The 53149-nt window shown below is 36.8% G+C and overlaps 5 protein-coding genes and 2 pseudogenes across 8 annotated transcripts; 5 read left to right on the top strand and 2 right to left on the bottom strand.

Moving 5' to 3' along the window:
• Positions 1–13331: 13331 nt before the first annotated feature.
• Positions 13332–20590, top strand: LOC110753127 (uncharacterized; annotated as a pseudogene).
• A 2212-nt stretch (positions 20591–22802) lies between these two features.
• Positions 22803–31143, top strand: LOC110753096 (Zincin-like metalloproteases family protein). The gene is made up of 20 exons (XM_021953904.2): positions 22803–23078; positions 23208–23329; positions 23564–23727; positions 23911–24001; positions 24223–24402; positions 24715–24795; positions 24960–25040; positions 25505–25597; positions 26266–26346; positions 26451–26613; positions 26707–26827; positions 26920–26992; positions 27361–27468; positions 28432–28529; positions 28616–28661; positions 28920–29016; positions 29841–29914; positions 29989–30093; positions 30279–30359; positions 30633–31143. Exons 1-20 carry the CDS (start codon positions 22925–22927, stop codon positions 30741–30743), a joined length of 2124 nt encoding a protein of 707 aa, XP_021809596.2. The 5' UTR covers positions 22803–22924; the 3' UTR covers positions 30744–31143.
• A 1976-nt stretch (positions 31144–33119) lies between these two features.
• Positions 33120–38124, top strand: LOC110753130 (serine/threonine protein phosphatase 2A 57 kDa regulatory subunit B' theta isoform). 3 transcript variants are annotated; one of them, XM_021953941.2, is made up of 3 exons: positions 33120–33276; positions 33522–35224; positions 37233–38124. In XM_021953941.2, exons 2-3 carry the CDS (start codon positions 34016–34018, stop codon positions 37584–37586), a joined length of 1563 nt encoding a protein of 520 aa, XP_021809633.1. In that variant the 5' UTR covers positions 33120–33276; positions 33522–34015; the 3' UTR covers positions 37587–38124. The 3 variants fall into 3 exon arrangements, with proteins under 3 accessions (XP_021809633.1, XP_021809634.1, XP_088103241.1); XM_021953942.2 differs by having other exon boundaries at positions 33123–33276; positions 33517–35224; XM_088247115.1 differs by lacking the exon at positions 33120–33276 and having other exon boundaries at positions 33283–35224.
• A 305-nt stretch (positions 38125–38429) lies between these two features.
• On the top strand, positions 38430–42468 carry LOC110753132 (serine/threonine protein phosphatase 2A 59 kDa regulatory subunit B' eta isoform-like; annotated as a pseudogene). Its single transcript, XR_015832947.1, has 3 exons — positions 38430–38822; positions 38989–40703; positions 41618–42468. The product of XR_015832947.1 is annotated as a serine/threonine protein phosphatase 2A 59 kDa regulatory subunit B' eta isoform-like (transcript).
• A 137-nt stretch (positions 42469–42605) lies between these two features.
• On the bottom strand, positions 42606–44599 carry LOC110753133 (limonoid 7-O-acetyltransferse-like). Its single transcript, XM_021953944.2, has one exon. It carries the CDS (start codon positions 44138–44140, stop codon positions 42839–42841), a length of 1302 nt encoding a protein of 433 aa, XP_021809636.2. The 5' UTR covers positions 44141–44599; the 3' UTR covers positions 42606–42838.
• Positions 44600–45052: 453 nt separating this feature from the next.
• LOC110753112 (akuammiline synthase 1-like) lies at positions 45053–47249 on the top strand. The gene has a single exon (XM_021953922.2). It carries the CDS (start codon positions 45595–45597, stop codon positions 46921–46923), a length of 1329 nt encoding a protein of 442 aa, XP_021809614.1. The 5' UTR covers positions 45053–45594; the 3' UTR covers positions 46924–47249.
• Positions 47250–47315: 66 nt separating this feature from the next.
• LOC110753113 (uncharacterized) lies at positions 47316–48643 on the bottom strand. The gene is made up of 3 exons (XM_021953923.2): positions 48490–48643; positions 48055–48143; positions 47316–47631 (listed from the first exon to the last, which is right to left on the bottom strand). The coding sequence occupies exons 1-3, from the start codon at positions 48517–48519 to the stop codon at positions 47475–47477; spliced, it is 276 nt and encodes a 91-aa protein (XP_021809615.1). The 5' UTR covers positions 48520–48643; the 3' UTR covers positions 47316–47474.
• Between the last annotated feature and the right edge of the window lie 4506 nt (positions 48644–53149).

The raw sequence follows: 53149 nt of genomic DNA, 5'->3' as shown, positions 1-53149 counted from the left end.
CTCAACTGGAGAATTATGAAACAAATGGCAAGTGCATAGAGGGTTTCAAACATATCATGCTAGAACGATGCCATTTAGTGAATAACAAATTTTTTTTTTTTTTTTAGCATTTTCAATCAAGTCATGTAAACATTCATCACAATCTCATCGTATATGTCTGGAAAGTGACTTGAAAACAAAAAGACTCAAAACAGAAAAGAAAACAAAATAAAAGAAAGCAAGAGTTTAAGTGAAACGAAAAAGACTTGCTATCCCTTCCCAAACTTAAAAATAAACATTGTCCTCAATGTTAAAGAACTTAGGCATCAACAATGTTATAACAAGAAATAAAGGGAATAAAGCAAGTAAAAACAAGAACAAACAAGAAATACAACTACAACACGGCTGCAAAACAAAACGAAACAAAACAAAACAAAACCAAACAAAACCAAACAAAACAAAACAAAACAAGCAGAACAGTAAGCCCTAACAACAGTCCTACGCACGCAGAAATCCAACCCAAAGAAACGCACAAACCAAAATGAAAGCCCAACCCAAAGGAAAGCCCAAAAGCGAAGGAAGTATATAAAACAAAGAAACTGAGTCAGAAACACATAGAGCGAGGACTCAGAAAAATAAAATAAAAAAAAAGTGGGCCCTGATGTCTCGGCTCCTGTGAGTCACGGGATACAAAGTGAGAGACGTGCCGACAAGCAGAGGTCTCTCTCACGGTCCCAAGCCAGAATTATTGCCTTCATAGGAAGGGGTGACGACTTTCGTTTCTTGAAAGCGCTGAAAGGCGGAAATGCAATTAAAGGGGTTGGGGGACAGGTGAGGCGATAGAGGGGGATAGGCCGCAAGGGCCGCGCCAAACCAGAAGCGCAGTGGCTAGGGTTACGTAGAAACTAACTCTATAAAAGAAGAAGAGAAAGAGTTGGGGCAAAACACACAAAACTCAGAAACACACAAAAGAGAAAAGCAAGAACAAAAGAAAAGAAAGTTCAAATGGCCTCTTCCTACCCATTATCGCTGGATCTCAACCTAGCTCAACCAACTCAGACTCAGGGCCAAGCAGTGGCACCAGTGTGGATGCCCTACTTTGCCTCAGCACGGGGGCACGTGACAGTGAATGACTCGATACTGCTGGACAACGATGTTGCCCTTGGAGTTGCTAGAAATCTAGTGACTCCCAAGGATATACGGGTGCTGGGATCAAGGGATGACAACCGGGTCGTGAGCGATGCTCTGGCACTAAGCGTGCAAAGCACAGCAACAGTCGCAAGTGTGGGTCATCGCCTAATTGCGAAGTCCCATGAGGTGGAGGTGCTAAGAGGTCAGTTGGCGGCAGAGCGAAGTATGGTTGAAGAGTGCCAGAGTATTATTAAAAGTTTAAAAACAGAAAGGGCAAGGATACTAGAGGTGAATCGACACCAGCTGGAGGCGTTGCGGGAAGAGAACAAAAATCTCTCAAAGATGGTAAGTGTTTACGCCCATGACATGAGAAAGCAGCTGGAGGACATAGACCGACCGGGAAAACGCAAGAAAACAGACCGCGATAGTGGTTACGCTCAAGCTAAGAATGCAATCTTTGGGAGCTCGAGTGATGAGCCCCAAGAGGCTGTGCGTGAAGCCCCGGAAGTGGATAGCCAAAGGGCTAAACTCAAGGGTCCTATGGTCGAGACACCGAGCACTGGAAAAAAATGATTCTAGTGTATTATTGGTGTGCCTGTTTGTCTTTGCCTTTCGGTGAAATTTTTTTTTTTTTTTTTTTTTTCAATTTCTCGTTTTCGGAAATAAAAGAAAAGAAAGTTGCAAAAGACAAAGAAGAAAAACAAAACGCACTTCCCAAACTTGAATAAAGGGAATGCGACAAACTAAAAAGAAACAAAGCACACTTCCCCAACGGAAATAAAACAAAGACGACAAACTAAAAAGAAATCAAAACACAATGCACCAGAAAACAGGGAGGGAAAGAAAGTAAAGTGAAAGCAGAAATGCTTCCCTGTTTAACTTGACTCATCCGCAAATTGCTCCGGAAATACAAAGTGGTGTCGGCTCCCCTATGAGAATAAGTCTATTTAAACCACTTCTCGGTTGAAAGAAGGAGCATCCTGCATTTCAACCTGCAAACTCAAGAAAAACCATCAAAAAGCCCAGACAGAAAAATCAATGGCATCCCCAGATATGCTTGTTGATGACCTTAACCTTGAGTTGTCGCTTGCACCACCAAATGCCCAGATACGGGCTCCTCCAAACCCTATCTTCCCAAACTCCTCATACCATCATGGCTCGGCCTCAAACTTCTCTGAGGTGGTGCCGCGAAGGGCAGTAATGCCGGAGGGCATGACTGTCAGCAGACTTACAGTTGCAGATCATCTGCATGTGGCGCAGAGGTCTGACCAGATGGCAGTGGACGAGTCCCACAATCTAACCGTGCTCAACGCGGTCTCGGCCACAAATTTGGGCATGCGCCTACTGGCGAGAACACGAGAGTGCGGGGCACTGAGTGAGGAGGTGGCGGCCCTGAAAGCTCTGGTGGCGGACCTGCAGAAGCGGCTCTACAGTGCCAGCCAGCATGTAGAGATGCTGCAAAAGAGGAATGAAGATCATGTAGAGCTGTTGCAGGTTCTACAAGCAAGAACAGACAGAGGCAATTAGCAGAAGCCTCAGGTGGTGCAAAATGCAACAATGAACATGTGATTGAGAAATTTAGGTTTTTTTTTTTTTTTTTTTTTTTTTTTTTTTTTTTTTTCAAGTTTGTGTTTGGAATCACATGTATGGAATGAAATAAGCATTTGAGCCAAAGTTCAGTGTGTGCAATCATGAAGCAATCTACTTCCCAAACTTAACAACAAAATAGAAACACAAACAAGTAAAGGAAAGTAAAAGTAAGAAAAACAAAGAGAAACAACAAGAAAATCGAAATTACCTTGGTTGGAGATTGAAATCCTAACTCAAAAGGAAAATAAATAAATAAAGTAAAATAAAAGTAAGTTTGAGTCTAGAGAAACTCCACTTTGAAGCGATTAGGACGACAACAAACTTCTTCTATTCACCTTGGGTTGCCTCCCAAGAAGCGCTAAGTTTAAAGTCTTTTGCCGGACTTCCAACATACTTGGGTCACTTGGGGGGTTTTGGCTCAATCGCCTCCTTGTGCCGAACATGAAGTTTCTTCAAATCCCTTTGCCATCTAATCAACCCATTTCGTATTCTTTTCTTTTTATGCACATGAGTAGGTTTCAAAAGCAATTTTAAGCGCTCTTCAATACGTGGATTAGATGGAGGAGGCACATATTTAGGGTCGGGTGGCCTTCTCATTTGAGTAGAAGGAGTGACATTGAACATATGATTGGTGCTTGGAACATGGATGTTCAGCTTGTCTTCCTTTAGTACTTCAAAAACAGAATATGGCATTAGATTAATTGAAGCACCGAAATCAATTAAAGGTTCCTCAAACAATTTATCACCAACTATACAAGGAATTGTGAAACTTCCTGGATCTTGCAAATTGGGAGGAAGCTTCCTTTGCAAAACAGCAGAAACCTCTTCCGTTAATGCAACAGTTTCGCATTCCTTGAGCTTGTTTGCATCCAAGGAAGGAATATTGACTTGCACTTGCTTGAAAGTTTCCAATATGTCCTTGGCATGTTGATTTTTCCTAGAACTCATCAACCTGTGAGGAAAAGGAGCATGTAAGATATCTTCATCAGTAGGTTCACGACTTACCTTCTCCTTTCTTGCCCTTCTTGCAAGTTCATGCTTTGGGATCCACTCAGGTGAAGATGCTGCTTGTTTATCTTCCCCCTTGTTGATTTCATCCTTTTCCTTAGGCCCAATCACTTGCTCTACCTGCATTTCACCAACATTGTGAATCAAATTTTTAGAACCATCAATTTCACCAATTACCTTACCAGTTCTCAAGGTAACTGCTTGAACATGCTCACGCCCATTTTGTATCACTGTTTGGCTAGACATTATCCTAGCTTCCCTTTGACTCAAAGATGTGACAATTTGCCCCACTTGATTTTCTAGATTGGCAATGGCCTTAACCATTTTCTGCATGTGGGTATCATTCCTCTGCATATGAGTGTCATTCCTCTGCATGATGAAACTATCTGTGTGTCTAACCATTGAAGCAACAATTTCTTCCAAAGTTGGTCCTTGAGGTGGTTGGTGAGATTGACTAAGTGGTGGTGGATTATAATATTGGGGTTGACCATAAGGTGAACAAGTATTATGTTGGCCTTGATATGGTTGATATGACCCTTGTTGAAAATTTGGATTGTCGGTCCACCAGAAGTTTGAATTATTTCTCCACTCCGAATTGTATGTTTGTCGGAAATATTCATTCATAGGCAATTCATTATGAAATGAGCCAAAAACATTTGCTTCTTCCATCACAAATTTATTGGAGTATTCTTACATAGTAAGTTCCACAATTTCAGTTGCGGCTGCCATTGGAGATGGTGGAGGTGACTCCTCGGATGTTCCTGTAGGAAAAAGAAACAAAAACAAATCAAGATAAAATGAAACAACAATCAATAAACAAAAATAAAACTAAGTACTCTAAACATACTCAAACAAAACAAATAAGCAACCGTGCCAGTTCCCCGGCAACGGCGCCAAAAATTGTTGCATTCCTAAAAGGACACAAATTAATGTGCAAACAACCAATTAAAAATATCCGCAAGTGCACGAATCTAATGAAGTATAGATTATGTAAGTACGGGGTCGATCCCACGAAGAACTTGTCGGTTTCCTATAAGTTCTAATTTGAGTACGTAAAGAACACTAATTTTACACAACACACAAACACAATACAAATTGGAAACTAAAAATGAAGTAAGGAAGATAAAAGAAATGAAACAACACAAGAAAACAAAGAAAAACACAAACAGCACTTTCTATCACCCGTTTATCACCATTTGGACAGATTCGTTTCTCTGTTTTTCAGTTTCGACCTCTGTCCAGTTTTTGACCTATAACTTTCCAACCGTTTATCCAAAATTCACGTTCTTTATACGGTTGGAATCAGCACAAAAAATGCAAGAACACAACGCGGACCAAAAGTCCAAAACAATTACGGAAACAAACAAAATTCAGTGACAAAGACACAAAACGTGTCAAACACGCAACTCACACACACATTGGGGGGGTTTTTTGATTTGGTTCAAGTGACCTATTTCTATTGCATGAAAGTAAATGGACTTTGAATTTAAATGTGAATGGCAGAGATGAATTATCAAAATGTGAAATTAAAATGTAACAAACACTAGGGTTTCGGAATCCACCCTAAACAATTCTACCCATGTTCATGGATACTCAAGTGATGAACTCTAAATGTATTGATGAAGATGTTCGCAATCAAGACCATGGGTCGTGGCTCAAGACGCATTGATTCTCTCTAATATACGTAAAGTGCATGGTTCGTGCTACAATACTTGTGCCCTCCTCATAACCGAACCTAGGTATGGTTCGTACTTCGATTCGATTGCAAGGAAAACCCATTAAGTTCAAAGAGAATATGAACATCACAAGAACCCTAATAGCATGGTGTTTACATTAGGTATTCAAGAAACCAATTCACATGGATGGTTCTTACTCCATCCATCTATTGCTTAGGAAAACATGAAGATACACATAATCCCAACAACCTCAAGAAGCATGCTTTCAAAGGTAATCAATCAAGGAAAACACACATCAAGGATAGATTAATTTGGTGAATTGGAATTCATCAATTGTTGTCAAGAAACCAATTCACATGATGCTCACTTAAACAAGTTCAATCATTTGTTGCTAATTAGAAATTGTGTTCTTGGTTATCTTACACAACTTCTCAACTTTAGCTACATGCATACAACCTAAGGTGATTAAGCAAAGGAAGCAAACACATATCATAAAATTCAATTAGTGAATGGGGTTCATCAACAACATCTAGAAATTCATACACTCAAGCATCAAAACAATAAGGTAATCATGTTTAGGGCTTCAACCTAAGCCCTAGCTATGGAGTTTAGTTGCTCATACTTATTCCAAATACAAACTCGAAATATAACTAGAAGGAGTTTACAGATTTGGAAATGATGAAAGCTTGAAGTCTTCAATGGTGGAAGTCTTCTCCTTTCTTCCTTGGCTGCACCTCCTTCTCCTTCCTTGCTCTTAGCTCCCCAAAAGCTGCTCTCAAGTTGTGTAGAATGTGGAATAGCCTGATTTCCCACGATCAAAAAGCTCCCAATATCAGATTGCAATTTTGACTTCTCCTCCCTCTCTCCTCCTTTCCAGCTTTTACCTTTTAATATAAAACTACCACCTTTGATAAAGCCTTAGCCCATTGTCCCCTTGCCATGATGGAGCTTTGACTTCACAAAGATGCCAAAAGCTCAGAAAATATCTATTTTACAAATGTAATTCCTTGTTACCAAGAGTTATGGTAACAAGAAGTTAAGATGACACAAGGGAGGTAAAAGCTGGCCAAATCCGGATTTCCAGAACTGTGGTAACATGATGGATTGGTTGGATAGGCAATACTTGTCCAATGGAGCTCAAATTTGGATATGTTGTAGTTAACATCCATTGGAACAAGTCTCATGAAGATCATGACCTCATCCGAGCACCAGAGCATGTTGATCCCAGGCCAAGAAGTTGACCTACGAAAATGAACAAAAACAGAATTTATAACTAATAATGCACTTTTAGCTCATTTTCATCCCAACCAAGGCAAAATCTAAGAAAACACAAAAATGAAGTAAAAAGCTATAAAATGTCAAGAACTAACTCAAAATAGTGGGTGAATAACATGAAAAATCATGTGTAAAAATGAACCGAACACCCAGCCATAACCATCTCTCCTTGGAATCCATCATCTTCTCTATAAAGCCTCACCAAGCATAACTCCAAGCTTTTCCTTCATTCCAAGCTATAAACACCATAGCTTTCAAATCTCAAGCTTTTCCTCCCATCCTCCTCTTGAAACTCTTAAATCCTTATAGCCATAGCCATAGCCATAGCCATAGCCACAAACAACAAATTATCAACACCCCAAACTTAAGCATATCCAACACCAAGCCAAGCACATGCATTCTCATTTGCTAAACTTGTGGGTCTTTAGCTCCCACACTCCAAGCTCTCATGCTAAGCTCATATAATTTCATATCAACATCAGCAAGTCATCTTCAACTCTTCGTCAAGCTGCCGGAAACGTCAACACCAAACACGCAGTCGCTAGAAGAAGAACAGAGTACTCCCCTGGGACATGCTTCTCCCTCGGGATGCTTTGGGCCTAGTCCTCGCTAACTCAGAAAAAGGGGCAACAAAGGCTTGATCCACCACTCTATGGCGGTCCGAGAATCAACAAGCCCGGACAAGCCTTCTGACGGAAAAACACCCTAACACTTCTATCTGCCTTCTTTTCTTTTTGTTTCCTTTCCGTGCATGTTTCTTTAAAATTGTTGAGAAGGTTTTCCTATTTATACTACAATAGAGGCGGCAACTAAATGGTTTCCTATTGGTTGGGGTTGCAGAGTTTATAAATTTGGATATTCATTGTAACTGGCGGCAAGACAAATACTTACTAGCCAAGTAATTTTTAGATAACTTTTAAGTCCATTGACCAATCAATTCTTGCCATCTAAATGGAGAAATAGCACCAGGTGTTTTCATGCTATGCCACAAATTGACAACAAACCAAGTCTAGAGTACCTAGCTAGTAAGTGGACGTTTCTTCAAGCTAACTCTTTTGGCTTTATCATATTATTTGTTTATTTTTTTTCCATGCATGTGAGATGGTAAACAAATTTAAGTTTCAACAAAATAAAATTTAGTTAAATGAAATTAAGCTTCTTAACACATAGAAGGTAAATAACAAAATTCTAACAATTGAATATTATTCTAAATATATATAATTAAATACCCAAGAAATATCTAAGGGTACCCATTTAGAGAAAAACAAATAATAAATATATAATTTATAGTTATTCAAATGAACATATATATATATATTTACTAAATACAAATAATTATTAGAATAGTTTTTTTTATAAATGTTTAATCTTCTTTAAAAAAAATTTAAGAATATGGATTCTCACACGCTTAAAATCCAATATTCTTAGACACCGAGGGTGTCGCCTTGAAGAACTTTCCTAGACATTGTAATATCGGAGTTTACTTACTGGGGTTACCAAAAGTTGACTTATTTTTGCGGCATGACATAGGAGATAAGGCTTGGTTGAATTTTAACCCAAAATAAATTAGCTTGTATGATTGATGTGCTTGAGTGACTAGAGATTCTTGATTTGGCATGGTTGTGGTTTGCAAGAGATGCATTGACTTGTGTGTCTGATATTAGTTTTGTATGCTTGATATTGGCTTGCATGCTTGGTTTTGACGTGTATATTTGGTATTGGCATGTATGCTTGATGTTGGCATGTATTCTTGGTATTTGGTTTGGATGCTTGGCATTGGTGTGTACGCTTGATTTTGGCTTGTATGCTTGGTATTGGCTTGTACGCTTGGCTTTGGCTTGTATGCTTGGTATTGGCTTGGATGCTTGGCATTGGCGTGTACACTTAGCATTGCCCTGTATGCTTGGTTTTGGTTAAGGTGGCATGGTTCAATATAGCTTTTGGGATATTTAGCATGGTGGATGTCATTTGACAGTGGCCAGACGTGCTAGTAGATAGTGGAGATCCAATCTTGGAGTATAGGATGCAATGAGCTTGTAAGGATGGATTGAGCTTTGATTCACCATTGTGTTTGAGTTTACAGCACCAGCCCCGGAACACTTGAAGTTAGCGGACAAAACCTCAGTGGAGGTGATGATGCGCGACATGATGGCTAGATACTGGAAGAATGTTTGAAATAGGGTACGTGCTGGAAGGATGTTTTGTTTGACATGGAATAGGTGCTGGAAATTCTTTACTTGCTTAATATGGAATAAGTGCTGGAAGAACGTGACTTGGCTTGACATGATTAGCTTGGACTTGCTATGAGGATGTGGATAATCTAATGGTTGAGTTGAATCAAGATATAGCTTGGTCTGGCATGAGGGCTTTGGTAGATTAGAAGATGAAAAATATAGAGGAAAATGCTTAAGGCTTTGAGCATGACAGTGTCTGCATTAGCTTGAAAGCAGTATAGGTGTTGGCAAATAAGCATTGCAATATGGAGGCCTTAAGTCACTTGGACTAGATCATAGTTTTGGTGTCCACTGCGCTGCCTTCCAGTACTCAGATCTGGGGCTCCTCTTTCAAATTTGGTGGCATGATGGTTCACTCTTTCGGCAGCATGGCTATAGGGCTCGTGTTATCTTCCAGGAGCATCTAATACAGCGCATCATTATCTTCCATGTTTTGCTTGGCTTGAATCTTGGTTACTACAAGCATATTTTGGTTGGTGCGTTGCATAGTGACTTTACTCTTTTTCTTGATAGCTTGACATCACTTCAAAAAATTTCATTGCTTGGTAAAAGAAACTTCATCTTGACAATGTTTAGGTTCTTCCGGTGGTAACATAGCACTACCTTCGTAGTATTTTCCATCTATTTGCCATGAACTGAGATGTTTTCCTTCTTGGGTAAAGCATAGTGCTTGGATTTCTTGAATAAGGCTTGAGGTTTGATGATGCTTGATTATGGAATTGTAGCAATTGAGACATCCCAATGGCCTTTTGGTTTGACTCTTAAAATTGGTCATTAGAATTGTCAGGGCTTAGAAAGTGCTTGAGGCGCTGGAGCATATCACTTATGGCGACTTAGGTATTGTTTGCTACAGCCGTTGTAAGCATGTTTTAGGAACCAAAAGCCTGGGCTTGGCTATTGAAGCTTGAGGTTTGCATGTGATCAATGCAACAAATGTGTTGGGTTACAACAGCTTGAGTTCTTGCAAGTGGTGGCAAAATTGGAGCTCATAGTGACATAATTGGAATTTCAAGGAGATTTTTGGTCCTGGAATAGTGGCTTTGGTAATAATGGATTTTTAAGCTCATTTGAGGTTTGGAATTGCTATTGGTGGTGATTGCAATGCATTCCCTTCTCAGCCCCAAAGTGCATCATAATCATCATAAAAAGATTTAATTGGCATGAGCTGCAAAAACTCTTGCAGCGTGGCCTTAGTATTTGTTTGGGTCATTGCATGGCGTGATGAACTAAGGATATCCTTTTGTTGCAATTGTGACGATTTGGCATGATGCAGTGATAGCATGGCTTCTTCTCTGTGCTTCTAGTAGCTATAATTGCCAAGTTCTGACATTGCATTTTTATGATGACTGTATTGCTTGAAATGCTTGATATTGTGATATCTGGTTTGGTTAGCTTGAAATGATTGCATCAAGTGAAATGCTTGAGTTGCATGGTTTTGGAGATGGATTGTTTCTTCTTGGCATGATTTCTCTTGAGACCACCTCCTCTACATCCAGTACATGAGGGCATAAAAGAAATAGCCTATGTCTTCACACATGCTGGTGGATATGAATATCTTGTCAAATAGCTCAAATTCGTTATCCAAGTAGGAGACAACCGAAACAGGAGCCCTCTAGCTCTTGTGCTTTAGTCTCTTCCAGCACATGATTCTCATCAAAGCTTGACTAGTATGAATTCCTACACAATCATCCAGCATCAAGGCAGCACGAATTTGATTTCATATACTCAAAAAAGAAAAAGAATCGTCAATTTATGTAGGGGCTTTTTTTTTTTATTCGCATGGGTGTGTCTCCAAATGGGCAAATGATGATGGCAAAAGACTTTCTTGATTCCCAACTGTAGACATGTGAATTGATGAGAGTCTCAAATTACATCTTTTTAATATTATTTTGGAGACTTTATGATATAATTTTGGATTAATAAACATAATTTCACTTGTTACATTTTACTCTCACCAACTGGATTCATGAATTTTCTATATTAATTTGGTGAACTTATTAGGTAAATTTATCTTTTGTAGGAAGTTGGAAAGTTAAAAGATGAACATACATTTGTCCAAGTTCAAGCCAGGTGTGAAGAGAATTGTTGGTGGATTTTATTGAAGAATTGATTGTGGGATTATTGTGATTATAAAGAAGGAAAAGAGAAGACAAAACCGTTGAAGCTAAAGAAGCCTATTTCATGTCATTCATAGCCATTTAACGCCCACTACCTCACCGTTATTTCTTTTCCACCAATTCTCCACCATCATCACATGTTTAATCCAATGAATCTCTCACTTAGACCCTTCATTACCTACCACGAATGTATTGACTTCCCACTCACCTCATTGACTACTATAAATCACCCATCAACTTATTTGGCAAGGCATCTTGACGACAGATTTCTTTATCCATTTCATTCAAAATTTAGTTATGTTTTCCTTTGTAATGAGTTGCTAGAACTCTGGCTAAGGCTAAAGGGAATGTCCTTTGAGTATGTTTGTGAATTGTTCTTTCATCCAATATACGGTATGAATTGCTAAATTCTTTTATTTTTGGTTGTTCAATATTTTCATATCCTTTTATTTTGATTGATGTTAAGTGTTACTATCTTTTCATGAGTTCAATTATATTTTTCTCATTGTTAAGAACTAACTTAGCATGCTTTTAAATTAAAAGATTAGATATTAAGCAACTAAATTTCCTGAACAATCATTAATAAAAGATAACATTAAAAAAGTAAATTGGTTTTAATTTCTTTATCTTCCGGTTAAAGTTTCTCAATGATAATTTTAATAGAAAATTTGGCATAAGTCCAATTATGAGGAGAGATTTTGGGTGCAATCCACGCAGAAATTGTTGTTGATCCAAGTCCTTCGACTTTTGCGCCACATAAGATTACATGCCTATTTCAATTTATTGATATTTACTTTTTTTTATTTTTTATTTTTTGTTCCAATTATGCACCTAAAACATAAATAAGGTAAATTATGAATTCCTAAAACTGGTAAGTTATTGATTTGTAGGATATTAATTATCATATTTGATTTGAATTTAATTGCAAATTTATTTATTGAATTCTGAAATTTTCCCAAGGTATACCGACATCAAAATTTGTAATAAGAGTTCATAAAAACTTCATACCTTAACAATAGGTAAGGTACCTATGCATACACCTCATATGCAGTATGCAGGTAATTAAACCCATAAATTACCTATGGTCCAGGTAATTAAATCCATAAATTACCTCTAGTCTAGGTAGTTATACCCTCTAACCCAGCTAATTGAACTCATATAATATCTTGGTATGGATCTTTAAACTCAACTGAGATAAAAATCCATACAAAATTTCTTTGGAAAAAAAAAAAAAAAAACACTATTACATGGAAGACATGTACGTATGTATATAAATATGAACCTCCAGAAAAAACTGCTTAAGAAAACTCAAGAAAAAAACACTTACCTGTAAGGCAGGTACATATATACCTGTACGTATTAACATTATTAACATGTATATCAGGTACATAATTTAATGTGGGTGCTTGTCTAATCGATTGGTATAATATGTGAGTCTTTACTTTTTATTGATTAAATTGTATTTTATCTATATATTAGGAATATTATCAAGGAAAAAAAATTCAAATTTTGGAATTCAATTTCAAGGAAATAATGCATTAAATTTAGATTTTCAATGTGTTTTCCTTATTTACCTTAAAGGGTAAAATCGACACAATAAAAAAGAAATAAATGTCAAAGGACCTACATCTAAAACCAAAAACACGAGGACTAGACCCAATGACAGCTAATTGTTTTGGACCTAGATCTAAGAACCCCTAATTTTAATCGAGTTTAATTTGGATTAAAGAGCATGAAACATATTTTGCTTAAAGAATTGAACCTTGATGCCTTAGCATTTCCATTATTGATATTTCATTTTTAAACTCAATCTCTACAACAATCAAATCAAATTACTTGTCCATTTTGCTTGTCACTTTTATTTTGGTACTTTTAAATATTTCTTTGTGTGCAGACATTTCCCTACCTGCTCCTTGAGGATACGATACTTGGACTTCCAATATTATTACTACATGTGACTACTTGCACTTGGGTAGACGCAAAAAGTTTTTGGCGCCGTTGCCGGGGAGCGGTGAAGCGAAAAGTAGCACAAGGAAATTCATTTTTAAGGTTTGCGGTTTAGTTTCCAAAGCTAATTCGGTAAGGCTTATCAAACTCAATTTTTCATTTCTGTTTTTATTTTTTTATTTTCTATTTTCATTTTTAGTGTTTTTGTTTTAGCTTTTGTCTTAGTTTTTTTATAATTAAAAAAAAAGGAAAAAAAATAGTTTTGTTTTTGTTTGTTTGTTTTTATCTGTTGCTTCTTTATTTTGTTTATGAGATATCGTGATCGGTTTGGTAGATTTGCAAAGAAACCTCAATTTGACCAAATTTCATCACAAATGGCTAAGAATAATAATAATAATGCATTGGAAGGTCCCCAAAATGATGAAGATAATCATAGTGTTCATAATGATGAGAATCCACTTGTTAGGACATTACATGATTATTTGCATCCTGCTCGTACAAGTGTGCCATCTTGCATCATTTTTCCGTTAAATGGTCAAACTTTTGATTTTAAACCGGGCATGATACAACTTTTAGCAACTTTTCATGGAATAGAATCTGAAAATCCATATTCACATGTGCGTGAGTTTGAGGAAGTTTGTGGAAATGGCTTTATTCTCTAAGGCCAAGAACAATTGGAACATGGCTTGAAATGCAAACTGAATTTTTCAAGAAATTATTCCTAATTCAAAAGACAAATTCTTTGAAAAGACAAATGACAACATTTTCTCAAAAAGACACTGAGTCTTTACCTCAAGCTTGGGACAGATTCAAAGATTTGTTAATGTTTGTCCTCACCATGGTATTGAAAGATGGAGGGTGGTAAGTCATTTTTATAATGACTTAATACCTAAAGATCGACAATTTATTGAGATGATGTGCAATGGAAATTTTATGTATAAAGATCCTGAAGATGCTTTTGATTTTCTTGATGAAATTGCAGAGAAATCTCAGATTTGGAGCACTCCCAACACATTTGAGCCTAATTCCCCAAAGGCAAAATCTTCTATTAATCCTTCTAGCGGCGGTATTTATCACCTTAAGGAGGAAGATAGTCTCAAAGCTCAATTGGCAACAATGGCTAGGGAAGTTGAAACTCTAAAATCAAAACTGCCTCAAAAAGTTAATTCAATTGCAAGTCAAGAAATTTTTTAGATTTGTGAAGTTTGTGGGGTCATGGGACATGTAACAAAAGAGTGTCCAACACTTCCAGCTTTCAGAGAAATGTTGCATGATCAAGCAAACTTTGTGAATCAATTTAAAAAAATCATCCACTTTTTCTAAAACTTATAATCCAGGATGGAGAAACCACCCAAATTTTAGTTGGAGAAATAATACTAATAATAATGTGCCTTAACAAAAATCTAATTCTTTTTATTATTCTCCACAGGTGGAAGGACAATCATCGTCATTAAATTTGGAAGATGTTATGAAGCAATTCATGCAAAGCCAAACTGCCACAAATCAAAAGAATGCACAAGACATTGGTGAGATTAAGAGCACTCTTTCCAAACTCACTTCTTCACTGTCAATTCAAGAAAAGGGTAAATTTCCTTCTCAAGTCCAACCTAATCCACATGCTCAGTTAGAGGTAACTACCCCTTCTTCTTCCTCTTTGAATGAAAATAAGTATGAACATGTGAAGGCTGTCACTACTCTTCGTAGTGGGAAAATAATTGGGAAAGATGATTCAGAAAGAGTTGAAAATAAAAAGTATTTAGAAAAATCCAAAAATAATGAAAAAGAAAATAGTGATTCTGAAATTGTTAAGTGCCCTTTTCCTGCTCCATTGCCACAAGCACTTAAGGCTATAAAGAAAAATCAAAATCCTGAAATTTTGGAGGTTTTTAAACAAGTGAAAATCAATATACCTCTTTTGGATGCTATAAAACAAATTCCTTCATATTCAAAATTTTTAAAGGATTTATGCACTATCAAAAGAAAGCACAATGTTGATAAGACCGCATTTTTAACTGAAAATGTAAGTGCAATTCTTCAAACTAATACTCACCCAAGTACAAAGATCCAGGTTGTCCCACAAAATCTTGTATTATTGGGAATTTTAGCATTGAACAAGCTTTATTGGATTTGGATGCTAGTGTTAATTGTTAAGCTCATAATTTCATACATATACATGCCCAATTTACTTACTTCTTTTGCTTAGTTCCTATAATTCTAAGTTATTTCCCTCCCTTTGTGTGTTTTGTAGGCCAATAGAGCAAGAGAGCATAATTCATGCAATTCAAGCATGTTAAGGCCTAATTTGGATGAATTGAAGAAGAGCTTAAAGACAAACTCATTTTTCCTACAGCCTCTTGCCAGTCCAGTTTCGTGGGTCATATTGCAAGCTTTGTTTCAGCAATCTACACAGCTCGGATGAGGCAGCATTCTTCATGAAAGTTGTTCCAATGGGTGTGTACTATAACATATCCAAAATTCAGCCCCATTGGATAAATATGGAGTCTGTTACCTAGCAAACACAGAGCCATGCTCAGGATGGATTTTATCAGCGCGCAAAATGAGTTAGCAATTTGTTTTGGCCTTAACTTCCTCCTCCGACCTTGGATTGGCCCAAATGATATATGGCTGGAAAGAAGACATTCTGAAATTCAAGTTTGAGTGCTTAAAGTCTTAATTTGCTTAAGGGAAGCCCAATTCGTAAGCCCTTGAAGTTGCTGGTCATGCTGACCTCAGGATGAGCTATTGTTTCTGGTTGGAAGCTTGGTCATGGTGAGCTAGGCATGAGCTATTGAGCTTGTTGGAAGCTTGGTCATGGTGACATGAAGATGAGCTAGGGCTGCTGGTGGGATTTATTGGTGAAGTGCATCAACCAATTCAGATTTTATATTGCAAGTGTTGTATGCATTAGTGAAGTGCATCAACCAATTTAGATTGTATAATGCAAGTGTTGAATGCATTAGCCATATTGAATTCAGATTTATCACTCCCCTCTCCCTATAAATACCACATCCATTCCACATTCAAGACACAACAAATCTTGGGATTCACAACCCCACAATTCACTCCAACCATCCTCAAACACTCTCACAATCCCAAACACTCCAACAATCACCAAAACAACTCCAGCAAACTTCTCTTCCATTTCCCTACGAATTTCATCTTCCTTAGCCATCACCACTCACTCAAACTCATCCCAAATCACCTCCATATCCTTCATACATCTTTCTAGAAGTGGGGAAGCTCTTGGAGAAGCATTAGAAGTGGAGAAGCACTTGGAGAAGCCTTGGACACCACAAGAACTTCAGAAAAAGGGTTTTTCTACTCTTATTGCATTCATTATGTTTTCTCATTTCTGTTCAAGTCTCTTTTCCATTATGAGTAGCTAAATCCATAACTAGGGCTTCGATGTAACCTAACATGAATATTCTGGGTTTATAAGTTTGGAGTTTCAAGTTTGATTCATGATTCATGTTCTTATTCATTATGCTTATAAGTTAACATGCTTGTTTGAATGATTGATCACCATTAGAACTTGTTTGTTAACTATCTTGGTTTGAATTAAGAGTATACACCATGCTTTAATTCGAATTGAACTATGAATAGGAAGAGTATGTATGGACATTCGACAACAGGGATTAGATACATACTTGGTTGTTTAAAATGTTCTTCTATGCTTAATGGGTTCCTAATGCTTAATTTTAGGTTAGACAACAAATGATCAAATTAGGGAATTAGGAACACAAGGTTAGGACCAAACACCATGGCCTAATCATACTTTAGCTAGAATCAATCTTTGAATCTGAATTAGACTTGTTACTTGAATCTTTATAACCCAGAATTGAATTGTTATGGTGATTCGAATGCCCTAGTCTCAAAATCTGTTTTCCAACTCTTAAAACCACTTTTTGTTACATTTGTTTACTTGTTTTTGTTTGCAATTTCATTTTGCTTCTTTTGTTCAACAATCACAACCACTCTTGTTCTAAATTCTGTTTTAGACATAACCTCCTACTTTCTTGAATTTGGTAATCTAAGTACATAACTAGTTTTAACTTCTCAGTCTTCGTGGGTACGACCTCGTACTTGTCTTGCTATACTACTAATTGCCCCGTACAATTGCGAGTTAACATAATATTAACAACATTAATCTGTTGCCTTACTCGGTTTATAAGCAATTGGGTCTTGGTGAATTAAAACCCACCTCAGTAACATTGTAATTGGCTGACCGTTCAGTCAACATCCCAAGAGGTATGGTGGAAGATGTGCTGGTTCAGGTAGACAAATTTTATTTTCCAGTTGATTTTATAGTTTTGGATACTGAACCAGTTGTGCATTCTAGTTCTCAAATTCTTGTTATTCTTGGAAGACCATTTCTTGCTACTTCTAATGCTCATATAAATTGCAGGAATGGACTTATGCAACTATCATTTGGGAACATGACACTGGAGCTCAACATATTCAACATATGCAAGCAGCCCACAAACAATAAAGAAGACAAAGAAGTTTACATGATCGAGACAATTGTTCAAAATTGCTTTAATTCTTCTTTTTATTTTGATCCATTGCAAATTTGTTTAGTAAATGGGGATTGTAATTTTCACAAGATTTTGAAGTACAATATCTTTGTTTTTTGTTGGATTCTGCGCAGGTACAAGAACATAATGGTTGGATACCAAAATATGAGGAGTTGCCAACTGTGAGTGATGAGACAAAATCATCAAAAGAAGAAGCCCCGAAGTGTGAATTGAAGCCTCTCCCTGTTGGACTTAAATATGCTTTTCTGGGAGAAGATGAGACCTATCCTGTGGTAATATCTTCTAAACTGGAGCTTTTGCATGAAGGTATGTTACTTAAAGTTTTGAAAGATCATAAGACTGCTATTGGATGGACTTTATCTTATATTAAAGGTATTAGTCCTTTGGTTTGCACACACCAAATTTTTCTTGAAGAAGATGCTAAACCAGTTAGACAGGATCAACGTAGACTTAACCCAACAATGAAAGAAGTTGTCCAAAAAGAATTACTTAAACTTTGGGATGCAGGTATCATATATCCAATTTCTGATAGCAAATGGGTAAGTCCTACACAGGTTGTTCCTAAAAAATCTGGAGTCATAGTAGTTGAAAATGATAATGGAGAAATGGTACCAACTAGGGTCACTACTGGATGGAGAATGTGTATTGATTATCGTAAATTGAACTCAGTCACAAGAAAGGATCATTTTCCTTTACCATTTCTTGACCAAATTTTGGAAAGAGTTGCAGGGCATATGTATTATTGTTTTTTAGATGGTTATTCAGGATATTATCAAATTGAGATTTAATTAGAAGATCAAGAAAAAACAACTTTTACTTGCCCATTTGGAACTTTTGCTTTTAGAAAAATGTCTTTTGGTCTTTGCAATGCATCAGCTACATTCCAACGTTGCATGATAAGCATATTTAGTGACATGGTAGAAAAATATTTAGAAGTTTTCATGGATGATATTACTGTGTTTGATGATTCATTTTCTGATTGTTTATCTAACTTGGAGAATGTTCTTATCATGTGTAAAGAGAAAAAATTGGTGCTTAACTGGGAGAAATGCCAATTCATGGTCACATCTGGCATAGTACTTGGACACATTGTTTCTCACAAAGGAATTGAAGTGGATAAGTCCAAAATTGATTTAATTTCTAATTTGCCTATTCCTAAAACTGTTAAAGATGTTAGATCTTTTTTTGGGACATGCAGGTTTCTACCAGAGATTCATACAAAATTTTAGTGCAATTGCAAGGCCATTGAATAATCTCTTGGAGAAAGATGCTAAATTTGATTGGAATTTTGCATGTCAAGAAGCATTTGAGAAATTAATTAAAATGCTAACATCAACTCCTATAATGCAGCCCCCAGATTGGTCCATGCCCTTTGAAATAATGTGTGATGCTAGTGATGGTGCTATTGGGGCAGTGCTAGGCCAAAGAAAAGACAAGAAGCCTGTTGTTATCTGCTACACAAGCAAAACTTTAATAGTGCACAGAAAAATTACACTACAACTGAAAAAGAATTGCTTGCTGTGGTTTTTGTATTGGAAAAGTTTAGATCATATATTTTGGGCTCACAAATTGTTGTTTTTACAGATCATTCCGCCTTGAAGTATTTATTGACAAAGAAGGAAGCCAAATCACGATTGATTAGATGGATTTTGCTTCTCCAAGAATTCAATCTTACAATCAAAGAAAAGAAGGGAGTGGAGAATGTTGTTGCAGACCATCTTTCTAGGATATCTTTTGAGGAGCCTTCTGAATATTTGCCTATAAAAGACTCATTTCCTGATGAACAATTGTTTGGTGTTTCTAAATTACCATGGTTTGCTAACATTGTGAATTTTCTTGCTACAGGTCTTATCCCACCTCATTGGACCTCACAAGAGAAAAAGAAATTCATGGTTGAGGTGAGAAAATTCTTTTGGGATGAACCGTATCTCTTCAAATATTGTCCTGACCAGGTAATCCGTAGATGTGTTCCTGATGATGAAATATTTAGTGTCATATCTTTTTGTCATTCTGAGGCTTGTGGAGGTCACTTTTCTTCCAAAAAGACTTCGGCCAAAATTTTTCAATGTGGTTTTTATTGGCCTAGACTTTTCAAAGATGTGTATGAATTTTGCAAGACTTGTCCAAGTTGTCAAAAGTTGGGACAAATTACTCGACGTAATATGATGCCTCTTAACCCAATTTTAATTATTGAAATTTTTTACTGTTGGGGCATTAATTTTATGGGTCTTTTTCCTCCATCTTTTGGTTACTTATATATCCTTGTTACTGTGGATTATGTTTCAAAATGGATTGAGGCCATACCATGTCGGAAGAATGATCATAAGATTGTTTTGAAATTTTTGAAAGAAAATGTATTGTCCAGGTTTGGTACTCCTAGAGTGATCATTAGTGATGGAGGATCACATTTTTGCAATCGACCATTTGAAGCTTTGATGAAAAAATATGGGATAACCCATAAGATTTCCACTCCATACCATCCACAGACAAATGGCCAAGCTGAACTTGCAAACAAGGAAATCAAGCAAATTTTGGAAAAGACGGTGAATCCAACTCGGAAGGATTGGTCATTGAGACTAACTGATGCTTTGTGGGCATACCGTACTGCATACAAATCACCTTTTGGTATGTCTCCATATAGGCTAGTTTATGGTAAACCTTGTCATTTACCTGTTTAATTAGAACATAAAGCATATTGGGCTATCAAATTGTTTAACTTTAGTCTTGGAGATGCAGGTACCTTGAGAAAACTCCAATTGAATGAACTTGAGGAAATCAGAAATGATGCATATGAGAACTCACGAATTAACAAAGAACGTACTAAAGTTTTTCATGATAAAAATTTTTTGAGGAAATTTTTTGAGCCTTCTCAACTTGTTCTTTTGTATAATTCTAGACTTCATTTGTTTCCTAGAAAATTAAGAACTAAATGGACAGGGTCTTTCATTGTTAAAAGAGTTTTCTCATATGGGACTGTTGAAATTGAGGATCTCAAGAATGGAAATATTTTTAAGGTTAATGGCCAACGACTTAAATCTTACTTGGGGAGATGTGTTCCAGAAGATGAGACAGTTTCTTTGAACGATCCTGTTTACTAGGATTGATTGGACTTCCCTTAGTCCATCTGTTGTATATAATTAGTTTAGAAATTTTTGTTCACATGCACTAGATATTTAAATGAAAATAAAAATAAAATAATTATTATCTGTTTGGATCTTGTTGTTCAACTTTCTTTTGTTGATGCACTTCTTTCCATTTGTCAAAACCTATATAACAAGAGTTCCATACTTGTGATATATAAGAGGAAATTATTCTATTTCTCTAAGATTATCAAGTGGTTAGAGGCTCGTGCTGATGACATGTTATATAACTAAGGGAATTTGTAGAGAGAAATGAGGAGTAGAGGAAGACAATAGAAATTAGTCTCTAAACTTGTCCCATTCATCTTTGATAAGCACCTATTTATAAGCTTATAACTATAGGTATTTAACCCACAAATTATAACTACTAATTACAACAATAAGAGCATATAAGTGACAAAACATAAAAAGGTGGAGATAATGGGTGTTATAGTGGTCATCCACATTCCCATATATTTATAACATAAATGAAATAGTTCTATTATTAGTATTATTTTTGTTCAATCTCACCAATTTTTGCGCCATAGATTGGTTGATCGATCTATTTAGGGTATCGTTTGTAAATTGCTTCGATTACCTTTGATTTTGATAAAATTCTTTTTTCTAATTTTAAATCTTTTGACATAGCTACTCATTTTACGATATAAAAAATTTCAGTGTTAATATCTAAAATTTAAGCTAAAAACTTGTGTTGAATGAAAATTTGACATCAATAGAATAACTCAACTCATTATAAATTGTCTCTTTATCATGTATTAGATGGTTGACACACATCATATTTGTATAAACATAACATATATGTGTAAAGAACTTATAACATGTGATTCTTCCACTCCCTTACCGACAAGTCTACCAGCATTCACTAAGCTTTCAATTCATGGCCATCACAATTGTTGATAACTTTACTACATATTTACCCACTTACCTCTACCAACTCTTATATTTGTGGTTTCACCTAATAAAAAAATCTACACCGACCCATCCTCAACAACAACAGAAAACGAAATCATATTTATAATTAATAATCATTGGAGATTACATTAAGAGGTCAAAGTGTCCATGCTTTTTTACCCCTTGGTTATAAATATCTCAACCTAACTTGTACGAAATAAACATCGGTTGAACTTTATATTATCTATATGAAGTCATTAAGACAACAACCGAACCCTAAGCTACAAACCCCATAAGTATTCGTGTATACAAAATGATATATAAAAATACCCTTTTGGTTATTGGGTTTTACATGAAAAATCAATTTGGTCACTTATAAATTTTTTTAGCCAAATTGGTCATTGTGTTTCCTAAAGTTTACAATTTATAGACATTCTTTTATCTTTCGTTAATTCCATTAAGTGCAGTTTTTTTATATTTTTCCAGGAAGCACTTTTAGTCTTCTTATTCTAACTCAATGAGTTAGGGCATATTGTGCGATTAGGGTTTAACAAATTGGGGGAAATTTTATGTCGAAATTGAAATTGTGAGGTATAAGGTCACAGATTGGATGCTATATTGAAGCCTGAATCGATTGAGTGAGAACAACATTGTGACTTCGGATGGCAAGAAGAAGTAATCAAGGGGATAGAGCACCAAAATATATTCGTAGGTTGTTGATTTCATTTTAATTTGGTTTGGATTTTTTATTTCCTTATAATTTCGATTCGATTATTTCCCCCAATTTGTTAAACCCTAATAGCACAATATACTATACTTGTTGAGTTAGAGGAACAAGACTGAAGATGTTTCATAAAAATTAAAAAAATTATAAAAAAAAAACTTCAATTAACGGAAGATAACAAAATGCCTATAAATTGTAAACTTTGGGAAACACAGTGACCAATTTGCCTAAAAAAAAATTTCACTAACCAAATTGAATTTTCGTGTAAAACCCAGTGACCAAAAAAGTATTTAACCTTATAGAAAAAGTAATTTATTGTTAAATATAATTAAGAATGTTGATTGAAAATTTTAAATTTGGACCAAAATTGGGTTTTGAAAAATTATGTGCGGGTCCACACATACCTTAGGCCCAAGCCCACTTCAATTTAATAATCCCCAAATTGAAGCAATCAAGGGCCGAGATAACGATGGACCTTGATTGCACCATTGATAAGGATAGGCCTCCCACAAATTTTAAAATTTTGAATTCAATAAATGCAATTTATCGTACGCCTCCTGCTCATAAAAAAAAGTGGTCAATTGCCTCTCTTTTCCGCCTATGATAAATTCCCAAATTTCCCTCCCTCGCAATTGCCGGTTGGTGAGAGAGAAAAGAAACAAACTTGAGCAAAGAATATGACGGAAAGTCAAGGAAACAGCGAAAAAATGTCCAAACAGAAGCGGGAACGTAGCCTGCTAGTCGTCAGCGGAGCCGCTGCTCTGCTCGTTCTCGCTGTTAACCTCGGAATCAACGCCTTCAACTCCCACAGGAAGAACAGGAAGAACAGAGGTTTGTTCATTGCTTATTTGATTTTCTTTTCACTTTCCGGACAAACAAACAGTCTTATTCGCTCACTGTAGTTGTTAATTCTGCTTTCCATTTTTTTCTTCACTTTTTCTGTGTTTATGTAAGTTGCAGATCTTCAGGGCTCTAAGGTTCGAGTTAATCTATCGGCATCCGAGATTTTAAAATTGGCGGACCGAATCATTACCAAGTCGAAAGAGGTGCACGATGCGGTTGCTTCAATTCCACTCGACAAGGTTGTAAGCAACTCACACAGTAGCTTTTGCATTTGAATTTTTAAGACTAATTTGGCTTGTAATGTTCTTTAAGTTTTTAATTTCTCAAATTCAATTTAGAGAATAGTACAGTTCGTAAAAATAATGCTTTTAGTGAATTAGCATATTAAGAATGTATATTTTTGTTGGAAAACTGTCATTTAATTTTTTTTAATTATCATTTGAGCTAATTTTAATAACGGTTAAATTTTACAGGTTACATATATGAATGTTATTTCACCTCTAGCAGAATTAGAAGCGCAACAATTTCCACTTGTCCAGTCTTGTGTGTTTCCAAAGATGGTAACCACTTCCGATGATGTCCACAAAGCAAGCGCTGAAGCAGAGCGGAGAATAGATACCCATCTTCTGACTTGCAGGTACGATTAATTTTTGGGTGATGATCTCTAATTCTCAAGTAACTTGAACTTTGTATAGAGTATTGTTGGCTTTAACAAGCATATCATCTGCAATGAGATTGAACTGAACTAGAACTCTATTTTGAAGATCTTTAAAGAATTATGGAAATAAATAACACATCTTTATTTACTAAAACTGAACAGCAAGCGCGAAGATGTATACCGTGTCGTCAAAGCCTTTGCTGCTAGAGGGGAATGGGTGAATGCTGAAGCAAAGAACTATACTCAGGCCTTGGTAAGGAGTAAGAATGCTTTTGCAGTATTCCTATGGGTCTTTCTCTTTCTCAGTCTCTTATATTTACTTGAAAATTTGTAGATTTTATTTTAATTACTATTTTCTTTGAGAAGGGGTAGGGGGTGGATGGGTGGGTATATATTGCTGTTGTCTTGATAATGTCACTCTAGGTTCTCTTTTTGGTAAATGCTGGATGTTGATTCTTTCCTGATCAGTGACAGATGAGAGACTTTGAACGCAATGGTTTGAATCTTACCTTAACTAAGAGAGAGGAAATGCAGCGTGTGAGAATCCAAATCGATGAGCTAAGCTTGCAATATATCCAAAATCTAAATGAGGATGGTACTTTCCTTCTCTTCACCGAGACCGAGTTGGCTGGGTTACCGCCAGAGTTTCTCAAGGTGTAGTATTCTTCACTCAGTTATTTTTCAAACTAACCTTCCTGGAATGCTACTTTATGCTAGTTTACTTGGGCTGCAGTTATGGTTAAACTTTCAACATATTTCTTTTGGATTTATATAGTTTCTGGTAACTGTGTAACTTATCTATACTTTGTGTAACTACGTTTATAAATTTATTCAAATACACACGGGCAAATCATTGTAAGTAAAATGTGAATAAGCCCGTTATAATTGCGGTACATTGTCTCTAAATAAATCACTGAACATTATACAAAAATGTTGCATTTATAAAATAAATTTATTCATGTGCAGAGCTTAGACAAAGTTACAGATGGTAAATTCAAGGTGACCCTGAAAAGTCATCATGTGGGAGCACTACTGGAACTTTGTGAGGTATGATCTGCTGAGTTCATATTGAAGGCAATGCATTATTACTGAAATTTTCACCGCAAACTGTAACATTTTTGTCAAGATTGACATTTAGTTTGTTGTGTTATTTGATAACTTCAGAATCACTACTAATTTCGTTGAAAAATTCATTTGGAGCATTTTTGAAGGTTGGAACAACAAGGAGGATGGTAGCAGTGGCATATGGAAAGAGGTGTGGAGAAGTCAATCTTTCAATCTTAGAAGATTTGGTAAATCGTTTTTATTTTCTTCCCCTGATTATTGTACTTCCTATTAGATAATCAATTTTTGAATCCATTGTAGTCTTGTAGATCTACTGAAAAACTTAATTTAACAGTTATCCATTAATTTAACTCCAAATTGTCTATTTTTAAAAGTCTTTTTAGAAATTCAGTTCTCTTGGTCAACAAATAATTCTCTTTAGGGCGCCCCCCCCCCCCAAAAAAAAAAAATCATATCTTTTGAAGTATTTGTAATTTTTAAATAGGTGACATGGTTTTTTTTTTTTTTTGTCAATTATAAAAACTAAAAGCTATAATGTTCGTATTGTCTCCTTAAAAAAGTCTTGTGTGGTTAATATTCTATTTATAATTGTTTTTCTTTGTCTCCTAATATACCTCACTAGTGTTATGTTATGAATTATGATGAAGTAAAGTATATACAAGTCAGTTGACTCTGATATTTTGTTGGTTAGGTCCAACTGCGCCATAAATTTGCTCGGTTGCTTGGCTATTCAAGTTATGCTGACTGTGCAGTTGATCTTAGAATGGCAAAAACACCATCAAAGGTTTGTATGGCGTTGCATTTTTCTTATGATATTCAACTTTTTTGCTCTGAATTTCATGACCTGATAGGTTGGTCAGCTGGGGATATTTTAACTCCTTAATAATCAATTAGAGTTAGTGTAATAACAATGGAAACAATGAGAGATGCTGTTTTCTTTTTTGGCCTGATTGATAAGAGATGAACTGTTTAAGAGGTTATTTCTGGTGGCCCTCAAGATAAATTATTATTTTTGCCATTTGCCTCTTCTCCACCTAGCTGATAAGCCTAGAGAAAATTATATTCTAAGAAATATGTATTGTGCTTTCTTTTATTTTCTTCCAAGAAGATGTATGAGGTCCATTCTCTTGTTGCTGCATGCTCTTTAGATTTGCAAGGGGCCTCAGGCCCTACTTACTGACAGTGACGAAGGATATTGACTAATTAGGGAAATTCAAGTCGATCTTCATGAGGCTAATTGGTTGTTTTGATCCTTAATCTTTCTGTTATGACCCTGCTTTAAAATTGTATCATACTTTCTGCTCTTTTTCCGAGTTAAAATAAATCATGTCAAGAAGCTTAGTAGGCATATTTGGGATAATTTTGTTTATCGCACTGGGAACATCTTATCATTGATGTCCATTTGCACACAATTGTTTCTTGTAGCTCATACTTGTGTTGGTGACTATTTAGGTTTTTGAGTTCTTAGAGGACATCTCCAATAGCTTGACTGACTCGGCTACCATGGAGCTTTCCATCTTGAAAGATTTGAAGGTTAGAATACCTTTTGTATTCCCAATACTTTGGTTTATTTCATTCTTTTCCCAATGATTTGGTTTATTTCGTGGCTGATTGTTTTTTGTGTGATGTGGTACCAGAGAAAAGAGGAAGGAGACCATCCATTTGGAATTGAGGATCTGCTATACTATGTGAAGAAGGCTGAAGCACAGCAGTTTAATGTGGACTTTGGAGCTCTTAAGCAATACTTTCCAGTAAATTTGGTTCTATCCGGAGTCTTCAAGATAGTGCAAGACCTTTTTGGTAATTATTCATGATACTTTAATATTTCCCATACACTTAATCACATTATGAATTATATAGTGATAGTTGAACTGCTATTTTTATTTTCTTCAGGTTTAAGATTTGAGGAAATCACAGATGCTGAGGTTTGGCATTCTGATGTTTGCGTATACTCAGTTTTTGACTTAAGTTCTGGTGAACTTTTGGGTCATTTCTACCTTGATATGTACATAAGGTTGAAGGATGACTTCTTTTAAAGATTTAGCTCTTCCTTTATGTTATTTTCTTTGAGTCACGAACAAATGGGTTTATGTTTTCTGTTAACAGGGAAGGAAAATATAATCATACCTGTGTGGTGGCTCTTCAAAATGGTGCATTATCATCCAATGGATCGCGTCAGGTTGTGTTTTCAATTTGTGACTTAAATATTATTTGTGTAATATAAGGTTTGCTATCAGATGGAAATTAATGTTTAATAACTGTAGTATAAGATACATATAATTGCTTTCGGTGATGTTGAGTTGAGTGACCTACTCTCTTCGAGGTAATAATAGAAACGTCTTTGAGTGTAAAGTTCCAATTTTGATCTCATTTGCATGTGATCCTTTGCATTTATTCCTTTTGCTCTCAAATGAAAGTAGCTCTGGTTATTTTAAGTTCAGATATTTAATTATCATATTGACATAGAGAATCATGTGTGGATAGATTGTTATTTGCATAAGCCATTGATCTTGTGTTATTGACTTACCATTTCGTTTTTGTAATTAGATCCCCGTGGTGTTAATGATAGCTCAACTACAAAAGGATGTTAGTGGTCATCCTGCATTACTGAGATTCTCTGAAGTTGTGGATCTTTTCCATGAGTTTGGCCATGTGGTATGTTGTATTTCATCATTCACATTTTCAGTAATTATCAAAACTTGCAATATCCTTTTCTGTATGTTATTTTGTTTATGGAATAATACACATGGTAATATAAATAAATCATTGCAATTCAAAATGCTGCACCTTAGTTACTTCACCTTCATCCTTTATTAGTTCCATCTTTACTAACTGAAAACGGAAAATTATTCTTTGCCAGCCTTTAAAAGACTTTAAATAGGGCAGTAACTGCATACTTTTAGGTTGGATGTCATAGGAAAGATGGCTACGCCTGAATGGTGACAACTGCATTACTGAGAGAGGAGTTCCTCAATATCTAGTTTCTGTCTTGTTAAGATCTAGAGATTAAGGCCTTTGGCAGTACCTTCCACAACGTTCTCCATTAGTAAGATTGTAGTGAAATGGGAACTTTGAGAGCGATGGCTTTGCCCTTATGGGGAATGCCTGGTGGTAAAGTCCACATTGGATCAGTCCTAACTTTAAGCTTGAGCGGTGTCCTTTAATTGGCTAGCAGCAAGAATATAAAAAACTGCATATGCCTCCACTTGCCCTGTGAAAGATGCATGAAATAATAACAGCCACTAACATGCAACCTGCGTATTTGAGAAGACCCATTAGCCAAATCAGAAGATGAATAAGTTAAGGGCCTCCAAGATTTTTTGAATAAGTTAATTGAATGTGGTCTCAATGATGCCATACTTGAACCTTCCCTAATTTTTACTTTTATTTTTATGTTGGTTTAATGAATGGATATCCTTTAAGTTTCCAATAACGACTATCTAGGTGATGTTTAGATAATTGGGATGAACTCCTGTTAGCTAATTGATCGGAGAAACAGATTTAGTCTGGAATATTATTCTTCTTGGTATGTTATATAATTTTGGTAGTTAATAAAGTTTTCTAGTGTGATATGTTTCCCATAACTAACAGCTTCTTTTGTAAAATATGAACCTTTAGGTCCAACATATATGCAATCGTGCATCATTTGCCAGATTTTCTGGGCTGGGTTTTGATCAAGATTTTGTGGAGGTTCCTGCTCTGGTGCTAGAGAACTGGTAATTAATGGATTATGGATCACAGTGTTCCCTTTTATGAGGACACATGGCCTCAATTAATGCTTCTTAACTGTGTACAATTTCAGGTGTTACGAAAGCTTCACTTTGAAGTTGATATCTGGCTTCCATCAGGTGACACATGCTTTATTATTACTTTTGTTTTAAATTTAAGTAATAAATGCTCCCAAAATTAGTGTGCTCTTTTCTTTCTCTCTCCTCCCCAAGTGAAACCTCTCATATTGTCATTAACATGTTTACTTTTGGTTTTATCCTCATTATAGGCAGTTATTGTTGATGTCATGTCTAATGTAAATACTCTAAAAAAATATAGTTGTTTTTAAGAGATATAAGATGAGTTAAATTGCTAATTACTATTGAATTTACATGCAGGATATAACAAAACCTATCAAAGATGAAATGTGCAAAGCCATTAAAAGACGGCGATGTTCCTTCTCTGCACTCAAGATGAGGCAAGAAATTCTTTATTGTAAGTCCTCTCACTATTTCTACACTTCATTGATTCTTTGAAGAATCATCTTTAAGGCTGTCTTTGTTTCATAGGATTTGCATACATTTTTTTCCCTGGAAAATATTTGTTGTTAGAACTTTTGCTTTTTGATTTGTGTTGATTTGGATTTCTTGGAGTTGGTTTTAAAAAGAAATCACTGTAGACAACTGATTCTTAGTTATACTTTTAATTTTTAAAAGCTCTGCTTCCTAAGGGCCCGTTTGATAACCATTCCAATTTCAGTTTTCATTTTTCATTTTTGTGCTAGAGTATAGAGGAAAATGAGAGTGAGAATGTGAGTCAAGATGAGATTGAGAGAGAGGATGAGAGGGGAGGATGAGAAGGAGTCACAAAAGTGAAAACAAAAACTTAAAAGTGAAATCAATTTCAAATAGATTTCAGTTTTGAATTTTTGTTTTCACTTTTGTTACTCATCCCTCCCATCCTCCACTCTCAATCCCATCTCAACTCTCATTCTCACTTCCATTCTCCCTCTTTTTCCTCTATACTCTAGAACAAAAAATGAAAACCAAAAACTAAAATTGAAATGGTTATCAAATGGGCCCTAAGTTTCTCATAGTTATATTAATAGCCATTGTTTTGAAACTGGACTGGTGATCAATGGATAAGGCTATTGCCTAATAATTGTAGACACTATTTGTATGTTAAAATTGATGCCAAGGTAGACTGCTGTTCTTTCTAGGAAATGTACAATGTTGGAATGTCAAATTATCATGTAGATGTTGGTGAAGCAGACATTTCGACTTATCATGTACAGAACTGAAAAACATCTATTTCGTCAGGTCTTTTCGATCAAATTATACATTCTGCTGAAAATGTTGACATTGTTGAGTTATTCAAGCATCTTCATCCAAGGGTATGTGGTTATTTCCAGTAATTCATTCCCTTATGAAGTTGCATTTTGGGGTATTATTAACTCTGTTTCCTCAGATCTTGTTAGGTTTGCCAATGTTAGAGGATGTCAATCCTGCTTCACGTTTTCCATGTAGCGCCATTGGTCATGAAGCTGCTTGTTACAGTCGTATTTGGAGTGAGGTTTGTCACCCATCCCTTATCGGAAAAAAGTCAAACAACACATCCTTGTTACTTAGTTTCCCAAGTTTGCAATGACAATCGTTGTTACATGCAATAGTTGCTCAATGATTATGTTTGCCGGATATCATTCTAATAATCTGTGATTCTGTGACATTTAGTGCTGATGCCTTGAATGTTACATGTAGGTTTTTGCGGCTGATATATTTGCCACAAAGTTTCATGACAGTTATTTGAACCAATATGTTGGCATGCAGTTCAGGAACAAGGTAAAGAATTTGCTGAATAGAAAGAAGTGTGGCCATAATGTTTCCAAAACTTTTTTGATTTCATATCCTCTCTTACGAATAGTATCCGTGCATTTCGACGTTTAGTCTTAAGGTGTGTCGATTTAGGTTTTACTTCCCTTTCATGCTCTTCATAATTCATATGGGACAATGGGATCCTCTTTTGTCTCTGTCGGAAATATTTTGCAACAGTCCTACTCACGTCACATTTTGCTCATTTCTCTATTTATTTATATTAAATTATTCTCTTTTTAGGTTTTGGCCCCAGGAGGAGCAAAGGAACCAATTGAAGTTTTAACTAGCTTTCTTGGGAGAGAACCATCAACTCAAGCTTTTATTGACAGCAAATCCCAATACAGATTGTGATGCAGACAGAACTTGCTATAGTTACAACCCCATTCTCCGATAATAGCACTCCTCAGCGTCTTGCGATTTTGGTTGCCGGTAATGTCATCAATTTCATGCTTAATCAGCAGACAAGGTTTCATGCTCAAAATGGTAACACCTCTTGTAATTATTGGTAGTATTCGCAACTTTTATAGCAGCATTGAGTTTTTATATATATTGAGATTAGGGCTAGACTTGCAGTGTAGGTTCCTTAAGAACATTGCAATTTTGGTAGCTCTGGAGAAGCTAGCAAGTTTCGTTGTAATTATTCTTCTCTCTCTCTCTCTCCCTCTCTCTGTCTTTTCTTTTAATCTTATTGTTTAAGAGACGACCCCTTCCTATTCATACTTAATAAATTATTTGCATGTTTAAGGTGTTCGCGTTACATTTTTTTTTACATAAGCTTCGGTGATTTTACTTTGCATTATAAAAAACATTAAAGATGGACCATATAGTTTTATGGCTTAATTGCTACAATGCACCTTGAAACATTGGTTAATTCTCACTTTACCCCCCTAAAGTTAAAGTGACCCACTTTGCCCCATTGACCAAGGTTTGATGTTCCACAGTGCCCTTTACCGTCAATTCCATTCAAAAGTCAGTTAAGTTTGATGATGTGGCAGGGATGTTTTAGTAATTTTGTGCACCTAAGTTTTTTATTCACAAATTTGAGTGGATAATGTGGCAAAGTGGAGCCCATGGATAAAAAAAATTAATAACTTTTAAAAATTAAAATACATACATAAAATTTAACTTTAAAAAATTGAACTCTCTCTCTCTCTCTCTCTGAATTTTAGCAGTTTGAACAGCTGCCATAGCAATGGGTGGTGTTCTTCTGGGCAAAAGAGTAATGAAAGCATAGTCGCTTGCTTTGTTTTAAACTTATTAATCAGACTCTTGTGTAAAGTTGAAGGGCTTTGAATATTTTGGGTAGGCCCTACACAGGGAGAGGGGTGGGTTGTGGGTGGGGGGATCGATGGGTTTCTGGTGGGTGGGGGAGGTTACAAGGATGGAGAAGGAAGGGATGGATTTGGTGCGATTGGGGGAGAAGCGATGGGTAGGGGGCTTTTTTTTTTTTTCCTCTAAAATCTATTTTATTTTCTATTTTATGTTTGTATTTTAATTTTTAAAAAGTAATTAAAAAAACCTAAGTGCACAAAATTACTAAAATACCCTTACCACATCATCAAATTTAACAGATTTTTGGATGGAGTTAACGGTAAGGGCGATGTGGAACATCAAACCTTGGTCAAGGGGCAAAGTGAATCACTTTAACTTTAAGGGGATAAAGTGAGAATTGACCAATATTTCAGGGTGCACTATAGCAATAAAGCCTAGTATACATTATTTCTTACCCACTACAATCCAAACAAAAAGTAAAAGAAAGAAAAAATCCAGAGTAGAGTTTGATAAAAACTTGCAAGCAATTTCTGACCAATCTAGAATGTCTTGTGCTTTGACGTTTGACTTGGTGTCCCACGATGAGTTGAAGATTGAATAATTTCCAGCCTGCTATTTTTTTTCTCCCTTCACATAAGGTCTACCCTGGTCGCAGCCTCGTCGCGTTATGAAATCATATGGCAATAATATTTATTCTTCTGCTACTTGACGTCGATATTTTTTTTAACATACCAAATTCACACACTACATTGGATACTAGGAATTGAATCGAACCAAGGGCTTTTTGGAGGAGCAATTACTCCAAATAACTACACTAGTGGGTTCTTTGCAACATCTTGTAGAAATGGCATATATAAACCGCCGTTTTTGTGCTAACATATATAAACATAGATAAAGTGGCCTCCTTATAAAGGCAAAACAATAGAAGGGCTTTCTGTTTATTTTTAATTTAGGACTTGGGGGAGATTCGAATATGAGTTTTCTTCCAACATTGTGAAATAGTATTGAATTAACAGTTAAATTTTTTATTAATCAACACCGGTTATCCGATATTTAGATTTGGGAACATTCGAATTTGAGTGTTTTTCCGTCAAAATGAAATACTACTAAACTGATTGTTAAAGTAGAAACTGAATGTCACTAAATTAAATAATTAGCACGAGCTTAGGTTTAATTCAAAATTCATTTCGTGAAATATATCGACTACTCTGGGCCGAATATACAAGTCATACCTCACAAGGCCCACCCAAACAAGAAACTAGTCTCTTTTACCAACCCGAAAGGGAAAGAGTTAAACGGAAAGACCAGATGTAGCATAGAAACGGTGTCGGTTTGGAGATTGACGTATTAAAGCTACGGGCTGGTCCTCGTCGTGGGTATTGGGTTTCTTCCTGTGGGTGTTTCGGTTTTGACTTTGACTTTTCCAAAGAGCCCAGAAGGGAGTAGAAAACCAAAGAGAGAGAGAGAGAGAAATTGACCCAAATTTTCCGAGGCAAAAGAATAACTGAAAAAATCACGAGCAGAAAATAATAAACAACAAAAATAATTTCTCAGTCAACAAACTACAACGAGAATAAAGGATAACAAAGGCCGAGTCTTTCCTTCGTAACTCGTAAGTATTATCGAACCCTTTTCTTCATTGTTCCCATCTGGGTTTCCCTTTTCTCATCTTGATCATCTCCTCTGCTCTGTTGCATGTGCTTTTGCCTTTTTGTGAATTTAAAATTTTTTCACGAGCACTTCATTGTATTTAGTTTATCAATATAGTTTTTGAACATTGGGAAGGAGAATAATGTGGTGAATATACCTCTAATTTTCCTCTTTTTTTTCTTTTCCTCTTTTGATTTGAAAGAACAGAGAAGGGAGTTGGGATTGGTGGATTAAATTCAGAAAGCTGCTGCTGATTTTTTAGTTTAGAGTGACCTTAGGCATCTGGGTTTTCAATTTTTGAGCAAAAAGTTCAATTTTTTGTGGGTGAAAAGCGAGGAGATTTGTGGGGTGTTTTTCTTTTTCCTAACAAGGGCACAAAGCTGAAGGGAGGGTTATCTTTTCGGTGGTTGAGATTGGGTAACTTAGAGCTTGGTCTGATCTGTGGTGTTAGATAAGTTAGTTGGAGTTTTCGGATGAGAGGGGGGTATATGGCCCCCTTTGTTGCTTTGTTTTCAGAGAAACAGGCATAAAACAAACTTCTGTATAGTCTCAGATTATAATTATATACGCACCTGTTGCTCTTGAAATCGGCTTTTGCTCTGTGACTCATTAGACCCAAGAGTGTTTTTGCGAATTGTTTCGGAACCTAAGGTACTGGTGTTGTGCTTTTAGGGGCGGCATTTTGTTTGTTTGTATGAATTATGTTCAAACAGATACTAAGTAAGCTTCCCCGGAAGTCTTCTAAGAATTCTGAAAGTCGTGATGGAAGCCATACAATGTATTCGAATCCTCCCACCGGTGTAAGAAGCAGTGATTTCGGGACCAGTAAGTCTGGCAATTTGGTTACATCTTTCCCAGCCGGAAATCCTGTTTCAGATGTCGGGAAAAGTTATGGCAACAAGAATGTGAGGGGTGCAAATTTGAAGCCGAATGGCTTTGTGCTCTCTTCTTCTTATGAAGCATTGCCTGGATTTAGAGATGTTCCCAATTCTGAGAAGCAGAGCTTATTCATTAAAAAGCTGAACTTGTGCTGTGTTGTATTTGACTTCACTGACCCAACAAAGCATCTGAAAGAAAAGGAGATCAAGCGACAGACACTGTTAGAGCTGGTGGATTATGTGACTTCAGCAAATGGTAAATTTACAGAAACTGTTATGCAAGAAATTGCAAAAATGGTATCTACAAATTTGTTTAGGTCGTTCACCCCGCAGCCACGTGAGAATAAAGTTGTAGAAGGCTTTGATTTGGAAGAGGATGAACCTTCAATGGATCCTGCATGGCCTCACTTGCAATTAGTGTACGAGTTTTTGTTAAGGTTTGTCGCATCACCTGAGACCGATGCAAAATTAGCTAAAAGATATGTTGATCACTCGTTCATTCTCAAGTTGCTTGATCTTTTTGACTCCGAAGATCCTAGAGAAAGGGAGTATTTGAAAACAATTCTGCACCGAGTTTACGGAAAATTTATGGTGCATCGCCCATTCATCAGGAAGGCTATTAACAACATCTTTTATCGTTTCATTTTTGAGACTGAGAAGCATAATGGGATTTCTGAACTCCTAGAAATTTTGGGCAGTATTATAAATGGGTTTGCTCTACCACTGAAAGAAGAGCATAAATTGTTCCTTGTTCGAGCTCTAATCCCCCTGCATAAACCAAAATGCCTAGCTATGTACCATCAACAATTATCTTACTCCATTATACAATTTGTAGAGAAAGATTGCAAGCTTGCTGATACTGTCATAAGGGGTTTACTGAAGTACTGGCCGATCACTAATAGTTCAAAGGAAGTATTGTTCCTAAGTGAGTTAGAGGAAGTTTTAGAAGCAACTCAGCCATCTGAATTCCAGCGCTGCATGGTTCCCTTGTTTCGCCAGATTGCTCATTGTTTAAACAGTTCTCACTTTCAGGTAGCGGGTTCTTTCCTTATAACTTGCTTTTGTTCTGCAACATGAATGATATTCAAGTTCTGCTGTTATTTCATTACAATGGGAAGAGTTCTCTACATCATTTTTTTTCTTGTCCATGTTGACTGTGATACATACTAAGCACACTTGTGTTAATGTTCTTTTCTCTTTCCATCTTTGTTTAGTAAGTTTAAAAATCTCATTAATCCAAATTGTTCTGTAGTTATAGCTTAGGTTCCCATTTTGTGGGTGATCCATTTTGATGTAGGATATGGGTGAATTGAGTATTTAGGTAGTTTAGCGGAAGCGAAAACAATGGAAAACAGAAAATAGAACAAAAGGGATAGGTCTGGAATCACTCCAGGGGTTTGGCTTCACACCAAGTAGTCTCCAATCTCTGGAAAATAAGCTTTTCTTTATATCTCAACAACTGAATTTTAAAGAACTACATGGGGGGTATTTATAGCAAACTAAAACCTAGAGACAATAGGATAAAAATCCCTTACTAAAACAGAAATCCTAATCCACCAAGGAACTAAGTAATAATAAACTAGGAAACTTAAATCAAATCCTACTAAAAATCTGGAAACTAAAATCCTAGTGAAATCTGGAAAACTAATAAATCAGGAAACTAACTAATGATGTCCACATCACATTTATACTTGTCTTTCCATGTATGTTGTTTTTAGTTGAGGGCTTCTCTAACTATATTTTTCTTTCTTAAATGTTGCTTTACTAAATTACCAATTAAGATATCTGAACCCTGGGTCCTGTCTACCAGCCAGAAAAAGAAAAAAGACTCTGAAATCTCTTCTAGTTGGATTTTTCTGTTCTCTTTTGTTAGTCCTTTCCTTTATTGTCATTTTAATTTTAGGACGTTCGTCGGGAATATTCAAGTTTCTTGTTTACACAATTTGGAGGAGAATGATCGAGTTCTTTCTCAGTTCTAGCAGCAATTGGTTGTTGAAGATGAGGACTCATTTTTTATGCTCCACCGCGTTGGAGTAGATCAAAGATTGAAATAAGATAACATAAGATAATGTCTAAAATGCAGTGCACAGCCAACTTCATGACTGATAGTGCAATTTAATCATTATAGTCAATGGTTTGTTAATGCATGGGAGATGCAAATTAAGTCTGTACAAAGTTAGGAAGAAAGTTAGAATATCATAAGAGTTTAAAGCTCAGTCTTTGTAATATCTTATAGATCCCAATGGTCAAAGTTCGTCCTGCAGTACTTGATTAGTCTCTGTTTTTACACAAATGGTTTTAGGATTTTAATTATGACAACGAGTGTGCCTGTTGAGAGGATCTTAAGATGATGTCTTGGAAAATTTGGGTGCTTGTTGGATGTTCCATTTTTGTAACATTGAATTTTTTTTAAACGTTTAGGGAACATTTTAAATATCTATTGGGTTCTACCTTTTTTCCTGAGTCTTTCAAGATTAGTATCACGATGTTCTCACTTAAAAAGTAGCGTCACTGTTAATCCCATTTAGTAGCAATGTGGAATTCAAACTCCCATAAATTTTTTTAGTTTGTTGTCTTGAGGAAATAGTTATGTATTAAACGAATTGTGGCTTATCAGGAAAAAAAAAATGCTACAGGAATTGTGAAAATGTTCCATGAACAATAAGGTGCTCAATCTCTTTTTTCTAGACTACATTACTCCATATAACCAAATGTTCAACACAAAATAGAACTGAAGTGAACTTATGAAATGGTTATGCATATGAATTCTCTTTGCAGTGGATGACTAACTGTCAAATGTACTTTGACCAAATATTCTCGGGAGGTTTTATACCAGTCAATTGTATTGAAGTTTAACACTAGTCTGTATGAAGTTAAGCCTATTCACTTGTATTGGGGGCGCTTCAGACCGAAACATTCACTTTTTTGTTTTGAGAAATAAGTAGAGTTCCATGCCAGTTGATTATTTATGTTTTAGCGGTCATGTCCCATTGCAGCTTTTGATTCTTGAATCTAATGCAATCAATTCTTGTTGTGCCAGGTGGCAGAGAGAGCTTTATTTTTATGGAACAACGATCACATTGAGAACTTAATCAGACAGAATCGTAAAGTTATACTGCCCATTATCTTCCCTGCATTGGAGAAAAATGCTAGAAACCATTGGAATCAGGCTGTCCATAGCTTGACCTTAAATGTCCGCAAAATCTTCCAAGATCTTGATCCAGAGCTGTACAAGGAATGCTTACTCCAGTTTGAGGAAGATGAGTCAAAGGAGGAAGAGGTTAAAGCACGACGTGATGCCACATGGAAACGTTTGGAAGAAGTTGCTGCAAAGAAAGCTGCAAGCAACGAACCTGTGCTTGTTTTCGGCAAAGCACCTCCCCGCTCTAGTTGAGTTTAGCTGAAGAAAGTTGACCATTCAATGACATCCAATTTTTTTCTCTGATCGAAATGGGATTGGTAATACTACCGGCAAAATGGTTCAGGTGGTGGAATGCTCGTACTTTGTTGATTGCTCATTGCTACTGAATATTCCAACATCATATGCGTGTATGTTGTAGTTGTAGCTAGGAAAAGTTTCTGGCAGATGACCACATAGTCCAACAAACATTCTGCCTCATTTGTTTCTTGTAATGTTATTTCATAGCTGTTCTTTTGCTTAAAATGATATACAGATATGCAATTCTACCACCCCTAGACTAGTGTATGCAGCAGCAGGACACAGTTTTGACAAAGTTCTTCTTCTTTCAGCTTCAACAAGAGATGATGGACAACAGATAACTCCGATCAGCCTAGGCCTAGCTTAGCTTGTTCACAGCCGGTTTGTTGTCTGTCTCTTCGTTGAACCTGAACATCCTTGGGGCTTAGACACCAAACGTTCGCTTGTGGACTTCTTTTATATATGAATTTTTAAAGTTTTTTGTCTTTATCAACTTGCCTAACTCACGTATGTTATAATATTTAATCTAGTTAAGGAAAAAAAATTCAATTGTGTAACGGATTGGGATACCTAGTACTAAATTGAAATTACCTTCAATAAAAAAAAAAACTCAAATAACGACTAGGAAGCATCCAGACAAAAAAAGAAAAAATAGAATAACACAGAGACTCTGATTCTGGTTCGATGGGTTGGCAGTGAGTTGGCGACTTTGATGTTGCTCAAATGTTCTGTGGGGATAATTCTCCCTTTAACGTTGGGTAGAAGCTTAATACTATTGAACGCGTCAATCAAAACACATAGAGCCAAACAATATCTACAAAGCCATACATATGATACGGCACACATTCTCTCACTCTCTCTCTCTCCCTCCAAGTCCAACTTGTGTTTAACAAAATAATGTCTTGAGTTGAACCTGCTTACTGGGATTGGACAGAGAAAGGGAGGGCGAGCTTTGGCTCGTTTACCTTTTTGCTTTTTTGCCAACTTTTTTTTTTCTTTTACCTTCTCTCTCACAGGCTTAATATAATATGACAGGGAACTATGAAATTGTGAAGGTTCTGTTCTTCAGGGCTGTTCTGGTCAGCTTGTCTTCTTCCTCTCTCTCTCTCTTTTCTCTCTTGACCCAAAATTGAATAAAGAACAAAAGAAAAAAGCTCCTTGCTTTCTTCCTCTGCTTAGACTCCTGCTTCTGTAAGTATAAAATTCATCCATTTTCTTTATTTTATTATAATATCAGATTACTTCATTATCCTTTTGCTTTTTGCTGGCACCCTCTTAGATTTTTCTTTTATGAATCACTTTGCCCTTTTGAGTTTTTTTATTGGTAATGATAAGGAATGCTATCTTTGTGTTTTAGATCGCATCCAGATCGTGTCAGCCAGTGAGCCACTTGGGTAGCTGCTGATTTGGTAAATACACTCAGAAGATTGAAGACAAGAGCTTCTGGTGTATATATTCTACTTTGGGAAGTTGTTATTGATCTTTGACTTGAGGGTGCCAGTTTCTGCTTCTGGGCTTCTAAGTTTGACTCTCAAGGTGTCAAATTCTTCTACTTTATTCAGATTGCTACAGATATATAGAGATTCTGAAATTCTTAGAAGAGAATGATATATGAAAACAAGAGTTTTGCTTCCCTTGATTATTGATTCTGGGATTACTTTATCTTCATATGGAAATGGGTGTCTCTATCTGGATTTTTTATTTCTTATAATATCGATTTTGTTGTTCATTGTTTTGAAATGGGTTGTATGTATCTGGGTTTTGACTCTGTTATTTGAGGTATCAATTGGGTTCTACTTTGAAGGAGCTTCCACCCACAACTGGGCTTGACAGGATTTGTGTTTGAGGCCATTTCTTTTTCAAATCATGATCAAGCAGATACTTGGTAAGCTTCCACGGAAGCCATCTAAGTCAGCTGAGAATCGTGAGTTTGGGGGTTCATCTGCCTCTTCATTAAGTTCAAGAAGCAGTGACGTAGTATGTAATAGGCCAATTAACTCAAACAGCCTACCTCTGTTGGGTCTTGATTCTGCTTCAAATTTAGGATATAGCCATGGAAGTAAGCTCCCTCAACTTGTAAATTCAAATCTAAATGGAAGTTCTGCTACTGCTTCTTATCAAGCGTTGCCAGCATTTAGGGATGTACCAAGCTCTGAGAAGCAGAACTTGTTTATGAAAAAGCTGAACTTGTGTTGCGTAGTGTTTGACTTCACTGACCCAACAAAACATCTGAGAGAAAAAGACATCAAGCGGCAGACGTTGCTAGAGCTGGTAGATTATGTTACTTCTGCAAATGGAAAATTTACTGAAACTGTTGTGCAAGAGGTTATAAAGGTGGTAACAGTGAATTTGTTCAGGTCGTTCTCTCCGCAGCCCCGTGAGAACAAGGTTTTGGAAGCATTTGATTTGGAGGAGGAGGAGCCCTTGATGGACCCTGCATGGTCACACTTACAGATTGTGTACGAATTTTTACTGAGGTTTGTTGCATCGCCTGAGACAGATGCAAAGTTGGCTAAGAGGTACATTGACCAGTCTTTTGTACTCAAAGTATTGGATCTCTTTGATTCTGAGGATCCTAGGGAAAGGGAGTATTTGAAAACAATTCTGCATCGCATCTATGGAAAGTTTATGGTGCATCGCCCATTCATTAGGAAGGCAATCAACAATATATTTTTCCGATTTATTTTCGAAACAGAAAAGCATAATGGGATTGCTGAGCTTTTAGAGGTTTTGGGCAGTATAATCAATGGATTTGCTCTTCCACTTAAAGAAGAACACAAACTCTTCCTTGTTCAGGTTCTGATCCCCCTTCACAAACCAAAATGCTTACAAATGTACCATCAGCAGTTGTCCTACTGCATTTCACAGTTTGTAGAGAAAGATTGCAAGCTTGCAGATACTATTATAAGAGGCTTATTAAAATACTGGCCAATTACAAATAGTTCAAAGGAAGTCATGTTCCTAAGTGAGCTGGAGGAAATTTTAGAAGCAACTCAGCCAGCAGAGTTTCAAAGATGTATGGTACCCCTCTTCCGCCAACTATCTCGTTGCTTGAGCAGTTCACACTTTCAGGTAGTGAGCTGTGTCTTCTTCTAATTTAATGTTTCTTTGCGCTTTGCATGTTCAGACTTTCCAAGTCTTTAGCTCTTTCCTTAGTAAGTAAATTTAGTCTAATTCTGGAAACATGTCTTTGTTGTATTTAAGAAAAAGTTATTGAAGAGAGAAAAAGAGGTGGGGAGAACCAATCTCTCTCTTCCTCTTGCGCTCTAAAAGGCTTTGCATCTCACCTTTCATTAAATCTGATAAGTATTGTCTGCTATCTGGTTTATTTTTACCTTTTTATAGACCATTAGTCATTGTTGTTGTAATTCCATCCATATTCGAGTACCAGGTACTTCTTCTGAATTCTTTTCTTGGACAATGTTATAGTTTTAGAAAGGTTAAGCTCACAATTAATGCCTCTTTTCACGTTGATATAGTTTTCAGTACAGATAAAATGTTTCTTTGGCACAGATGCATATCTATATGATTCTGGTGAAAATTCTAAATAGTGACTGCTACATATAACTGATCGTTGTTGCTGGATTGCATTGTTTAACAGTTGTCTTATTATCGCTTGGATGATTTTGACTGATGGTAATGGTATAGAGGATCAAATGCTATTATGCTGCTGACCCCCTAGTTGGAGATGCTGAATAATTATGCATGTCTGAGGTCAAACCATTTAATAGGATTAACTGTTCACTCTTGTGTTTGTCAAATGTCAAGCAATTTTTGGAATATCTTTTGGCATATTGACTGAATCTAGGAATTAGCATCTAGTACTATTTCTTCGTTGCCTTTCATTTACTAAATTCCAGTTTTCTGTATGAAATCCTGATCCGGAATATACTCAGAATTACGTTCCTAGTTTTACTTGTGATAACAAGACATTCCCTACCTATCCTGACCAAAAATCTTGAGCTGACTGATGCTTGCTTTTATAGGTGGCAGAGAGGGCATTGTACTTATGGAACAATGATCACATTGAGAACTTAATCAGACAAAACCGTAAAGTCATAGTGCCCATCATCTTTCCAGCCTTGGAGAAGAATGGTCGCTACCACTGGAACCAAGTGGCCCGGAGCTTGACATTAAACGTCCGTAAAATCTACTCTGATGTTGATCCTGAGCTATTTGAGGAGTGTTTGCTTAAATTTCAGGAAGATGAAGCAAATATGGAGGAGATTAAAACAAAACATGAAACCACCTGGAAGCGCTTAGAAGAGAGTGCTGCTTCTAATGCTGTTAGCAAGTGGAGCAGTTGTTCGCCGCTTGAACCCAATTGAAACATCTTCAAACTAATGATAGAGGGATATATTCATGTAGTTCGAAGGTCTTGTGTTTCTTTTTTACTGTTTTTTGGCTCGTTTGGGAGGGAGCATTGTGTGGTTGTGTGCTTTGAGAGGTTGAACACTAATAGATGGTTGTCCATACTCTTTTCTGTTTGCCCCTCTATTTTTGGCTCTTTTCACCCTAACGTTCAAGAGAAACTCTACACAGCAATGAAGTTCGTGATTCTGGAATTTGCACAGATACCGTATGCTGGAAACAACAAAACAGGAGTTAGAAGCTGCATTACACATTGAGGATAGCGAACATAGAGCTATAGTTGATGGTTATAAGGGTTGACATGAAAGAAGCCTACAAAATACAGGTAATTTTATCCACTTGGAGTTGATTTAATTGGTTTGAAGTATTTACTAAACTACTTAGTTTCGTTTCTGTATGTGTATGTATTATAATATCTAAACAATCCGTTTGTGTTTGAATTTTTGAATATATTGATACTTCTGAATGCCTTTTGTTGGAATGAATGTTCTTAATTGGTTTGCTTTGGGTTTTATGTTCCTAAGCATTGATTCCAAATTACTAGATAATAATGACTCTGCCTTCGTGTCATTCTAATCTATTTCAAAGTTGAAAATGAATGAAGCTATTCCATTAAAGTTATAATAGGTACTAGGAAAGAGAGCAGGGTCTCCAAGGCATGCATGTGCCAAAGACAGTGGAGAAACTACTTGAACCATAGGACTAGACTACTGAAGAAACTAGTTACGTAATCCTAAGAGCTTGATGCCAGGAAACAAAATTCCAGAAGCTCCTGATCAGATTCAAATTTAGCCATATCTTCTACTAAAGAAACTAGTTACGTAGTCCTAAGAGCTTTATGCCAGGAGACAAAACTCCAGAAGCTCATGATCACATTCCAATTTAGCCATATCTTCTTCTTCCAAGGTCACCCATGCCTCTATACCGTCACCAGAGCTACTACTCATCAATATGACAACATTTTTAACGGGCACATTGCTAATGCATGCCCAGATGGGTTTTCCCCATCCAAAATCAGTGTTATAAAATGGAAACCTAACCCAACTGCTGAACTTGTAAAACTCAACTTCTCCTTGAGAGACCAACTCACGTGTTTCTTTTACATGCTCGCATGCATGTGAAAACCCATCCTCACCTTGAAGTTTCTTCGCATAATCATCATTGATCTTCCTTATTACTTTTCTTAATTGAACCACAATATCATGCAGCTCTATATTTCTTTCATCTTTCATTATGGATGCAACAGCAAACCACCAGATATTACCAAAAGAATGCTCTGGCAAAGGTGGAGCCATTCTTTCCCTTAAATTCACCACATGGGATATCGCCATTGATGGCCTACCCTTACCAGATGTACCATTTTTTGCATTCATGCTAGACTTGCATATGAGGGCTGTCACGGCTTCCACACGAGTAGGAGCATGGTCGTCAATGCCCAAACCCTTGGATGCTTTGACTTTCATCCTGGCTAAACTGGAAGCATCAAACACAAATCTCTTTGTCACAATCTTTTCTCTCTTAATCAAATTGGATGGCTTGAAAATTTGCGTGTCCCTAGGTGAAAAGATGGTGGCTGAATTTAGGGAGGGAGTGATGTTTTCAACAACACCACGTGATCTTGTAGCCCATGCATCGAGGAAAGAAGACAGTGTTGCACCGTCTGCAATCTTGTGTGAAATGCAGATTCCGATACCCATACCACCAGAGTCAAAGAAGTTTAACTGGACGGCCATGGCTGCAACTGCCTTGTCTGTTCTAATATTGTAGGGATCAAGTGGAAGAAGTTGTTGCACTAAATTCATATCTGGACTTTTTAGTATGTCAGAGAGCTGAATGTTAGCTCTGGCTCTTGTGAAGACAACATCCACGTCTTCACAATCCACAGATGTATTGCCCTCAATCCTTCCAGCCAAAGGGTAGAAACAGGTCAGGGTTTCTGATAAAGATTTCTTCAGCTTATAAAAAATGGTCGTATCATCATCAATGTTTTCAGGAGCTGAATAGAAAAGAACCACGGGCACGTAAACTATAGGAGAAAGCTGATCTAGCAGAGAGAGTCTGTAGCTCTTAAGGTGGTGTGGGGTTGGAATTGATGGTTTGCAGTAATCTTTAGATACTATCTCAATCTTCATCACCATTTTCACTCTCTCTGTAGGAAATGCAGGTCTGAAGAAATGAACAATCTATTACAGAGGCTCTGTATATATATATATATATCGGTTCAACCAACCAACCAACTCCTTTTTTAGCTTCGTTTTTTTTTTTTGTCAACAAAGATATCATAAAAGCCAACCGGCAAAGGCCCAAAGGGGAGCCAAACCCAACCAAACAAACAGGACAGACACATCAAACCAAAGAACTAAAAACAAAGAACAGGAAGCAAAAACACAAAGGGGAGCCAAACCCAACCAAACAAACAGGACAGACACATCAAACCAAAGAACTAAAAACAAAGAACAGGAAGCAAAAACACCAAAGGGGAGCCAAACCCAACCAAACAAACAGGACAGACACATCAAACCAAAGAACTAAAAACAAGAACAGGAAGCAAAAACACCAAAAGAACAAAACAAACGAAAAAACCACACAACAGAAGACAATGTGGAAACTTGTCTAAGCTATCTAGAAGCTTTAGCTGGTCATCCAGTGTAGAGTATACATGGCGTAGGTTAAACATACGCATATGTAAATCATGTATGTCATACCGCTACGTACGCCTACTGCCTGTGTTTAATTTTTATTTTTTAATGCTTAATAAGTCTTTAGTTATAGGACTTTCTTCCTGGTTAAGTCACTGTCACTTAGGACTTGAGCTCCACAGATAAGTAGATGAAGTTTTGACCAAGGGAAGGGAGCAAGGCTGATGAAAGTGTTGATCAACAAACTTATGGAGTGGGAGTTAGGAGTTTGAACTTTGAACAAGTTTTTGACACAAAAAATATCGAATTGGAGGAGGACTTGACCAAACTAAAAAAATAAAAATAAAAATTGTAATACTTGTACTGGTTAGAATTGGCCCTGCCAGTATGCCATTATCCCTATACATTCTTGTTGGGCAAACAAACTGTTGATAGGAGATGCCTTTCTTCATTCATTTTACCCTAAATTTAGTGCCTAATATAATCCAATCCAATCATAGGCACCAATGCACACGCTTAAAACTACCGCCAAAAGGTTTATTTATTTATTTTAAATCAATGCCACCACCGAAGGTTGTTTTATTTTAGTCATAGCCTATTATTTCCAGCTAATCAAATCAAACACACCCTCATTTCCCATTGTCTCTTTGCAACACCCAGCGATTCCCTAAAGAAACCCCAAAGATTCCTTGTTTGGCCTTTATAATTTTGGCCTTCCCCCCTGAGATAGAATATATTTTTCTTTCGTCCTTAATTTTAGTTAATTAGGATCATCCTTTCACTTTCAAGTGTTCAACTTTATACTGTACAGAAATTTGAATAAATGACAATAATTCATGTGGTCCAGCCACATTATTGCCAATGAATTTCAATGTCACTTTATTAGTTTGCATCCTCTGCATAACAAATGAACTCTTCATCTAAGATTTGTGATCTTAAATCTTTACAATTTTATGACGACCATGGAAGTTGAAATTATATCCAGAGAAACCATCAAACCTTTCACTTCAACTTCACCACACAATAGAACATACAACCTTTCTTTCCTCGAACAGGTTAATCCTCATACTTATGTTCCAGTTGTTTACTTCTATCCCAAGGAGGCCTCTGAGACACCTGATTTCTTGACTGGTGGTGATAAATCCAACCATCTCAAGAAATCTCTATCAGAAACACTAGCGAAATACTACCCGTTTGCCGGTAGGATCAGAGATAGAGTCTCCATTCACTGCAATGATGATGGGGTCACATTTGTAGAAGCAAGAATAAAAAACATTGAGCTTTCTGAGATTCTTGAGCACCCTAAAGATGAGGTGCTGGACCTGTTATTCACAGACAATCTGCAGTGGAACGACGATACGAATATCAACGTCCTCTTGGCTGTACAAGTAAGCTTCCTTGACTGTGGTGGGATGGCAGTTGGCATCTGCATGTCACATAAGATAGCTGATACCTCCACCATGATCAACTTCATCAACGACTGGGCAGCGGTGGCCCGTAACAACAAAAAATGTGATCAATATGTACCGTCTCCTGAGTTCATCTCAGCAACTGTCTTTCCCCGATGTGATCTGCCACTGTCGCCAGAAGCCATGATTGAGAAAAGCAATTGTGTGACCAAGAGATTTGTGTTTGATGCAACAAAGATTGCTGCCCTCAAAGCCATAGTCGCGGAAAAATTGCAAAACCCCACAAGAGTTGAGGCTGTGACTGCTTTTATTCATAGCCGTGCCATTTCTGCATTGAGATCAACTTCCGGGTCGTCCTCAAACCCAACCACTTTCATCCAGACGGTGAACCTCCGCGCTAGAATGGTCCCTCCATTGCCACAAAGCTCTGCAGGCAGCATGATTTGGTTCTTTACAGTGTCCACGGCTGAGGACAGTGTGGTTGAGTTGCATGATCTCGTGGGTCAAATGAAGCAGAGAATGACCAAATTTTGTGACACGTATGTCAGAAAGTTTCGTGTGAAAGATCAATGGCCGTCCATCTTTAAAGAGTGTATCCAAGAATCAAGGAAACCATTTTCTAAAGGGAATTTGGTCATATATAGATGCAGCAGCTGGTGCAGATTCCCAGTGTATGAAGCTGACTTTGGTTGGGGAAAGCCAATTTGGGTCACTATTGCTAGCTGTGCCATGAAGAATGCTGTTTTCATGATCGATACAAGGGATGGCGAAGGGATTGAAGCTTATGTGAACTTGGAAAAGCAGGAATTGGATGTGTTTGAGCGTGATGCAGAGCTTCTTGCTTTCGCTTCTTTGAATCCGAGTGTCATTTGAACTCCATCCGAGCTTCAAATCTTTGTGTGTGTGTGCGCGCGCGTGCATGCTTGTGTTTGTTTTTATAAATGTTCTTGAATGTATTTTTCCACTCTAATGATGTCGAAAAATTAATATGAGGCTTTGAAACAAGATACCCTAATAAAAAACAAGCTATTTGAAAACATTTCAAGTACAGTTGTATTTTCTTGTAAAATCAGAGGAATATATTTAACCCCCTCCCCATTCTGTTTCTTTTTCATAACATTAGCCCAAATTTGAAGCCTCTCATATTTGCAAGTGCACATTTGGGTTCATGTGAAACTTTTATGTGTATTTTACTCACATGAACAATTGATGGTTATATTTCTTAACCTCTATAACCAAAGCTGGAAATTTATTTCAGGCCTGAGTTTGGAAAAATATGAACTTTATTGATGAATTAGATGGATCATGCACCAAAAAATTGGCAACTTTGTAGTACATAATTGTCTCACAACACTTTCATGAAACAAACTTGTCCTACATTTTCCAATCAAACAAATCCAGAGCCGAATCGCATAATCCGTGTTTCAGTCTCGAATCTGTGGGTCTGAGAAGAATTTGTTGATGGTAGGCATGATCTGGGGGCTTTTGTTGCGAACATATTTCCTCAGTCCATGTTCTTTATATCTCTCTCCCTCTGCATGGTTATCAAGCACCCCAGCAGCTCTGTTCTCCTTGTTAACCCTGAAAAACCATATTCAAATTTAGGTTAAATGCAGATAAGCATGTGCTTTTATTCTTAACCCTATTTTTGTAGATGCCTGTGATTTTAAGACTCTTAGGTCTCATTTGGTAGGTAGGATAAGTAGTAAGATTGGATTAACTTGATCCAATACTATGTTTGGTGCTCCCAACTGAACGTGGATGGGATAAAAGATAATCTCACCATAATACCATTATGTGCATTTTTGTAGGATAATTTATCCTTACCAAGAATGTGGGATACATAATCCGGGAGCCCGTGCCACAAACCCAGAACACTAGAGTTAATAAATGATACTAATTATACTTTCCAATCAATCCAATTTAATTCAATCTTAGTTACCAAACATGGCCTAAAGATTTATTTACTCATGGAATTGCAGTGAAATTTGATTTTTGATATACCTGACTTCAGGGTTGGTGCAGATGTTTCTAACAAGCTGCATGCCACAGATTCCAACAGCTGCACCAACGGCAGCAAATAGTGGGTACACCTACACATCCAGGGCAAAAATAGCCTTTATGTGATTAGCCATAATTCGAGGGTTAATTAAACCTTGCACTACAAGTCAAATAAAAGGCAGCGCAACAAGCACACCCTACATGCATAGACAATCATCATCACACAAACCCTTTTGTTCCCTTCTTCTTTTAAGGCCAAAACAACATGAAAACATATCATTCATGAATCATGACCCTTTTTCTCTTACTTTCTCTCAGTTTCTCACCAACCAAACAGAAAGAAAAAGTTTTGATAAAAACAACCACAGAAAAATATAATTATAAAAAATAAAATAACAGTGGGGTGGGGGCAAGGAGAAAGAAAGAAATTAAAAATACCTCAGGCTTTAACCATCTGGAGGAAGCCATGCTGAATCTGTGGAATAAAACAAAGAGAAGAAAATAGAAGATGAATCTTCTTCTTCTTCTCTAGGAGGAGGATTGAGAGAGAGAGAGAGAGAGAGAGACAGGGCAGAACAGGGCAAGTTTTTTCACAATTATGACCTCTGTATTTATTGCAGGCACTAATTACCCGATTTAGACTTCAACAAAAATGAAAGGTTGAGCGTGTACGGAAAATGAAGAAAAACAAGGCCTATCATCCAATTTTTTAAGACCATTTTTGGCATAAATTTTTATTTTTTGTTGGAAGATATCATTTTGGGCATAATTACTAAATTTTTTTTTTTTTTTTTTTTGTGGCCTTTCTAATTTCCGTGAAATGTGTAACGCTAATGTGATTATTTTTGCATGCTGACCAAAAACTTTGTTTTCAGACGGATCAGATTATTAGGGTAATAACAGTTATCTAATTCTGAAAGATAACAAAGTTTGTATATCAGGAAACAAAAAACCAAGATTGTTATGTACGAAAAAAGATAAGAATTATTCTTAGATTTCGAATGGTGCTGAACCCAAAAAGGCTTCAAATGGAACGGCCCAATTCCCAACCCTCTAGCCCAGCTCAAACAAATCTTATCTGTGAAGATCTGAAGGTCACAAGTATTGTATATGTGAGTTAGGTCAGTTGGCCTGAACGAAATTGAGGTTCCACCCCAAAACCAATTAGCAATGGTAGGAGTAGCTCAACTCCTTATAAGCCCTTGCTAGGTTTCTCAACTTTTCAATGTGGGACTTTTTACCTTCACATTCACATTTTCACATGCCTCCACAAGTTTGGCAAATTTTCAAGCCTAACACGTGGACAACACATATTGGGTGACATGGAGCACGTATGGCCATCGGGCTTTCACACGTGGGCAACCCGCTCTGATACCATGAAGGAAAAATAAGAAGATTGTTGTAGAGAAGAGAATATCTCTCTATTTCTTGATATTGAAATATACAATCGGATGTCATTCTTATACAATTAATAGCTAAGCCATTCTAGGTAAGTCTTGTAGAGAAAGTAAATTACAATCTCTAATTTATACGTTCCTATTGTAGGACCCCAACTCATCCCAAACTGAAGGCGTTATGGGATGCGTTGAGGTCCTACAATGAACCCGCAACTTGCACATGTGGTGGAATAAAAAAGGTCAACGTGCGAGAAGAGAAAGAGAAGGAGAGAGTTATGCAGTTCCTCATAAGATTGAACGAAGCCTATTTCGCAATACGCGGACAGATTTTATTGATGGATCCGCTGCTAGACACACGAAAAACATATTCTCTTGTTCTTCAACAAGAGAAACAGGTTGAGGTATCCCTTAATCGTGACAATCTCAACCACCATGCCATGAGTGCGACAAGCAATAAAGAGGCTGCTACATCATCTCATCAATCATACAAGGGAAAACCATCCCTTCATTGTTCATACTGTGATCAAGATCGTCTCAGTGTTGAAACATGTTATTATTTATATGGCTTCTCACCTGGCCACAAATTGCACGGCAAGTCTGTGAAGCCACCCAACTGAAGGAAACCAACAGCTAATCATGTCAAGGTAGAGACAGAGAGTGTCAAGAATTCAAACACAAGTCACAAGACTCCAACCAATGATGGTCCCAAATTCACCACAGAGGAATACAACCAACTGATGGCCATGCTTCGGAAAAACAATGATGGTAACCCACAACACTATGCAAATACCACAAGTATTATTACATCATCATCTCAAGTGAGTCATGTAGCTTAACACTCGAAATTATGTTGGATTATTGATAGTGGAGCCACAGACCACGTGACTTCTTCCGTTGAGTTAACAAATCTGCAACTTTTGCCCAAGTCAGCCACCATTCAATTGCCTGACAGTGGACAGACACACATTGAGTCAATTGGCGTATTACAAGTTACAACACACATTAAACTTGATTAAGTGCTCAAAGTTCCCCAATTTCAAGTTAATCTACCATCAGTCAGCAAATTGACACAGGCATTGCAATGTATTAGTGATATTTCTTTCCCATTTTTGTGTTGTGCAAGACCCTACTACAGGGAAGATGATTGGCCTAGGCAAGCAACATAATGGCCTCTACTACTTGGCACAAGACCAAAAGCCGATCCTAGCTCACTACATATGGAAACAGTCCAACCTCTGGCACCAACGTCTTGGCCACCCATCCACAGGACTTCTCCAAGTTCCCACCAAGACAAATTCTAAAATTTCTTTCAATTCTAGTCATGTTTGTGACATTTGCCCGTTAGCCAAACAGACTTGTTTATCATTTCCATCTCATTCAATTTCTTATCATGCACCTTTCGATTTAATACATTGTGATATTTGGGGACCACATCAAATAAATTCCCATTCAGGGGCTCGTTATTTCTTGACAATTGTTGATAATTTTACATGCTATACTTGGATACCACAATCATTTACTTCTTGGGTAGAAACACAATTCAATTTTCACATCAAAACTCTTCGAGCCGACAACGGAGCTAAATTTATATCGATGCGACCATTCCTAGATACAAAAGGAATTGTTTTCCATCACTCATGCCCCTCAACCCCCCAACAAAATAGGGTCGTTGAGCACAAACCCCGTCATCTTTTGAACATGGGAAGGGCTCTCTAGTTTCAAGACAACTTGCCTTTATAATTTTGGGGTGAAAGTATTCAAACGGCTTGTTATTTGATCAATCATCTACCTGTACCTCTTCTTTCTCACTAATCACCATACGAAATGCTTCACACAATGCAACCCACATATACTCATCTCTGTACTTTTGGGTGCCTTTGCTATGCCACTAACCTCACACCTTCACATAAATTTGATCAACGAGCTCGCTGTTGCATTTTTGTTGGTTATCCTCTTGGTCAAAAGGGCTATCGGGTTTACAATCTCACCACACATAAATTCTTTTCCTCCCGGGATGTTGTCTTCCATGGAAATGTGTTTCCATTTAGTACCCATCCCCAAGCACATCAACTAGATACGATCGTTCTCCTTCTTTCATAGGACTTCGAGACATCAACTTCTCTTCTAAGCCCAATCGACCCCAACACAAATGACTCTCATGCTCTCGGCCCAAACTCAGCCGACCCATCCGACATACCCAATCCAATCCCTTCTCCAAACCCTACGAACACGCCTGACATACCAAACTCATCCCATAACCAACCTTTAGCCCCCACCCAACCGACCCTCATCACTCTTCCCATTCGACGTTCTAGTCATCTCCCACAACCCAATGTCAAACTGCATGACTTCCATGTTTACAACACGGCCACGGTTGCCCACTGTTGCGTAGATACAGCTGCACCAAAATGGATTTAGTTGCATCCTCAACTTGTGATACTCGCAAGTGCACGAGCCGTTTGGTAGTATAGCATATGTAAGTGCGAGGTCGATCCCACGAGGATTGGTGATTGAATGATCCAATTCATTTTTCCTACACAAAACAGAAATGAAAAAGAAAGGAAATAAATAAAACAAGGAAGAAAGAAATAACTAACTCAAGCAGATAAGTTCCCAAGTTCAATTAGATTAATGGATTGATTCTAGCTAAAGTATGATTAAGCCATGGTGTTTGGTCATAACCTTGTGTTCCTAATTCCCTAATTTGATCATTTGTTGTCTAACCTAAAATTAAGCATTAGGAACCCACTAAGCATAGAAGAACAATTTAAACAACCAAGCATGTATCTAATCCCTGTTGTCGAATGTCCATACATACTCTTCCTATTCATAGTTCAATTCGAATTAAAGCATGGTGTCTACTCTTAATTCAAACCAAGATAGCTAACATGCAAGCCCAAATGGTGATCAATCATTCAAACTAGCATATTAACTTATAAGCATAATGAATAAGAACAAAAATCATAATTGAAACTTGGAAACTAATCAAACTTGAAACTAAAGAAAAGAATTTACATAACAATGAAAATTAAGTAGAACTTGGAAAAACTTAAGGAGAATTTCAGCACAAAGATCTCATTATAACAATTGAAAACTAGAAAGAGAAACTAAGAGAATTTGAGGGAGAGAAGGGAAGGGAGCTCTAGAGAAGTGTTTGAAAGCTCCCCCCCTTGGGGTGTGTTTACAAGCTTGGGAAACCTCACTATATATAGGCCTAAGGAAGCTGAAAATCTGAATTAAGTATGGCAATGCATACAGCACTTGTTTTATAAAATCTGAAATGGTTGATGCACTTCACTAATGCATACAACACTTCCATTATAAAATCTGAAATGGTTGATGCACTTCACTAATAAATCCCACCAGCAGCCCTAGCTCATCTTCATGTCACCATGACCAAGCTTCCAACCAGAAATAATAGCTCATCCTGAGGTCAGCATGACCAGCAACTTCAAGGGCTTACGAATTGGGCTTCCCTTAAGCAAATTAAGACTTTAAGCACTCAAACTTGAAGTTCAGAATGTCTTCTTTCCAGCCATATATCATTTGGGCCAATCCAAGGTCGGAGGAGGAAGTTAAGGCCAAAACAAATTGCTAACTCATTTTGCGCGCTGATAAAATCCATCCTGAGTATGGCTCTGTGTTTGCTAGGTAACAGACTCCATATTTATCCAATGGGGCTGAATTTTGGATATGTTATA

This window comes from Prunus avium, chromosome 1 (genome assembly GCF_965620075.1).
Source record: "Prunus avium chromosome 1, drPruAviu1.hap1.1, whole genome shotgun sequence".
Taxonomy (NCBI): domain Eukaryota; kingdom Viridiplantae; phylum Streptophyta; class Magnoliopsida; order Rosales; family Rosaceae; genus Prunus; species Prunus avium.
This window is presented reverse-complemented; position numbering and strand designations above follow the sequence as displayed.

Excerpts from the sequence above, each read along its gene's own strand:
- LOC110753096 (XM_021953904.2), top strand. The coding sequence starts at position 22,925 with ATGACGGAAAGTCAAGGAAACAGCGAAAAAATGTCCAAACAGAAGCGG. Across the intron at positions 25,598-26,265 it reads TGGCAAAAACACCATCAAAG|GTTTTTGAGTTCTTAGAGGA; the intron begins GTTTGTATGGCG and ends GTGACTATTTAG. Across the intron at positions 30,360-30,632 it reads GCATGCAGTTCAGGAACAAG|GTTTTGGCCCCAGGAGGAGC; the intron begins GTAAAGAATTTG and ends TTCTCTTTTTAG.
- LOC110753130 (XM_021953941.2), top strand. The coding sequence starts at position 34,016 with ATGTTCAAACAGATACTAAGTAAGCTTCCCCGGAAGTCTTCTAAGAAT. Across the intron at positions 35,225-37,232 it reads TAAACAGTTCTCACTTTCAG|GTGGCAGAGAGAGCTTTATT; the intron begins GTAGCGGGTTCT and ends TTGTTGTGCCAG.
- LOC110753133 (XM_021953944.2), bottom strand. The coding sequence starts at position 44,140 with ATGGTGATGAAGATTGAGATAGTATCTAAAGATTACTGCAAACCATCA.
- LOC110753112 (XM_021953922.2), top strand. The coding sequence starts at position 45,595 with ATGACGACCATGGAAGTTGAAATTATATCCAGAGAAACCATCAAACCT.
- LOC110753113 (XM_021953923.2), bottom strand. The coding sequence starts at position 48,519 with ATGGCTTCCTCCAGATGGTTAAAGCCTGAG. Across the intron at positions 48,144-48,489 it reads CCAGATGGTTAAAGCCTGAG|GTGTACCCACTATTTGCTGC; the intron begins GTATTTTTAATT and ends CTGGATGTGTAG. Across the intron at positions 47,632-48,054 it reads TGCACCAACCCTGAAGTCAG|GGTTAACAAGGAGAACAGAG; the intron begins GTATATCAAAAA and ends ATGGTTTTTCAG.